General features: G+C 37.1%; 1 protein-coding gene across 1 annotated transcript; it reads right to left on the minus strand.

Annotated features, from left to right (window-relative positions):
* Window positions 1-24,447: 24,447 nt before the first annotated feature.
* Window positions 24,448-59,659, minus strand: LOC309439508 (cytosolic beta-glucosidase-like; the record flags this gene model as incomplete). Its single annotated transcript, XM_082052175.1, is given in 8 exon segments — window positions 24,448-24,612; window positions 25,335-25,438; window positions 25,819-25,963; window positions 27,015-27,088; window positions 31,786-32,013; window positions 36,176-36,185; window positions 36,189-36,238; window positions 59,515-59,659. Coding segments are annotated over 8 exon segments (921 nt in total).
* Between the last annotated feature and the right edge of the window lie 4,196 nt (window positions 59,660-63,855).

A 63,855-nucleotide genomic window follows, 5' to 3' on the forward strand; every position in this document is an offset into this window, starting at 1 on the left:
TTGACATATGTAGCTGAAATTTTTTGTATTAAAGCTTTTTCAGCTGAAATATTCTTTTCCAAAATGAAAACTTTCAGTTAAAATGTGGTTTTGCTTTGCTTTCCTAACAGTGAAAAATATATTATTTAATTCTTATTTATCTTACCTAATTTTTAAATTTCATTTTCATTTATTTTAATCTTGCTTTCTTTTTTGTCTCTCACTTTTTCTATTATTATGTTAGAAGATGTAAAGCAGTAAGAAGCCAGGCAGTAGTTTGCTCACATTACCATTACTGTAGAATAGATTGTTTATGATTACTTATAACCTACAGTAATTCTTTTCTATAAGTGTACGAGATGAAAAATGAGGTTGGTAAGGGGATGTGAATCAAATGGCAAGAGAGAGAGAGAACATTGTTGTCAATTAGTACTGTGGTCTTTGCTACCAAGGTAATATCAATGTTCTTCTGCAGTGGTAGGAGCCGGATCCTCCATATGTTATATTGAAGATATATAAAAAATGGGACTTAGAAAAATCTGAAGTACCAGCCAGCCTTCCAGTTTGCCACTTGGCTAGCTTAAACTAGAGATATGAATTTCCTAAGCGCCACAGTTTTTTGTTAGTCATTGCAGTTTCTCATGCATTGACAGCTGTACTTTGTTGCATAGCCCAGCGTGTGTCAGTTCCGTCTGGTAGCTGCCCTATGCTTAAGAGCAAGGAGAATCTACTCTTAGATGTTCTTGCAATAAACTTGACTCATAACCCTAATGCAGCAAAGGGAGCAAGGTCAGAGTACCAAGTTCCACTGCCTTTAAAAGCAGAAGCTGAAGTGCTACATCTGCTATATCAATAGTTTCATGATTACAGTGCTCCATCCATGATAATCTGGCTAAAAAATAATTGGGCTGGAGGATAAGAGTTTTCGTAGCCACATTGCTTTCACAATCCTATTCAACACAGTACGTGTCTGAGGAGTCAAGTGAGTGGTGGGGACAAGGTACTGAGGACAGGGTACCTGCCCAGCAGCCCACAAAACAGATGTGAAACTACAGGGTCCTCTCCACTTGTGATCTGGGCTGAAGTCTCCAGTTCAACAAAGCACTTAAGCACATTTCCAAAAATCATTAAGAAAGCAGACCTCTGTGGGCACTTGATGAACAGCTAACATTGTACATCAACTGAGATTCTGCCTCATTGACTACAGCACACTTAAGCAAGTGCTTAAGGGTTACATCAAAAAATGATATAGTTTGAAAAGATACCTCTCTTCCTCCCAGATCTAGTCAGGACTTAAGAGCTACAGAACTAAATAAAGATAAGTAGTTAGGTTTAATGGATCACTCATGATTTGTTGCAAAGCAGGACAGCTGCAGTGACCTGGTTAGAAGAAAAAACTTTTGTTTTTTCCTCCATCCCTTCTCCTTAATGGTCTGTTTATTAATATATGTCACTGTGAGATAGGTGATGTATTTAAATCCTTTCAAGCTGAAGAATTACATGAATCCAGGTGTTCTACTTCCCAGTTTACTGTTCTAACATGGGCCTACTAAATAATGAAGAAAATGCTGATACTGATTGTTTTTTTTAAACAATGACTGCAGATGTATTCTGGAAAGATTATCAGCCTGTGGCTACCTTGTTGGACACAAGCAGCTCTGTAAGATGCTACACAGCACAGTAAGCCTCAGGATCCTTATTAGCTGACTACAGGAAGACCTCTGCTGTGTTTGCTGGCTTTTCCATGTCCTGTTTTGAGGTCTTTAAATCTACCTCAGGTAGGGTCTGAACCTGGAGATGGAGGAGCATAAGTCCTGTCTCGGAACTGGCCTTTGAGTCCAGGCAAATGGCTGCTATTTGTTGAATTGTGGTCTACAGAGGAAAATTCATGACAGCTTTAGGAGAAACTCCAGGTCTTGCCACTTTAATCACAAATTGAGAATTAACTAATCACTTTAAAGTTAAACAGCTTCTAAAATTACTTTCTATAGACAGATGCACTATTAAAGCTGCTTTGTTTTTAGAGTGATTTTGGAGATGTTAATTTGCGTTATCAGTTAGTAGAGAGTGTGAGAATTACATGTAGCTCTATGCAAACATTTTTAATTTTTATTTAAACAGAACAGGAATGAAACATACCCTCTGTAGCACTCAAATGACCTTCCAGATTTCCATGTACAGTATCTATGGATTTTTAAGTATAATTAACAATTTCCATTTCAGTATTTAAGAGCTTCAAGTTCTGTTTCTTTGACAGTCAAAAGCTAATCAATCTTGTTCTCAAATGCTAATACAAGCAATTAAAAATAACATTAATTGAAATACTGCAGGGGCTGTTAGTTTGGGGTTTTTTTTTGTAACCTCATGGCAACACTAATTTACAGTACTAATTAGTGAACTGCCCTTTGTATTATAAATCTTTAGAAGGCAGAACTGGCCTTTAAAGCTCAAAAGAGAGATGCAGATGGTCACTTACTTTCATACTGACTGTCAGGATATTCACTTCACCATGTAGAACTAACATGATGAACTATGTTGTTTACAAAGAAGAATACTAATTTCTGCTAAGAAAAATCAATTGTCCATTTGTCCTGTTGTAAAACATGCAAATATCCTCTTCAGCACAGATGATATTCTGCACAGTTGTTCTCATTATAATAGTGTTAATTGCCTCAGAGGAAACACACAGGCGGGAAAGGTAAATGGACAATATGTTAAAAAACTGAACAAGACTACATATGAAACACAGATAAAAATAAATAATTTTGTTTTTGAAGAAGCATAATTGAAAACTTTTTGCTGTACAATTAAAAATAGAAAAAAAAAAGTAAAATGAAAACCTCTTAAGTAACATTTAAAACAATATTACTATTTAACTTAATCATTTTTTCCCCACAAGATCCAGTTTAACATATTTGTATGGCCATTTTTACTCTCTAAACTGAGACACTTAGAGTAGTTTCTTTGTCGGAAAATTAGCGAAGGCTCAAGATGACTTTAAGAGCAAGGCTGGGAATCTTTAAAGATCACACTATAATTTACACAATAAGAATCCTAATTCTACTTCATTGTATCGTTATAGTATCTTTATAACATGTAAACGTGAAAGTACACTTAGCTCCCTCTGCATTCATGGAGGCTGCTTTTCCATGCAGTTTTTCTGCCGTGGGCTTTGGAAATCTGATAACTTTTAGCTTGTTAGTAACAGGGGTGTGGAAACATCACATTGCATTTTCCAAGGAAGTAATCATCTGTGTAAGGAAAATACCTGCTATTATACTGTATATACACTGGACTGTAACAATGGGAGGGTGAGAAAACTTATTGTTTGAAACAGCATGATGAGAGGTGAAGTGAAGGTAGATGACTACAGTAAAATGTCATAAGTGTAGTTAATCCCTAAGGGTTTGTGTATGATATACAGGGGTTGATATCAAAGCTCTGACCTTCCAGATATGCAAATACTCCTCTTACAATAGAAAACCATGTTGAGTCCTAATTGCCACCAGGAGAAGTAACTGGTATGATTGGCTTCCTGCCCATGATGCCATCCCTCACAAGCAGAAAGCATACATGTTAGGAGACCCCCATTTAAAACATATAACATGCCTAGGGCTCTGGATGTGAAACTACCAGTAAATAGGCAGCTTTTGAAAAAGAAAATGAAAACACATTTTTGTGCCTTTACCAGAATTTCACTGCTTCAGCAGAGAATAAGCAGAGAATAATGTAATGGAGCATCTTCCAATTGTGGGATGATGGTGGCCTTAAGGGATTAATATAGCTGCACACTAGTGATATGGGGTAGATCCACATTAACAGGGATCATGCTTTTACACACACTCAGTCTCCTTTATGCAGAGGCAAGACCACTGTCAGCATGAGCTACATGTCCATTGTAGGTATCCTAATGCTGAAATCACCAAGAGAACGAAACTTAATCAATGGCACAAAGTTAAAGAGAAAAAGGTACAGTGTCACTGACATTCTTGGAAATTATGTGCCTTAAAAAGAAGTCTGGGAGGTGGGGAAGTAAAGAACAAGACAAAAATGTGGGGGGGGGGAAAGAAAAGACTTTTTAATGAGACGAGGAAACCAGTTTTGTAGTCTAATCTTGATGCCAGTACCACTCTAAAGCAGTTGTTGCCAACGAACCTCAAGATGTAGGTGGTGAAATCACCTCTGCCATCAGTTGTATAAAAGGTCAGGAAGCTAACAATATGACAGAGGCTGGTCAAATACTGAAATATTTTTGCAGCTCATAGCTCATTTGATTCCTAGATCCTAGGAAACTGAACTGCATAGAGGTGATGTGCCAGTTACTGGAAAAGAAAGAGCAATTTTAAGATTAACCATCAGTGTAAGATCTGAATGTAAAGCACTTATTTTTTATCTAGCTCCTTCCCCATCTGTAAAATGCAGGATACTTAGCACTCTGAGTCTTAGAAAAGCACTTTACAGATGAAACATGAAAGATTCTTCTCAGAGTAAAACTAAAATTTTACTACTTTTTCTTTTTCCCCTCCCTCCCAAATGCCAAAAGGAGAAAAATAAAGCCTGAATTCAAGGAGAGCACCTTGATCTAACACTGAAACAGGTAAAGTACACGTGTCCTTTACAAGAAAAGAAAGGAACAAACTCAACAAGCTGACTTGCTTATATATTAAGTCTTCTGGTCTTTTGTGAACAGCTGCAGATCGCAAGCATCATGTACAAGGGTAAAACAACTTGTTTTAAATCTAAGCATCAGAGCTATGTGATTTTTTTTTTGAGATAGTTACAGTCTTTTCACATTATTTTAATACTTTTAATACTTTCATTTAAAAAAAAAAAAGTTAACTTTTTTCTCTCTATTGTCAGAAGGCAGCAGCTGCTTCGCTACTGCAATGTGAGCGTGTTAAAGCAAGGGGACACTAACAGAAAATTTGAGTCTATGTCAATATATTTTACATGGATGGGATACCAGCTTGTTTCGTATTGCTTCTGTCTGAAAACTTTCTTCCTACTTCAGTTTAGGTTGTGCCTTTCTGTATTGGGGTTGACTTGGACTGGCCCTAAGCCAGGCCAGTGGTCCATGAAATTAAATGCTTCTAAGATACTCATCTGAGAGAGATTTCCCTTGTTTCTTCCCTCTTCTTCAAAGAAAGTGAGGAGCCAGGGCAGTGACTTGCTGCTTGTGCTACAAGACCCCATGTCAGTGCCACATTGGCATTTCAAAGAGGTGAGGTTTTATTGCAGTTTTCTGCTGCTCTTTCTCACAAAGATTCCCAGGGTAAGAGGAAGAATGTTATCAAAATTATCAGAGGAATCACACAAAATATACTGTAAATTGGGCAACAGCAAAAGAAATGGCTGGAATTACAATACAACATATAACTGCAAATGTGGAGTGTGTATGGGTTGACATTTTTGAATTTCAGTTTTAGATGAGTCAATGCCCCCAAACGCAACACTTCGTATTTATAAACTGTCTTTTTGTCAATGTAATCTAGAGGATTAGTCTCTCTCTGATGTCCATAAAGAATCCTTGGCAGTAAGGTTGGCAGACCTGAATGTAACATTGTTTTACTCATGAAGGTTGTTTAACTCTGGAGGATATTAAGCTCGGTAGGGTATGAAACTGCTCTCCCTTTCCTTCACCTTTGTCTATGAAAAACAATCTATACGTCTTCCTTCTACTGTCCTGTAAGCTAATGAGTACAAGGCAGTGTTTCTTCCTCTTCCAGCTACATTTTTGGTTTGGGAGATTAATTTGGATGAGGTTTCAGTGTTGTGAAATTCAAATTGAGTAAAGCACATAATTTCAGATTTTTTTTTTTTTAATGGACTCTTTCACAAATTCTTCTCAACATCACAGCTTTTATGAGATCCCCATCTGGAGTGCACTCTTTGTGTATAAAGGACAAGGCTGCACACCAGTTCCCAGTTACATTCTGCAGCACAGTAGACAAGCAGTATGCATGATTTAGCCTCCATACAACCTCTAACTGTCAAACTGCTGTTTAAGTAATAGACATATGCATGAATCAAAACAGTATACACACATTATTGCTTGACTTCTCTATGCTTATACACACTTGGGTGCAGATTTTACTACACAACTAAGGTAGGGTTTAAAGAGCTTCCAGCAACCCTCCATGTCTTTGTTCTTTCATTAATATCAGAATGTACTGCACTCCACTGTATCATATGTCAGAGGCTTGGCCATATCTGTATTTATCTGTCCACATAAATATGAAGGTAGATGTGAGACAAGGCTAACAAAAATGGTCAAGTAACAATTACATGGATAGCTGTTTGCAGATTTTCTTGGGAAAAGTATTTAGAGAAATCACATGAAATTTTACAATGCTCATATAACCTGGATAGTCAAAACCAGGAGAAAATTAGGTGAAGACAACCTGGATTCCTTTGACTAGTTTAATGAAGAAGATAATACAAACCTAATCTGCTTCTTGCTTCTATATTCCTAGAAACATAATCATGCATGTCACTAATTATACATATGCATATTTTTTGACAAATATAACACAGAAAAACAATCTCTCAGGAATAAAGGATGTCGCTACCATAAGGCAAAGAGAGAAACAGAAAAATTTAGTCCTTAAAAACACCTCTGGATCCACGGCTGCTACAATTATGTGGATTCAGTAGTGGAAATATGCCTCTGTTTTTGTGATGGGAAAATAATGCCTGTGTAAAATCCACAAAAAGCCTGCTCTAATATGTGAAATTCACAATGTTATGCTTTTGTTAAAAAATAAGGTGTTGAGGAACCTACCGTACATGCCTCTCTGCATCCAATAGACTAAATAGGGAAGGAAGTCCCATCATGTGACTCATCTGTTTGATTTATGGTGTGCCTAAATCTTGGGGGAAAAAACTTTTGTGTATCAAACTCTCTGTTCAAAGCAGTGTTGCATGGAAAGATAACTGAGACTGACAGGGATGTCTGTTGGTCCAAGGAAGCTGGAACAGATGTGATAAGCACTGCTCTGCTCTTGTTTCTACTGCTTTTGACTTCAAACTATTAAAAGAGAGGGGCAAAAGCAAACCTAATTCAAAGATGAGACACAAAAATAATATCCACAGTGAACTTTTGATACACTACTGCCTTGGTAATAGGATGGTCTCCAAATACAGTGAATTTCATGCTGATACTTTGATTAGAAAAACACATTAGGAGCTCATTATTTCTAAGCCCTAAGCACGATTCTCAAACACTGCTAGTTAAATTGTGTACCAGCTCTTGTCTGCATAAGTGAGTCAAGATTTTTTTTTTCTTTGTTAATTCAAGAAGAGGGTCACCGTTACAAAATTCTGTAAATTATGTTTTTATTTCAGCTTCAAAGCATGAATACTTCCTATTCCTGAAGATGTGCAGCATACATCACTGTAGAGAGGCCTTGTCCGCTTTTGTCATGCTTGACAAATTTTTGCTTATTTGGGATATCTTTGTATACTAAACACATCTAACCAAACCTGGAGAAAATATTCCACAGGATAGCAACTGTCTTTCTTTAACTGCCTGCTGTGATATCTGGATACTACGATGACAAGCACTTTATAAATAGGCATAGATCTCCCTGCCCCTATCACACCATTTATCACTGTGTTTGGAAGATCTTCTAATTACTCTGCCAAAGTAGGTGGTTGCTGCAGCTGAAGGAGTTGCTTTAGGTATACTGCCAAGTACCTAATTTGTCTTGTCACCCGTCACATTAAGTACCTATTTCTTGTAGGGTCATTTGTCTGTGCCCATTCTTGCTTGATAGTTCTGTCACCTTTGACACCATTGGCCACTTACTACTCCAAAAGAAACTCCCACCTTTAGGTTTATGTGACACCAGCTTATTGTTTCTTCATCTGGATGACAGCATCAGAGAGTTAGTTCTGATGGATCCTCTATTTCTCCTGTCTGTGCTGGCACCCCTCAAGGCTCTGTCATCATTCCCTTTTCCCTCTTCCCAGTCACTGCCTGGATGTCTTTGCCAGCTGTCCTAGACCCACTTACCTCCCAGCATTAATGACTCTCAGATTTGCTCTTCTGCCTGTCCAGCCTTGCTTCTGTGGTATCTCCCCATGGCTTCCTTAGTTGTTGCATGCCTAAGGAAAAATGTACCATCTTATCCACGGCAGCTATTCTCCTCATCACCAGCTTATGCATGTGTCTCATGGTTATTCTGACTGCTTCTGCAGTTCTATCTCCTTGCAAATATTTCCTTCTAAAATATTGTTATCTCCCTTGTTCTTCCATTTCCTCTGTCGAAATTTTACTCAAGTTCTTTCTCAATGGACTGATTTGAACTTTTTCTGACCTTTATTCTCCTTTGGTACTGTCTGCTGTTCTAATTGTTATAAAACCTGTCCATCAAGGCTATTCCTAACTCCTTTCAAAATCAGCAAATTTAGCATATGTGTATGCTCAAGTCTTTTGAGATTAAATCTGAAAAACATAGGAGTTTATTTGTTCAGAATATATTATGTTTTTAAGCCATTATGGTAAAACCGTTTGACACAACGGATACTTGTAACACTATCAAAAATGTTTACTTTATACCATGGTGGTAAACTGTGTCTTTGTGATAGTACTGTTCCTATCTTCATAAGCATGGTATAGGTTTTTCTACTGCAATGTGTTTTACAGTAATTCCTAATTCTTTTCATCTGGAACTTACAGCTTTGGCAACCAGTAACTTGGGAATGTCAGCCTCCAACCTGAAGTTTCAGCAAAGCAGATATCTCTAATCTAGTCCCCCAAAGCTGATGAGACAACAGAGTTTTGAACTCAAGTGTCACATATTGTAGGCAAATATTGTCACAGCCCACATCTGACTACTCCTCCAGCTTCTTCAATGGCAGATAAAGGGTAACATTTTATTTTGAAAATGGCAACAGTTACGATATAAGATAGGCAGAGAAAACTCATTTTAATCCTCTCTTATGCAATTATATAGCTGTATAGGAAAGGAAACAGTTGATTAAATGACTTATCTGACAGACAACAAGGGCATCGAGGTATGTAACAGTGAGTTTTGTAATTGGTGATGCTGAGTAAATGTTAGGTCATTTGAAGCACAATGAGTCAGATTTGAATCGTCGTCTTAGTAGTTCATTCAGCAACCAGCTGATGTGCTTTGCAGGTATGAAATACTGGAAGTCTACTAGTCACTGCTCAGATGTTTCAAACAGCTATATGCTGAGTATTTTCCACTTTCCTGTGTTTTTGCTTTCACATTACAAGCTGCACTGCAACGTTAAACACTGAAGATCAGTCAAGAAGGGTAATAAGAAACAGTAAAAATTTCCTGAGAACAGCATTTTCAGAGTGATGTAAGAGTGACAACATTATAGCACCTAATGTCTGCAGGACAAGCAGATTTGTAAGTATCAAGGCAAACATTACCAATCAACGACTTGGTATATTAATAAGGGAAAGAATATGGGGAAACGTTGGATGTAATGTAATAAACCTGTTTATTACAACTCTGCAGCTTTTATCTGCCTAGAGTCTTAACTGGAAAGTGCTCCAGGTATGCTCACTGATGGCCAGGACCATGAATACTCAGAACAGATGAGTAGCAGCCCCTTATCCAGGCATGGATAAAGATACCAGCCTCAAGCTCTGACTGTGCAAGAATCCAGAGTAGAGTTTTCAAGTGTAAAACAAACAAACAAACACAACCCTCAAAGCCAGCAAATGAACAAATCCAAACAAACAAATCCAAACCAAAACAACCAAAACAACCAAAACCAAAAACGACCAGCCAGCCAAAAAGTCCTTGAAATTTCTGTCAATGCATACCAGCACGGAGGATTAGTTTTTAGGAGAAGGGGTGGGTTTTGCTCAGAGTTGAACTGTGTCCCACCATGAAAACTTGTCATTTTCTTGTATAAAGCACCTTCTGCTCTCCCTACCTCTGAATGCCTTTAGAAATGCTCCTGGCTTTTTAAGATGTTATATCAACAAACACTGGACTGAGCCCAACCTGAGTTCGTCTGCATTAACGATTTAATCTGAGAGACAATTATATCTCCCTTGCTTACTCTGCCTTTAGTATACTAACAAAAATGGTAGAATTTAGTACTTGCTATGAGAATATTTGTTCACTGCTAACCTCTTCTTGTCCCTTTGGGCTCCTTTTAAGGAGAGACTGGCTATTCCTTGCCAATATAACTGGCAATACTGGATTATTTCACCCAAATTTGTGAGAACTGGAAGCTCACAGCGTGTCCTATACTTAAAATGAAAGTGTCAAATCTTGGTTTTCATACTGATTCTACAGAAATCATTTCACATCAACATTTGCACTTGCCTAATTTTACAGTGAGTACAATTACTAACTTGCAGGTGTCAAGGTACTTTTTTCCTATTGGATTGCTATGAATGCTCTTGTTCATCATCAACCAAGCCCATTCTTTCTGAATAAAAGGAAGGCTTGTACATTTGCACTATGCAATCAATACTTATTCAAAAATAAGATTCCTCATAGACCACAAAGTGAAAACTATGAAATACACTTCTCTCTGAAAACTTCTGGAACTGGCATATTACACTATACAGAATCTATCTCACTACAAAAAAGCATTCAATCATGTGAATGAAATGTACAGGCAAATAATATATATGGATTTAAATAGATGTTTAATAATCAAGATAATAAAAAACATTAATTTAATACCATGTGTATTACTATACTTCATACCTTGACAGAGTTAGCAAATCTGACAGAAACACAAAGGGGAAAACATTGACCCAAACAATGGAATGAGGTTTAGATTTCAACATCATAAACTAAAAGAAGCACAAGAGAAAGACAAAAAAAAAAAAAAAAAGAAAGGAAATAAAAAATTTTAGTAACGTAAGTGACAATCTGGGTTGCTAACACAAAAGCATGACATAAAGACAGCCATAAGCATCACAATTGTCACACTTTACAGAAGTCTAAATATTTGAATGATGTTTCTTTGTATGGAAATATGCAAAAGAATCAGGAAAGACTGTCAAAAGATACCTAAAGATTTCAGAACCTGTATATCCACTGAGACGCAAAAGATACCCATTCCCTTTTATGGATGATGAAGGTACCTAGGACCTTCTACAAAAGGAGAGTATATTAATGTGTTACTTTTTGGTCACACTGAAGTTACTGGCAAACCTCACACTGACTCTGGAATCCTGAATTTCACCTATGATACAGCATGTTCAGACCTCTTCAGACCACAACTCATGTCTAATGATACCACTTGCAAAAATGATCAATACACACTCAGATAAATTAGAAAATGTTGTCCCAGCTGTTCTGATACCTTCCCAATAGAGGCTTCAAGGTTGTATTGGTGTAACAGGACAGATTTACCATATCATGCCTACCTACCTAACCGACATTGCACAAACCACACTCTAATCAAATATGTCTGAACTGACATAAAGGCTGGGTTTCAGTTCTGATTTCCAGCTTCTCATTGTAAAAGAAACAATTTAAATTTGAGTGTGATTTTTCCTCATCACCAATCAAATGTACACTTTTTTTTCTTAAAGCAAGGTAGGGGCAGGAGGAGGAGAAGCAACATTAATAGCCCAGCAACACACACTGGCTTCCCCAAAATAGATGGATCAAGACGAGAAGAAAAACATTTTTGGTGCAGAAACAGACTGGTGTTTAAAGCCTCCAAGGAATTATTAAAACTCTAATGAATGTTTTTAATTAACATTCACAGTGTCCTTTTAAGTGAAATAATTTAGGAGTTGCAGTGGAAACCTGTTAAACAAATTGCTAGTTGGGAAAAAAATCCAACTCTTCTTGTTAATAGCTCTTCTGTTTCAAATCACTCCATGCGACCTGCTTGGCTTATTTGCGGACTGACACTGGAAGATTTAACCAGTATTTAGGTATTTTTAAAGAGGGTATGTGGGCTAAATTTACACCCAGATTGTGCAGACTGTTGGCTGCAGTGCAGATATGTCAGGCTACACTAGCAAATAGATGTCTCTCTGCACCCTGGACTAGTAAAGAGAATAGATTCTTTAAATAGATCATTTTCTTTAATAGATCAATATTCTATTGTTTTACAGATTCAGGTACACTCAGTGGTTTGGGTGGTAAAAAAAATCAATACGCAGATACAGTGTCATTTTTGCAGCTGGGACCAGTGCAGGGGAACAGGATGCTGCAGCAGAATCTCTTCTTCAGCTCGTTTCCAGCCAGTCTTAAGCTCATCTAAAATCTCCCACAATTTGTCAAATTCTGCAGGACTAGCAAAGTGCTCATTGCTCCACAAAGTAAACTGCTTCTCACCCTCAGAAAAAAAAAAAACAACAAACCAACCAAACAAAAAACCCCCACAAACAAACAAACCAACCAAAAAACCAAACAAACCCCCAAAACCAAAACCCAAATGGCTAAGGTCACCTATGGAGCAGGACTGTGGTTATTACTAATAGAGGGCTAGAACAAGGTTTTTTTTTTCTCAGTGTTTAGCTTGCTTTTCTTTCTGAAATCTTTTGCATAACTATAGCAACCATGCAGCATATTCGTAATTCCAGCTACCCATGACAAAGAGGGATGTCTCCTGTGTCAGAACACAGTTTGCCTTTGTTGCACACAGAACTGACATTATCTCACACTATGTTTTGTACGTAACAAACATTGCTTACAAACTAATAAAACTAAGGTTCTGGAAAACCTTTTTGTTTAAGTAAAGACATTTTTCGTATCATATTAATCTTCTCTATTGCAACTTTCAAACAGGTACACATACTTTGCTTATTTAAAAGCAATAGATGAAGACTGAGAGAATTAAAATGGACATTCCATGACTAAACCTGACTATGGAAAGGATGTAGCAGAACACTGCCACCTCCAGTTACAGAACATGCACAGAATACACTGTCTGTATTATTCAGACACTTAGAATAAATGGAAAACAGGCACAAACTCTGGCAACAGGCTCAGACTGGCTGTCAGTGAAGAGACACATACACGTTTGAGCCTTTTGAATACAGCTGACTTTTAAAAGAGTAATAAGAAAAATTGATACCACAGTAAAAAATAAACCATCACTCCTCACATACTAGTAACAGCATGTTGGCATGTTAGAGAAATTTTTATGACTGGGGGCTGTTCAATTAAGGACTCTAATCTCCAACTTCAATATTTTCCCCATCTGGTTTACATTCAGTATATGGAAAGGGCTTCCTATTTTCCACACATCCTTGCTATCCAGCTGTCTAGGACGAACTGCTCCTTGAGTACTTATAAAATTCTGGGGGATAACCTTCTACATGGGAAAATGCACAGAGGGAAGGAACGTCCAGACTGAATCCTGAGGGTCTGTGACCCACAGAAAAAAGAGAAGGTGGTTCAGACTGAAAGACTGTACTAATGTGGGGCCTTTTTTTTTTTTTTCCCAACGTAAAGAGAGAAATGTTATCCAAATACATGTAAAACAAGGAGTGCACGGCTGCAGCTGGTGAGATAAAGAGTATGACTACAACTTCTACTACTGCTATTTTCATGGTACTGAAAAAAGAGGAGATAATACCAGTAAAACACGTGAGGAAGCATGAGAATTCATCTCCTAAGATCCAGGTAGCTAAAATCTCATAAAATTCCTGTACCTAATATTTTATTATGGCTAGAGCAGAGTTTCCAACTTTTATGTAGCCAAGGTTCATTGCTGCCACACTCCCCTTCTCCTAACCTCTCCTTTCTTTCTGACCTACCTTGACCACACTCCTGAGATCTTTGTCTTTCTGCTCCGGGTACTAAGCCACGCTACAGCCCACTCTGCCTTCCACATCAGGCTACATTTTTTCCTCTGTTTCTTCCTCAGCCTTAGACCTGAGACTGCTCCTTGTCTTTTCCTTGGCTGAAACTGCATTGGAGTTTGCTTGAAACACGTATTGCCTGTCAGATCAGCAATCACAACCGTGCAACACTTGTTATTAGTATGGTCTCATGTTCTGTCTATGATTTGTTTGGAGAGACAGTGAGAAATTGAATGAAGTTGAAAGAAAAACAGAAGCGATCAAAAGATAGAAAAAATGAATCATGAGTTAAGACTTGGAGAAAAGATAAATATGCCAAGTATGTCTGTGGCTGGAGGAGAGGAAACATGGTTACTGACAGCTGCATGAATAAACAGAAAAGAAAGAGAGAAATTAGCGAGCACGGGACTTGGAAACAGTAACAATAATGGGAAGAAAAGAAGGAAGCATATTGGAATTAAATGGCATATATTAGACGGGGGAATTGCTTTCCAAGTCCGAGTCCTACAATAATATTAACATTCTACTTTTAAAACAGTTTGTGGAATATAATTAACCTTTTAAAAAATCTTTCTCTTTAAAGATAAAGCCATTACCGTTTCACACCTACATATGATTACATCATTTAAAAACCTATCACTCCCTGCATAAATGATAATGATTCTCAGAGAGGAGAACAAGTGAGAACAACCAATGAGCATTAGTGTGGAACGTGTTTCCCTGTTTTTCTGGATAAATCTTGGGTGGTTTGCTCATTGGAAATAAGCATACTGTAAATGCAATTATTGTGTGAGATGGGTAGAATTCTTTCAGCCAGAAAAAAAGCAATGTGAAAAGATTTGGGGAAAGTATAAACATTCAAGTTAAAAATCTCCCCAAAGAAACAGCTTGGCTTTTCTTTACAAAATGAGGTATACATTTTCAAACTGTCCTGACTTAAAAAATGATAATAATTTAAAATAATCTAAATATTAAAACTTTATACTCTGGACAAGTCCATTCTTTTTTCCTTCCTTCTTTTTTTTTTTTTTTTTTTTTTTTTTTTTTTTTTTTTTTTTACATTTTGATTTACATTTGTCTTTAGGCCAATAAAATAATTATTCATACAGATCTACTTCCACAAAACCAGTGTCTAATATTCCAAGGGTACAACTCAGATCAGCTTGCTTTTCCTGACTTATGGACAGTCCTTGTAGCCAGCACTTTTAAATTTATAGAATTAAAAACTAAGAGATCATAAGACCATCTAGTTTGACCCTCAGTAAATCATGAGCTCTTACATTTCACTGGTTTCCCTTGAATGTATCTGAAATTTGTGTTTGGCTAAGGCCCATCTTCCAAACTACACTCAGCATTGACGTGAAGGTAAGAGGTGCAGAATACAGTCCTCCTGATAATTTGTGCCAATGTTTAATCGCTTCCACTGTTAAAAAATGTGTCTGATTTCTCATTTGAATTTGTCTGGCATCCAGCTATTGGCTCTTTTTATGCTTTTCTCCACCAGATTAAAGAGCCCTTTAGTACCTACTGTATTTTCCCCATGAAGGTACCTGTACACTGTAATCAAGTCACCTCTCAATCTTCTTTTTGATAAGCTGGACAGATTGTGCTCTTTTAGAGTCCCACAGTAAGGCATTTTCTCCAGCCCTCAAATCATTTTTGCAGCTCCTTCATGAACTCTCTCCCATTTTTCACCATCCTTTTAAAAAAGTGGACACTAGCACTGATGAAATATTCCAGAAGCTGTCTCACCAGTTCCTTATGCTCTTTGCTGTACTTATTCATCCTCTGAAGAAAGGCAGAGCTAGTCAGAAGGCACCATCTGGTGAGGAAGTCTGACTGGTAGGGGGCAGATTTAAATACTTAAAGAGTAGCAGAGGGGAGCGTGGAATGGGCAAAGGACATTTAAAGACTGACGTGCAAGACTATTATCATTTTTAGTTTCCCCAGGAGGTTAGTGAATTCTCCTCCCTTGGACTCCTATTGCCTGTGTTTAGAAAGGTGAATAGCAGCAGACTATAAAATATGGAAAATGAAAATTTCATTGGGATTGCACATGGATGAGGAGAATCAGCATCTGCCTGCTGGAAAACACAGGACTAGCAGTGCTAAGGCAAGCAGGGAATGAAAAAGACAAGAAATGCCATGTTAGTCAAATAAGAACAGAAAAAACCCAAACAGTCAAAAGAATAGAAAAGGAAAGGGGATTTCATGACCCTAATTGATATCATAGCTTATATTAAAAAAGCATTGAATTACTGAAATCTCAGGATGCAGATCCGGTATTCAAGCCAATGCCCACCCCGCAGAGCCAACACCTGAAAGAGGAGATTGATGATTTTGCCCTAGTCTGGCTCCACAAACTGTATTTCTTTTTTTAAGAAGCTTATAAAGATGTTGAGTAAAAGGCAGGATGTAGAAGCTGAGAACTGTTTACTTATGCACCCAGCTGATCATAACTGCTGGGGTAGCTCATGAGAAAAAGACTGCCAGACAAGCATAAAGCTGGTTGCTGAGATCAGAGGCGACAGTCTGAGTTGCGGATATAAAAGGCGTGCAAGTCCAAGAGAGCTTTCGAATGACATTCAGAAGCTATGGAAGCCAAAAGCACTCTCTTCCCCCCTTCTGCAAGGACTAAAGCATTTGTCTCTGGCTCTGCATTCAGCCATGCTTATTCATTCCTTTTTGATCTTTAGATTGGATTTCTACACCGCACAGTGACTGAGGAATAAAATTGAAAAGTGCACGGCAGCTTCAGTTATTACAGCAGGAGGCTACTTACAACTGTGAAGGTATTAGCCCAGGCACAAAATATACTGCATGAGCTCTTCACTATAAGTGCTGACCCTGTATTCACTGTAGCACAAGCATTTTTTTGCCTTTTTCTTTTTTTTTTTTCTTTTTTCTTATTTTTTTTTTTTAATCATGCAAGTAATCAGTAAAAAATTTATTGGAAAGGACACATGATATTTAAAAATATGTAATTTTGAACACTTTTTGTAAACTTATGCTTCATATAATTTCTTACACTTTCAACAAAAGAGAGTTCTAAGTACTGTTGTTGGTTTTGACCATCTGACTTTTTTTTAGAAACATTCAAATACCTAAGGCACATATGAACTACATTTGATCCTTTCTGAAAAATCAAAGCTTTTCTTTTTTGCTTAAGCCCTTTACTAAAGCTCCCATGGCCCCTGCTAATATCCATATAAACTTTATCATTCCATACTAACGTTGCCTGAATTCCAATAACTCAGGCAACACAAAGAACATCAACAGCAAAAATTGCACTTTAGCTGAGGAGACAGTCAGTGTTTATAAGAACTCAAAAGTCTGCTATGCCTAACCTATTGGTGTCACCAAGGGATTACAAACAAGGGAAAACTAACATGGAAGTATCTTAAAGGCTTCTTAATGCCTGAAACACAGATGAGATATGGTATGGGATATAGAAGAAGGAACCTTTCCAGACATTCTTCCCTTGTTTTGCAAACAGCCATTGCAGGGCATTCCTTCTTTCATTTAAATGGCAATTAACCCCTTGAGCCCAACATGAGCAAATGTTTGTCATGCAAGTCCAATTCACTCCAGATTTTATTTCCCATGCAAGATAGTAAAAAAACCCCTATATTATGCTGCTTCCAAGCCACTTTTACACTGTGTAAATGTGCCAGGATGCACAATTGGAGAGTAGAATACAGAATGGCTATAAATATTAAGAGATCTTTACTTTCAGGTGTTACTTTTCCAAAATAAAATAGTGGCACCAACAGAGGTTTCCTCCTCTCAGGGAATAACAAGAAAAATACATTTAGCTGTTACATTATTTCAAGAAAATTAAATGTAAAAGCAATTTCTTTTCAAGCATTCATGAACATGACAAAATTAATACTCTTTTTAAGAACTGCATTTTCTTACATTTACTTTTTTCTGAAGGTAAATTGTTAGTGAAGTCTAGAAAACTTCATGTAGCTGGTATTTTGTTACCCTAGCATGAAGAAGTAAAACATGGGTTCTTTTTCCAATTGATGTATTCTAAATTGTGTTGTATTCAGATAGATGCAGCATTCTTATAGAGGAATCGTGCCTTGTACTTAATTTACTATTTGATGGTTTGATTTTTCATTTCCCAGAAACATAATCGTCCACCTTTTTGCTAGGCAAATTATTCCACCGTATAATAGAATTATTAACTCCTCAAAAATCTTTCTGTTCAAACACCAGACTTGCCTCACAAAGGATCTTTAATATATTTGAAAGAGTAACATTTTGTATTTAATTTCCAGTTACTATATGAGTTCAGTAGATGACTTTCCCATTAGTGTTTTTGATAAATGTGCACCGTGCATTCATGTAGATCTTCATATTCTCTGATATGAATGTTTGTTTCAAAATGTGTTTGTTTGGAGCAGGAATGTGACATTGCACACACGGAATCAGAACAGGAGAGCAGAAAAATCCAGGTAGTATTCCTTGACCTTAGCTAAATTGCACTGAACTTGTGCTACCTCAATTTCCCTAGTTTAAAATTGAGATTGAGATATTTTACTCCCTGTGTAATGAAGCTAAGTGTTTCTTTATATAAAAATGGGAGATTCTTTAGCAAAATTGATTCACTGCAAATAAACTAATGCAATGCTATGGCTGAGAATCTGAACAGAGAGCTATCAAAAAATGCAAAGGCAAACTCCCACAGCAATTATAAAGTAGGTCATATTGAATGTATGTGTTAATGCATTGAAGGAACTTATACTTGCTCAGTAAAAACTGCAGTGTCTTTAAACACTCAGACATATGTGAGTTAAAATTCAATGCACCGTTGTAGCCTGAAAGTTGTATTTTCATTTAATAAGGCTTTATAGGAGATAATGCATTGTTTGCATTTTATCCGATCACTTCTGATACTCTGCTCTATTGATCAATATGGTTTCTTTCCTTTTATCTTGACATTGTAGCATTGAATACATAGAACTGCAATGACACTGCCTCATTTGACATTGTAATATTCCCTGTACAGCTGCATTTACATCATTTTCAGCCCTTTAGAATGACAATAACTCCCATGAAATCAAATGATGAGCTATTATTATCACAGAAACATCATGAAAAATAACCAGTTTGAAAGCTGGATAGCAATATATTAGCTATCCAAGCACTTCAACATGGAGATTTGTTTTTTTTTTTTTTAAACACAGTGCACCCTAACTAAGGTTCCTTTCTCATTCATTCTCCTGTTCGCACTGCTAAACACGTCTTGGAAAAGATCCATTCTTCAGTAACTGTCAAATGAACATAAGGTCCATCTACTTAAATGGTCAACAGCAGATATTTAGACCAAGTGACGAGAAACAGGGCATGAATACTTCCCATTGAATATACTCAGGAATCATCATTTAGGAACATCCTGAGATAAAAGTTGTACCAGCACTACTACATTTAATAGCTTTCTTACTAATTCTCTAATACATTTTGAACCAATTTTCATAATATTTCTGGTAATGAGCTCTGCCCTAAGAAGAAATATGTTTCCTGTTGTATATGAAGATGCCAAATCTCATTTTCTGGAATAGAAATCTGTGACTAAGAAGTGATAGGTATCTAAATACACATGTTTATTCTAATAAACTGGACTTATCTCTCAACTCCAGGAAAGATGTACGCCTATATGGAAAAGCTTCACCAAACTGTATTATATATTAACGTAGTTTCGGCTAGGAGATATCCTGTATATAATCCTAGCAAAGGCATTTAGAATGCACATAATGGGCCTGAGTTATTAAAACTGAATTATCTTCAAAAGAGGGAGATTTAAATTAAAACCTGTCTCAAAGACATAACATTAGTACAATATTTTTTTATGATGTGTCTCTGTGGATTTAGTACATCTTCTCCTGAAAGGTAACTCCAAATTAAGCATGTCACTTAGAACTGATATCAAACCCAACAATGTTATGTGCAATTCACATCTGACAAATTTGAACTGCAATTTTCATAAAAGTCTGTTTATTCATCATATAGGCCAAAATCTCTCCTTTTTATTTGTAAGGGTTTTTTTTTTTTCCAGTGGAGTTGCCATTATCTTTCATCTTGTACAATACAAAAGCAGAATAAAAAAAAACTACAGTAACTACTTCTGATGTAGGGATTATGTTTTATATGTACAAATCATTTCCTGAGGGAAATCTCTAATGTGCAGGTGAGTAATAGTTGCCTCAAGCTTTCTGGCCACATAGATATGATTTGGAGATCAGAGACTGGTTAGTGGTTGAGATGCCCAGTCTCAGTTTGCACAGCTGAGGGAACCAGTAGCAAAGCTGAAAGACTCCTGAATTTTGCTTCAACAATACAGTAGTACTTCTATCTGAACAAATAAAGCCTCTGTCTATAATAAAAGTAGTACCCCAAAGAGGGTTTTAGTTGGGACTTAATCACAAGCTATCCAGCAGTAGTACAACATCTATAGTGCCTAAATATTCAGGTTATCCTCCCTGAGGTAACTAGTAGCCACAAAACCTCCCACACAGTATCTCTCCTCTCCAGAGCAGGAACTGTTCTTGTGTCGCAGTTGCTAACAATTTTGCAAACTAACGGTTCACTGGGGTCTGGGGTCTGGTTGCTTTTCAGTCAAAGCACATCTTGGGTACTGTGTGAGGAAACACTGCATACATCCAGATTACCTACAACTTGAACAAACTGCTGCAACACTCAGTCTTGCTACCGTCTTTCTAACACTGCTCTCATATCTTCTGCAGCCCTTTGACCAGGCACCATCTGATCAGCCCGCAGACATCTAGCAGCTATTGCATAATTTTGCTTTTATTTTCATATTTTCAACTGAAATCAAGACATGGGCAAGCAAGAAAACCAGACATATCTCTTTGTTTCACAGAGATGATCCTCTTCTGTTGGTGTACTGACCAGGCTCTTACTACCCTTGTTCCCATAGAAGAGAGATTTTCCCAACACGAGCTCACAAGGGTGTTCTGTTATCTTCACTTAAGATACTTTTGAAGGCAGATTACAGAGCATTTTAGAGAAAGAAAATGTTTCTTCATAATTTAACATTCAAAAAACGGTGCTTTAGAGTTGAAAAACAAAAATGCTCACTTTTGCAGTTTAAAACATTCACATTACAGGATTAATGTGAAAAAATAGGTATAAACCTCCATTAACAAGAAAATATTGCTATGAAGTGGTCATTTTTATTGTCTATAGGTGATATCAGACATTTCCACTGTGAAAGTTTGTGTGGCTATGCTTGTAATAAATGTGCAGTTATAAAACTGGTATTTAACTGGGATCTTGTGAAATCATACCTATGTATTATGGACCTTTAAAAACTATATTAAAAATCTGATAAAGACATTGTCCTATGCTAGTTATATCTTATGTTTTTAGGGTTTTTTTTGTTTGTTTTCTTGGGTTTTGTCTTTTATTTTGATTGGATTGCATTTTTTTTTAAACCTTTGAACCTTTCATAGCATTCACAAAAAATTCAGTTGATTTTAATGCTTCTGCAGTGACTACTGCAAAGCTTCTTAACTTTTACACTGTAATGCAGTCAATGTATTTATAGTTCTTGAAAATGTCACATGGCAATGTTATGCCAGGGACAGTACGTCTCAGAGACTCTTTAAGATGTCTGCATTGTTATATTCTATTTGTAGAGGCGTTTTTGTCAGTGGCAACGAAGAAACAGAGCTGCTGCTCCAGCTCTTTCAATAACATTCAAGCTCATAGTTGACCTGAGGGTCTCACATTATGACATCCATATTTAATTTAACAATAAATCATATTTTCATGGACTACAGTATTGTATTATAACCTCACTGTTTTATGGGAATGCAGCAAAAACAGGCTTGTATGTATCTATGACACAGACTAAACAGTTAGTTCATGAGAGGAGGGTCAAAGCACACAGTGATGACAATATATAAAAGGTTTTATAACAGCTCTTAGAAGTCTGAGGGGGAAAAAAGGACAGAAAAAGCTGTCCAGAAGGCATTGCATTTAACTTAAAGTGCATTTTTTAAAAAATCCTCTTAGCTGTATCACCTTGCTTACTGTCAATTTAAGTTCTGCTCTGCACTTCCCATTTGCAGTCAGCATCCTCTGTATCTCATTTTCTCTTCTGCTTCATTCAAGCATATTTAAGGAGAAAATTAACACCATCTGAATCTTAAGCTTTACTCATCCCTTTCTCCTTGCAATACTTTCTTCTATTTGCCCTGCATTTTTTACTGTTGACCTTCTGACTGACTCCAAATTAAATGCTCGTATGTTTTCTATTTACTCCCAAATCTAGTCCTGCTTGTTCACATTTATTCTTGCTCATCTCCTTCTTATTTGCCTCTGCCCGTATCACATCACATCACATCATTCTCAACTTCTTTGCTTTCTATTCCTACTGAGTTCAACTCTCTTCCCAGTGCCTACTTCTTGCAGGCCTTTGCAAGCTAAAATTCATCTAATTCATTCTTTACTCCCCATCAGCATTATTAATAATCTTCTACCAGCCAGATTATGGAATAACTTCATTGCTCTTCTCCAGCAGCTGCCTCTGGCAATAGTTTACACACTATTTGCACTGCTTTCCTCCACAGATTTTATAAAACCATTACTTCTTTTAGAAGGTTCCACTTTTCAAAACTAAGTAGTTTCAATTACCTTTTTATTGGCAGCCTTGATCTTTGGTCTAGATGTCATCCTTAACATACATTACATAAAATTAAGGAAGAGCAACCATAGTAAAAAGCATTTCACTACTCTGATCCATGTTCTCTTTTTACCTCTCATCCAGCTTTCTGTTCATCATCTCTTCATGCATTGTATCTAAATTAGATTTTCAGTTCCTTGGGGTAAGAAGACATCATTTTCATTTATCTGTAAAGCACCATGCATGCTTATGGCTCTGTAGAGATGCTAAATATGTATATCCACATTTATTAAAATATTGATGCTTTTATCTATTCATATAGTTCAGAAGCAACATGGCAGTAGTTGTACCCATTTAAAAACTGTTTTAAATCTATAATAGCTATAATATGATATATTCATTGTAGCTGCATGCTGTTCACTCTCTATTTCCTAGTTCATATTTACATTGCTCCTCCTGGCCTTATTAACTAGCACTGCCCAAAAAAATAAAAATCTCAATTTTCTCTGACAGCATCAAAATATTTTTCTAAAAATAATGTGTAGACGTAACATACAGTGATTTTATCACTTATCCATACTATGTGACCACATTCTTAGTGGGTAAAAGTTGCTGTACCAACTCAGGATTGATCCTGCCCTTCAAAATCTTGTAATTGAAATAGTCCTGGTGATAGTAAAAATTTTAGGAATTTTGGACACCCGCATTTTTGTGACTTAGCTTGAGAGGCATTGAGGTATCTGTTTTTCAGAGTACTAGAGCATAGCTCTTTCTAAAACCCAAGGTCCTGAAAAGGGAATCTCCTTATTATTTTGAAAATTTTGGCTGACAAAATTAACATAATTAGTGAAAGCATGTATTCTAAAAGCTAGGAGGTTTTTTAATGCAAAAAGATAAAAGAGGATATTATCAATCCAATTGTAACATATTAAAATATTTCTGCTAATAAGTGCAATAACAGGCTGTAGATATACTCTCCTTTGTAGTTAAGCATATTTATTTATTGGTTAGACAAAAAAATAAGTAGGCATGCCCAAATCCCTCAGCAGAGCCCACACAGGCCCCTGTCATGACCCAGAGCTCATTGCATGAATAAGCCCATACTAGTAATTTCTAAAGTTAGCTCAAAAGATGAGGGATTATTGTAGAGTAGACCCTGTATGCAGAGCAATTAAACTGTTCTGCTTCACATAACACTTAATAAATAGTTAAGCATTTAAGCATTCAATAAAGTGAACATTTTAGAATATCCTGCTTTGCAGGATATCTGTGCTGAAAATTTGAAATGAGTTGCTCATTCATGGGTCACTATATATGGAGTGGCCTTAACAAACTGTTTACTAAGCATAGCAGGCGAAAAGTTACATGATAATGTTACTGGCATTTCTTCATAGAGTGCCTGACAGCTGATGGATTTAACACACAGCAAGATGTAATCCCTGTAAACTACCTCAGAGAATACCACCAACAGAAGGAAGGTAGGGAAAGAATTTCCAGAAACGGGGCCAACTTTGTTTCTGTAAAAACTAATGGTAAAGCATCGTTTTAAAAAAAAGAGCTTCACCAGTGCTGAACACTTTTGGCCATCTTGACATAAAGGCAGAAGCTGAGCTATGACTTATGACCCTGTACAGGAAAGAATCATTACACAGACCTCATTGTGTATCGGAGGTCATATTCTGTAAGGATATTATGAGATATAATGGCCAGGTTTTCAGGTGCACTCAAATTTACATTGTTCACAAGGAGAAGTATGAAAGATGAGCACTTTTGAAGACCAATGTGGTTGCTGTGCTTAACAAACAGCGATGGCTCTACAAAACTGAGTTTAGAAAAAGTGTTTGTATGGAGCACCTTTTAATCTGTTTCCACCCATAGACAAGGGAGCAAGTTTAAAATTACTTGGTTTTCTTTCAGCTAAACAGTTTGTGGTTGGTTGGTTTTTTTTTTCTAATCACATCAATTCATTCTGATTTACATGAGTTTGAACTTCCAGAATCATTGGCCATTGCTGAATGCAAATAAGCACCAAAAAATGATATTAAGTTTGCACAATTGATCTCTCGTCATTTAAAATGGTACCTTTTAAAATTTCCTGTAAAACCAGCATGAAATGCTCCCATCGTTGACTGTCATCAAGTAGAGCAGGGTCACTTTGGGAAAACCCATTCTCAGTGATGTAAATTATAGAGTTATCACATGTGTCCTAGAAAAAGAGAGTAGGAGTTTTATTCAGAACAGATGTAAGAAAGCCCATAAAATCAGATGCATTACCCTCTATCTTTTCTAAGCTACAAACTAAAACTAGTTTTCATCAAATTGCACTGACCCTATTAACTTAATTTTCCATGAGCTGACCTTTCATGACTAACAATGGAAAAGCAAAACTGTGCAAATATCCATGAAGACAGTGAAATGACTTATTTTAATGAGAAGACTAAAATATCTTTCCTGTATTAGCATCTGCTTATTGTCACTGCTCCTTAACCCCTTGGCACTGGCAGTCACCACACGTTCCATTGCCAGGAGTAGATGCATGCCAGGAAAGCCTTACTGCTGGCATCAGAAAGATAATTTTTGCAGTTCAAAAGATTATAAAGCACCAGTGTGTCATTTCAAACTGTAAAATAGCTATCAAGTACAAAGTCAATAGGAAAATACTAAGGCTTCTACTTCTACTCTTCATAGCCAGCATGCCAAAATTGAACTAAGAATCCCAAGGTGACTTGTTTATTTATATTTTGCACAATGTCTTATGCCATCCAGATGGGCTCTTCGGAAAAAAAAAAAAAAAAAAGAAAAGAAATCGTCAATATTACACATTGGATTCTCAGATCATCAGCCAGTTAATAGCAGTAAAATGGTCCTGTGAGCCTTAGGTTTCTTCTTGATACAACACAGAAGTCAGTGCAAACTGCGTGGTGCTACAGCCAGCCATAAACTCCCACTTGCAACAGACCAAGAAGGATCCATTATTTGCTCAGCTTCACAGTCCACTAAAACATTTAGTCTCTTGTCTGCATTTTCTTGGTCTTAATTTTAATAGTTCAGAGTAAAGAAGTCATCAGTATCCATGATCCTAATTTTTACGTCTTTAGTGAATTCCAGAATCCTTGATGATAAGTTACCCTGCTTTGAATGCATTGCGGAAATCCAGGACTTCATGATGGCTGGATATTCACCATCAGTAAATATTGTCCTGACAAACCCATCCAAGGTAAAGGACAGGTACCCTTCAGGTGCTTTTTGGTCTCCTACAGAATTTGTAGAAGTTCTACTAATCCAAGTTCAAAGTTATAGACAAAAGTTCACATTGTTTTATTCAAATATGCGACTGTCTCAAGCTTTAGCATGAGCTTTTATCACATTATAAGCTGCCTTGTAATCTCTGATACCGATGCTGGGGCTATACATTTTTCATAACCACCTATAGCAACAACATAAGGATCATTAATAGTGATCACTGAGTCTCCAAATGTTCTGAAGCAATACTTTACATGAATATCAAAGGTCTCAATGATCTTTTCAGATCTCCAGTCATTTTCATCTTCTAAGGACTGAGGTGAGACAAAGTGATATAGGGAACAGGATGGCATTTCCTAGGTTACTAATGATTTTGCTGTAGTAATTGACTCTTGAAAATATTACAAGAAACAAAGAAGGGTTAACTTAATAACTTCATTACATTTTAACACATGAAGAAACTTCACTGCACATCTTCTGTTATGAGATGCAAATATTTCCTCTTAACTGCACGCTGACTACTGTTACAAGACCCCAGAGTTGGCAAAAATGCTCAGCACACAAAATCTTCCAACCAGGCACATAAAATGAAATGAGGATGCAAATTTTCAAAATAGATCAGTGGACAGCATCTCCCCAGGAGAAACACAATTCTGATGGGTGCTGGTCACATGAAAACATAATCCTTTCATTTAAATGCCTGAATGGCAGCCTGGCTGCATGTACAAGTTGAAAGCGTCTTGGAAAATTCCTGACACTTGAGAGCCTGACAGGTAGATTTGTTCTAATGAATGCATTTCTTTCCTTGAGAACTGTGTCTTTTAAAAAATTCAGTGCCACACACAGCGAGGTAACCAAGCTGATCTTTTATGATTTGAACTTGGTTAGGTGGGCAAGCTGTTTTCTCTAGAATGTTCTGTTTCCCATATCTGTGTGTGCCGGCATCAAGACAAAGAAGATACTGTCAATGCATTCAATATTTTTCAATGCTGTGAATTCAATGGTTCTCTCATTAGCTCAGATATCTTACCAGGTCTACATGACATTTGAGGATTTTCATTAGGGTCTACTAGATTTTAGATGGAGTTTAGGACACTGGTCTCTTTAGCCACCAACTTGAATGGCTTGGGAATAGTTTATCCAAGAAACCAACTGTCTTCTTTTTACACTGCCACTGCTACAAACTGCTCAGTCCCTCTAACAGCAAGAAGGAATTATCTCACATCTCACATCTCTAAAAGCTCATGACTCCCAACCTTTCTTGTCCCCTCTTGATAAGAGAGAGATCAACTTTAATTTCCTGGATGTGTTGTTAAAGCTGGACAGTGCTCGAGATCTATTTCTAGAGGCTTAAAAGGAATTCACCTTCTGTTCAGATCTAGCAGTGGCATACACGAACATGTTTCCTAAAGGACTATTTTTATGCTGCTGAGACGTCACTGTAAGTTTAAATATCAGGATACCTTAAGCTCTTATACAGGCATTTAAAATTTTGCTTGTATCCAGACACAACTACATTGCTTTTAAGACTTCCGAAAACACTAGATATTGCAAAACACATCATAAGCTCTGGTTCAAAGAGTATCAATTAGCTTGCTCTTTTACTTGAACTATCTGATTTAGTGTGGTAATTGGAAAAGGCCAACAGTAGCCTTCAATTATTACTTGATAAGCTAAGAGGCTCCAGCCAGGAATAGGTCTCTATCATGCTGGTGGAATGTGGATATCAGTCAGACTTTGCTTCAGAGACTTGAGCTAAATACACAGAAGTGTTCAAGAAACTTAGAAACCTAAAAATCATTAAAATGTCATGGGTCTTGGACCACCACGTATCCTAAGAAGACATAGGTGCTCATGAAATGTCCCAAGACCTTTCTGTAGTGAAACTAAGAATAGAGAAGCTGAGAACACAGCAGAAAGGAAGAGGAGGAGGAAGATGAAGTTGCAAAGGTTAACAAAATGTATGCTTAGGACATAATGTATTGTTTAGATTATTATTCTTAACAGCAGGAAACATGTTCATTAGTAAATATGTCTGTACTGTATTGTACTATAACTTCCCTGGTATTTTCAGGTTCAGCTTACTGTGTATTGATATTTAAAAATACCAACACAGAATCCCATACTACCTTCTTCTCAAAAAGACAGTATTAGATTTCAGATTATCCTAACTTCAAATGACTGACCATAAGGATTTCTGTCAAATGGATTTTAAAGACAGCATTTACTGCAGCAATCAGTTATGAACTCCAGATTTATATAGTGCGTTCTTGTAAACAAACAGGTGAATACACATCCTTTAGCACAGCAAGACTCAATAAGTTTGTTTACAAAGTAGTTCACAATGAATCTCAAAGGCACTTTGCTTTTCCTTCTGAATGCAGCACAGAAAATCATGCTAAATTCTGAGGAGATACCTGCCTGTTCCTGGGAACACACCTGTGTAAAAGAGGAAGGAATATACTTGAATTTTAGACTTTGAAAATCATATTTTTGTAATTTGGAAGAGTAATTAGGAGCTAATAGAATTTTTTACTGTTACTTTTGGACCTGTTTGACTTCAGTGGGACTGGGGGTGTGTTAACTGTTTACTGGTGGGACTGCAAGATGAACTATACAAGCTTAAACTAGGGAAAAAAGAAATCTTTTGCTGGTACAAGATCCTGTTCTACCACATTGAGAGTAATGCTTGCCTAGAAGACACTAGAATTTCCCATTCTAGTTTTCAGATTATAAATTACTTAGTACAATCTATAACATTTAAATGCAACCAGCTATCATTCATTTTTTACATCTCAATTAAACACTATTATTGGAAAAGATTTATACTTTGTGTTAGAATATGAAAAGAAATAGAAGTACATCCCTGAAAAATGTGAATGTCAAGTCCAGTTTCCATATTGTCTCATACCTTCCAGAATAGCCTGATCTAGTTTCTATGGCTATAACTGTGAATCAGCTAGAAAAGAAACACAGAACAAAATTTTCTTCTAAGAAAGTGTGCATGTAAGGCTTTTGTGGGGACACCCCAAAATTATGGGATTATAGACATTAAGGAGTATTTTGTCCCTGGAAACCAAAGGATCATTCTTTTTTCCTTTCTGTCATCTTCTGTCCCCATCTTGATTCCCTACCTTCATGCTGAAGTGAGGCATAACATCAAGCTCTCCCAAACCCAGTACCCCCTTCTACTATTTCTATCTCCCTCCACACTGATGGTCAGAGTTTAGCAGCTAACTTGTACAGCTCAAGACACCCAGGGTAAAAATAATTGTACAAAAATACTTAAAAAACAAACTCTATGTGAATTTTAGCCTAAAACCTGACACATCTTGGGAACAATACACCTACAATATCACCCCCACCAAACTGGAAACAGAATAGTTTTAAAGGTTTTCAAATGTCCTATGTCTTAGGTGTGAAATTGGTAGTGAATCAGTTGGTGTGAACGATTTTATTTGAAAGGACATTGCTCTAAGCTTTCTAATTCTTCATATGCTCTTTGTAAAAATGTTTATATAGAAGATGATGGCCTTTCCATGCTATGCAGTTACAATTGCTTCAACAGATCACTGCACAAGAGAAGTGAACTCCTGCCTAATGAAAGCTGGCCTACTTGGAGTTCCTCCAATGCCCTTTCGCTAAATGTAAAGTTCATAATATTAATCAGGCAACTGCTTATACTGGAGATCAAGAGAACATTTTCTGAAATTACAGCTGAATTTTTTCAAAATGTTAGCTTTCCTTACCAAGTGTATTCAGAATGTCTGCTTGCTATCTTCCTTTTTGACATCTAAATAACAAACCTCATTCAGTAGGCATTCCTGTGGGGTTGTACAGTGCCTGCAGCCCCAGCTGAAAGAATATCAGTACAGGAAAGAATCACAGAGTCACAGAATGTTAGGGATTGGAAGGGACCTCAAAAGATCATCTAGTCCAAACCCCCTGCCGGAGCAGGAACACCTAGATGAGGTTACACAGGAATGTGTCCAGGTGGGTTTCAAATGTCTCCAGAGAAGGAGACTCCACAACCTCCATGGGCAGCCTGTTCCAGTGCTCTGTCACCCTTACTGTGAAGAAGTTTCTCCTCATATTCCAGTGGAACCTCCTGTGTTCCAGTTTGTACCCATTGCCTCTTGTCTTATCATTGGTTGTCACCAAGAAGAGCCTGGCTCCATCCTCGTGACACTCACCCTTTACATATTTATGAACATTAATGAGGTCACCCCTCAGTCTCCTCTTCTCCAAGCTAAAGAGACCTAGTTGCCTCAGCCTTTCCTCATAAGAAAGATGCTCCACTCCCTTCATCATCTTTGTTACCCAGCACTGGACTCTCTCCAGCAGTTCACTGTCCTTCTTGAACTGAGGGGCCCAGAACTAGTCACAATATTGCAGGCGTGGTCTCACCAGGGCAGAGTAGAGGGGAAGGAGAACCTCTCTCGACCTACTAACCACCCCCCTTGTAATACACCCCAGGATGCCATTGGCCTTCCTGGCCACAAGGGCACAGTGCTGGCTCATGGTCATCCTGCTGTCCACCAGGACCCTCGGGTCCCCTTCCCCTATGCTGCTCTCTTATAGGTCGTTCCCCAACTTATACTGGAACCTGGGGTTGTTCCTGCCCAGATGCAAGACTCTACACTTGCCCTTTTTATATTCAAAGAAACCACAAAGACACAGCCCAATTTATATTCAACACACCACAAAAAACACTCCTAGGGAAGGGCAAGCTGTGCCAGTGAAAGTGGGCCACATATTGTAAATTTTGGTGGCAAAGGAAAGGCTTCCATTCAAGCCTCTCTGGGATGCTGGCAGGGTTTTTGCAGTCATGCTCTGCAGGGGAGAATGGCTGGTCGGACTGTTTACGACAGATTCACCAGCCCCCGCCTTTCTGAATTCTTGAAACAAAGGCTCTTCCACTCTCTGGTGAAAACAGTAATCTGCAGGATACAGAGGACAGGCTGCTGCCTGTTGCACAGCCAAACTCTACATCACTGAAATTCTGCAGAAAAATATTTCTTCTGCTGCTATCTTCCTAGTACAGATCAGGATAACCTGAAGAGAATTTTCTAAGAAATCCTTTCCTTTTGTAGCCTTCCATCTCTGTGGTCTTCAAATCAGACAAAGAAAAGAATTGCCAAGGCAAACACTGCCCCAGAAGTACAAAGATATCTATCTTCTTGGTAGTACTAAGATTCAGAAGAGCAGGAGGCAAAACTGAGATTCAGAGGTTCATCCAAATCTTCTTTGCTCTTTTCTCCTTGAAACATTATCCTCCTGGTATATGAGACCTCAGCCAACTATTTTGATTCTTACCATCCTTTCTGGTTCAGCTTCAGTTGCTTTAATTCTTCACAGTTCTCTTTATTTCTTCTTTCTTCCATTCTCCACATTCTGCAGCCAAAGCTGCAGTTCCTATTTTTCCTAGTGAGTGACCTTCATCATTCCCCCAGTCCATACCAATGGAATTAAAATAAACAAGTCAAAAGTGTAAGAAATTGTATATCTTCTAGCAATCTGAGCAGCTTGTTGATGTGCTGTATCCCTTTCCACATTTACACTGTCTGCTGAGACTGTGAAAACTCTTCTTTTCAGAGCAGAGACTGTCTTGTGTTTGTTACAGAGCTAAGCACAATTCCTAGCTGAGTCTGAAGAATCCTCCCTACTTTGCTAAAGAAAATATCTGGGAAAAGCATGTCCTTCTGAGTGCAAAATAGTCAATGTGAGGTTCAGTACATCATAGTATACTGATAAACTATCTAAATGCATTTGTCAAATAAGATACTTGTCTATTGTAAGCCATCCAAAAATATGCTCATGGCTAGGATCCCTGTAAGTATAAACATTCTGATGAAGCAAAATGATTTAGAGTTGCAATTAAAAAACTGGAGTAAGCAAAAAAGATACATAGGAAACATAATACTAATCCTATCCCAAAAGATTGTGCTATCCAAGGGGATCTAGAATATTAATTAGTAAGTTGTTGCAAACCTATAAAAAATCATGCCATAATTACTCTGAAAAAAGTTGCAATTTCAAAGCTACACTGCAGAATAGCATACTGGATTAATTATGCCAGACTGCAGCAATAACCTTGAATTAAAGCTGCAACCTTCTATTTTTAAGAAACAATTGCCTTTCTGGTTGATGAAACCTGTCGTCCCATCAGGTAACAGACGTGACCAGGAAAGAGAAAAGCGATAATGAGTCAATCCAAGCTGTTTGATACATTTCAAATCTTCCTCCCACAGAGTGTAGCTGCCACAAGCTACATCACCAGTCTGGTTCTTGAAAACTCGATCTCCTCCCTGATGAGTGAATGTGTCCCAGACATTAGGGCCCTTTCCATCTGCATTCCAGCCTTCTGCTTGAAAAACAAAACTTGGTCGTTACACTTTTGACATCAAAAGGCATATGTTGAATGTAAATATTTATCACAAAGTAGGCACAAACCCCTCAAAATCCTACAAACAAAATGATCAGTATTCCCTCCTTGCTCCTTATATCATTTAAAGTCACTAGGAACTTTCAAGCATGGGTATACATTTGCATGAAGTTTTGCATTTATTCATATTTTTGCTTGCTGCTAATTATTTGAAAATCCTGTTTTAAAAAGCATTCAGAGTTCTGACATTCTTCATACTTCCTTAGCCAAAAATCAGATGCTTGCAACTCTTGAGATATTACAGGTTTTCACAAAGGGCATTTTCTAATGCAACTTCCATCCATAAATGTAAAAGATCAGTCCATATCAAAGAAAGCCTTCAGGGTATGAGAAATACATCCAACAAATAGGCACTTATGGCTTTCTGGATGTCCTTTGAAAATCCTGTTAAAAAGAAAGGAATGCCATTATGAGCCATGGCCCTAGGCATATACAAGCTGAATTAATAACACGGCTCTGCAAAACTTCTGCTTTTTGCTTAGCCAAACGCTCACAGAAATGAATTTTGAGTGCTCAAAACCCCTGCGTGGTTTTCTTCACTTTCATAGTTTTGGGAAATTTCTTTGCAATTCCAAAATTGAGATAGACAGATCATCTTTAAAATATTCAAAATTTAGCTGTTCTTTGAGATTACACAGTACTACCAACACATAGTATTTAAACCAAAGAAATGCACCTGTTTGTGACAAGCTTCTTTGTCTTTCCAGAGCATTGTGGTGGCTGAGGCAAACACTGAATTTTTAATGTGGAGAGTTCTGTAAACGTACACCCCTGCAAAGTGTGATTTTATTAAAAAATTTCAAATATCCCCAAAATGGCCAACCTCATTCACCAGCAGCATGTTTCAGTGAATTCACTGTTCCAGGGTTACTCTTTAAAAACTAAAATGACATTGTGTGTTAAAATCATGTATAAATTAAATATCAGTTGGGTTGTAAGATTAATAACTATATAATAGCTACATATCAATCCTCAATAAAAGCGTTTTAATAATCAATTAGTATCACAGAAATTAGAGATGGAGGAGAACTATTAGGAGGTCATTGAGTCCATCCCCTGCCAACACAAGATTGCTCCCTTAAGTATATTTAGTACTTAATACACATCTGTCTTATTAAATCTAAGTTTAATGCAAGGTTAAGCATATTGAAGACACTTAATTTAAAGCATTACTAAAATTTGTAATATCACTTCTATAACCTAGCTTTCCAAAGATCATTGTCACATTTCATGTTCTTTAAATAATTTTATTGCAGCACATGAACATCTACATTTGGTTGGTCACTAAATTAAACTCTTATATAGGACAACCTTCAGAGTAGGTCAAATTTTAGATCCAAACAGTTTGAGTTTCTCTTAATCTCAGATTTTATCACAGACTTTGTGCTCTGTCTGAGTGCTCCTTGGAAAAGCACAGTACTAAAATTTTTCTGTATCTTGTTTCTGATTTCAAATATACCTGCTAAAATAAATACTCATTTTAGAGGAGTGCAGGGAATAACAAATAACAGTAATTCTTTGGTGGTACCTAGAATTTAGAAGCCCTTAAGAGCAGGCTTCCTGCACCATATCAATATGATATAGCTCCTTTTCCACTGTGGTGGGAGTGAAGAGAAGCCAAAAGCTCTCATAATGGGCAGCTAACACACTTGCACTTAAGAACCAGCAGCTAGAGTAGGTACTGAACAATTTCTTTTTTGTCTGCCTTCCCCCAGCAAAGGAGGTGGGAGGGTGGGGGAGAAGCATTTGATTTTCAGCAGAGTATGACAGAACTACTCCAGTGGTTATTAGCCACTATAAAGCTCTGACTGCGGCCGTGGCAAACAGACCCACTTTGAAGCATCCCTCATGCTGCTCAAAGAGCCTCTCTGTGCAGTGCAGGGTATCTGAGCTAGCTAAATAAAGTGTAGGAAGCAATCTCGCCAAGGCAACAGAAAGCTCCACGTACCCTGATGTATCCTGCTGAGCCACAATTAGTCTGCGCAGAGCCCTGCTCTGCTTCAGTGAACTGAGCTTGCACCTCTGAGCTTGCTCAGAAACCTCCACGCTGCACAGCAGCTCCCAGTGTCAACATACCCCAAGTTTTAGTGAGCTTCAGGGACAGGAAAGAACCATGATGAGGAACTGAATTTACATGTCAAAACATAGCTGAGACTTAGCTACTAAATCATCACATACGGAGTTATCAAATGTTTAATATAAATTATCATGAAACATGATGTATGTTCCCCATTCTCTGCAATTATTACAATGGAGTAATATAGAGTGTTTCTCCTTTTAAGTGAAGCTAGTGAAACAGGAATATTACTGATCAGAGTATTTCAGTTTTCATGTACTTTTCCAAGTTAGCTAATTCAGTTGTGTTTTCAGTTCTCAGAGTGAAATTTTCTTGGCTTGGTCTCTGCCCAAAAGGTGAAATTTTGTTTGAATTAATGTAGTTCAACTGTTTGGCATATAAAAGAAGTGAAGAAAACCACTTTTACCATTATGAAATTTTTTTGCAACTTTTCCCTCTCTGTCTCAAAAAAAAAAAAAAAAAAAAAAAATCAAGCAGAGTTGAAATTTAGCATAGAAATGGCCCTCAGTAAGAAGAAGTGCTTTTGAGTGTTCTGCTGCAAATTGATTTTGATTTGACTGAGTCATGAACCTTTGAAATCTGCACTTTGAGCATGCAGAGTACAATTGGTATGATTTTTTAGCACTTTGAAATATACAGAGTGGAGAAGGTTGTGATGTGCATAAATACATAGCTGACAGTAAAAAATAAAGCAGCCTGTCAGCCTTTGCCTCATCCACTGTGTGTCTTGTGATATGTGTAGCAGCTGAGTTTGGACTCCTACAAGACCTATTTCTTCAATCATGATGCTTGTAAGTTGGAAGCTGCACAGCTTCCAAAGCTTTCAGGAGGAGGAATTCCCTGTTGAGCTTCTTACTTCTGTGGGAAAAGGGTCATTTGAGTAGTGTCTAGACCACATTATAGATTTTTTTTTTTTATGTTTCTCCCACTCAGAAGCCTTAGGAAAGCTCATTAAAAATACATTAAGAGAACATTAAAGTTGCACATCCAGCCACTCAAAAGGCAGGAAATTATAATGTCATTCCATATGCACACACAATTCACATTTTAAAAATTAGTTAGTAGAGCTATGAGCATTGCAGGACTCGAGTTAGAATCTGGCCTAGAATATTGATTCCCAGGAACAGCGAGATGTTAAGTCTATTAGGTGAAGCTAACTGAGCTCGTTAAAAGGTACCAAGCGTGGGCAAGTACTCTCGCTTTCAGCAATAACCAAGAACTAAAGGCTGCATCCTCAAAGACAATTTTAGATCTACAACTTCCATTTAGGTACTGAAATCAATGGGAGCTAAGTGCCTGTATGCTGCAGGGTATAATATGAGAAAATCAGATCTATGTGTATTTTAAAGATCTCTAAATACACATTTATGAAGGAATAAAATGAGGAGGGTGGGGGGAGGTTATCACTCTAGGTGTCCCTGTACCTTACAGGTATACATTCCCTAATCTGCTACATATTTTCATATCACACTGGGCAAATCACTTTATCAGCACCTCCATTCAACTGGGAACACGATATATGTCCCTGGGGGAGGGTCTCCACAAGTCCAACTGCTAACCTCTCAGTTCACTGTTTTTCATATCTTTGGAGATGAATTCTTAACTGAGGACCCCTGTGAGTACCAATGTCTGATGAGAGTTCTCCCATCCAGTTTTGGGACAGTCAATAGTAATCTACTTATATTAGCTCTACAGAAAGGAGATACTCAAGAACTGCTTGGAAAATTACTTTTATCTTTTTTTTTTTTTTTTTCCTCCAGTCTCAATAACTAGTGGAAGGTTCCTCCTCCATTTCTATTTCCTAGGCACACTTCTGAGATTTGAAATGTCTTTTATACCCTTCTTACTGCTCAGGCCAGAAGTATTTAAACAGAAGTGCTATGTGGATTTGCATCAGATGTAGTATCTACGTAATGAGGCAAAGATCAAACACTTTCCTTCCTGGATCCAGACTTTTGCTTCACTTAAAACTTCCTTAACACTTTGGCAGCTAAAAATTGACACCTTCAATTTGTTATGCCGCTGTAGCTGCACCCCAAGCAAATCCAACTGGAAAAGCAATATCCTCTGGCACCGAATGCAGAGGACAGGCGAGTACACAGCATTATGTGATGCTGTGGAGATGCCGGCTTCATTTGCAGACAACGGTTTCTGGCTCGATCACTCTTCCCCTTGTTACAAGCAGATTCTATACTGAAGACAAAAATAAACCCTGTGCAGCTTCACACACTGAAAGGCAAGCCATGCACTTTGCATATCTCAGGATTAAAGCAGAGAGGTTCAGTCAGCTAACAGTGAAAGTGGAAAAGCCCAGGCTGGTCACAGTGAGAGGGCTCCACCAAGTCCAAAGCATCAGTGCACAGAACAGATCCCTGTTCCCCTTCATTTCTCTTCAACTCCCAGCCAAAGGACTTTGCAGACCCTTTACTCAACATAAATCCTTTAGCCACCAGGCAAAAAGTCATTTCCTTCCCTTTCAGTAAGCTTCAAAAACCAGCAGTACCTCTTCTTTTCTGGCATCAAATGTATGTTTTATTTCCCAACAATGAAACAACTGCCCTGCAGTAGGTGAGAAAGAATAATTTAGCCATTCCATGTTTAGCAGGATAAAAGAGGAACATTTGTATGGGAGTACAGACCGAAGAGCTATCTTTCTCCTTCTTTAAAATCCTATGGATGCTCATTTATTCTAGAGCAGCAATGACAACCTTATGGCATGTGTGCCAGAATCAGCATCTGCAAAACAGCCCTCAGGCCTCTTCCTCTACCTTCTGTCAATGCTGTTGCTGCTCACCTGTCAGCAGGCTGAGAAGTCAGGGGATGATTGTAACAAGTGGAATGGGCTGAAAGTACTTTACTGTCCCTTTCCAGAAAGCTGCAACACCGGCCACACTAGATGGCACTACTGCAATTGTTTTGGGCCTTACAGGAGGGTTTTTTTCGCCCCATTTATTATAATACTATATCCACATTACTTTTGCCAAGGTCAGTATCTGCACTTGTTGGACTGCCAGCTAATAATGTATCTATTTTTTCTCCTTGTTTACTTCTTTTCTTGGACCTTTTTTTTGTTATTATTTTGGGAATTTTTCTGGGTGAGGACCTATTCTGCCAAAGCGTTATACACATAAGTGATATTTTCTTCGATAATGAAAATAAGTAAACCTTAACATAAACAGAAAAATACACTTATACATTTAATGTACATACTATTGCCAGAAATACACACAATGGAAAAGTATTCTTATTAGGAAAAAAAAAAAGCTTTGTAGAGATGCAGACAAGCTGATTTAATTCCAAAGTGCACATTGCAGAACCAGACAGTGCAGATGCGATGCAAACTAAATCAGGCTTTCACAGCAGGCATGCATTTCCTCAAGTATCTTCCAATGGAAAGGTAAAATCCCCTTGAATACAAAGGAACAAAGCGGGAAATGAAGCACAATATGCCAGCTTGTTCCCAAAACACATGCTGACACATGGTCTCAGCAAACATACCCTTTATGTGTTTTATACAGAAGACTGAAAGCTGACAAATTAGTTGATGTTCTCTGGTTGAAGCAGCCTCCTCAGGCTTTCACTTGCAAGAAGGTAAGCATTGGCCAGCTAACAGTAAAACTCATCAGGGACACCTTAAATCGTGATTAACAGATATTAATGAACGAGAGTTATTATGCATAATTCTACATCATTAAATGTTATTGGTAGGTGCCTTTGAAAATGTAAATGACATTAAATCTTTTCCCAGAAAACCATACAATTCTATTTCACAAAAGATATAATAAATACATAACTCAATAATAGGGGGAGAGTGGCAGATAGGAGATAGTAGCAATAAAAACTCAATAAATTTTTTATAAAAATGCTTAACCATATAAAAAAGGCCAAAAAGTGTGACTTTCCATGGCAGAAAACAGAGACAGAGATGGGTTTTAGGAGAAACTGAGTGGGAGGAAAAATATTTCATAAGCTGTCTGGGGAACAGTGAACAAAATTTGCCTCAGAGGTTAAGTCAGATTCACCACAATAAGACAGCAGGGTATGTCAGATAAGTAGGCAGATACCAAAAGATGCAGAGCTTCAAAGTTCACAGAAGCTGCATTTATAGCAGCTAATCTCGAGCTCTTCTGGCAACTCAATTTCTAGATTTGTGACCCTACTTCTCGTTGTATTTCTGGACTCACGAACCCACTCCTTGTTGCAGTAGCGGGACTTGCAATTATATTTCCATTAGACCCACTGCATGTTGTGGCTTTTAGGATGCACTTGCCTTCTAACTCTGATAATTCTCCCTATATCTAACAAATAACCTGACCTCAACCTGAGCTTCTGTATTTGGCTGCCCCTTTGTTTTGTTCAACACATATCAGTAGGAAACTATAAGAGATTTCAGTTCCACATAGAGGGAAATTTTTTCCAGACTAGGTTTAGGGTTTTTACATTTGCACTGACACAGACTATTTGTAATCAAATGAGTTCAAGACAGGTATTCCCAGGAAAAATCAAGCTCTTCTTAGATATCCAGATGGATTTGGACAAAGATATTTTTGGCAAGTCAATAAAGACCAAGAGTAATTGATCCTTAAGCTGAGAGCTTGCAACCTCACTTTATAAAATGCTAGGTATTATATTAAGGTGAAGGATGAACAGACTTTGGTGTCAGGCCCTTAAGTCACATGGAATTAATTATTATCAGAGGAACTGTATCTTGTCAGAATGAGTTTTTCCTGACTGAATCAATGTTTCCTAATGACATATTATAAATATTTTTAATAGTATTTACTATGGAATTTAGAAATTAAACTTTGAAGGGGTTGTGAAAATCAAAATCTCTTTCCTGAAATTTTACACTGTGCAGGAACAGAAGGATATAGCTCTATGTCTCTGAAGCAGCCAGAGATAGCAGCTCACATATTCTGTGAGTTGTCTTTGAAACTGCTGCTCCTAAATTTATTGAGCTATTGAGCTATTGAGAAAACAAATTTATTAAACCACTTTGAAGTCTGCCAGACAAACTTGATTTTTTAACAGTAATAAAAAATTAATGAATAGAGAGCAGAAGCTATTCTGTCACGTGTCTGAATTTTAGCAGTATACTATTTTCTTTCACATATTTTAGCACTGAGCTTAAAGTGTTCTCAATTAAGTTACGGAGACAGTTTCCACCTTACGCTGTGGCTGCAGTAGAGGACTCCTAACTTTGATCCTCTAAATTGAGCCTTAATTAGAAGCCTCTGCTGGATTGTTGATTAGCCTTTCTTGTCCCATCTCCAATGTGTCAAAATTCTGTTCCCAAACTTAAATCAAATTGGAAATGAACTATCATGTTGACTGAAATGAAGGGTGATGACAAACAATGAAGGGTAATGATAAACAGTAACTTTGAAGGGAGGCATTTAGTGCAGTACACAAAGATTAGTATTACTTCTGATCTCACTTAATAGCTTCAATAATGAGCTAGAAGAGGGAGTAAATGGCACATTAATGAAATCTGCAGATCTATTAAACTAGGAGGAGCTGAGCACACTGCCGAAAATGGAGAAATAATACACGGGGTCATGGGAAGATTAGAAACACAGCCAGAATATTGCAATGAGATTCAGTTTAGAAAAAAAAAAGAATAATATTTGGGTAAAAAAAATCAACAGATGGTAACAGGCAAAAAACTGGAGAGCTGTAATGATGGAAAAGACTTAAAATTAAGAACGTCAGGAAAACTAGGCAAGAATCTGTGAGCAACAAACAGTGAAGTTTGGTCAAAACTATTAAAGAATAAGCAAAGAAGTAATGACTTATCTTACAGCAGCTCTACAACTGTCAGCTCTCTTCTGCATTTAGTCTGGGCACTGGAAAAACAGACTGTCAGTCAGATGGTTATAGATTTTGCAGCTATGGAATTTTTTCTTGGAAGAAAACTTAAAAGTAAACCATCCATTTAACAGTGTTGTCCTTCACGAGTGAATGACATAACAGTGAGCCACTGGTTAAAAGACCATAAAAAGAACGTGAGACTGAAGAAATAAAATATTCTCCCACTACTGGTAAATGCATCAAGAAGCTTGAATTTTTTTATGTTGCTGAGGAATCTGCCAGTGTAATGCCAGCTGCTATGAGCTTTCCAATACCAGATATATGTGTACAATATCTTGGAGAGCTAAAGCTTATTGTGAGCAAGTTAATTCCAGTTGAAGAGCTCACACAAATTAATCTTTCTGGGAATTACTGTACACAAGCCAAACTACTGTTACATCACTCCCTGTACCAGAGACAGTTTCAGCAACTCTTCATGGCACAGCATTAGGATACATAGTATGTATGTAAAGTGATGTTCTATGTTGCTCATCAGTCTTCAAAAGTCCTTGGTAGCTCTTGGCTCTTGAAGACATTGTGCTTTATTGCTGAGTGCCTCCGTACAGTATTTTTAAGTGGGCTCAGCCACTTGGGAGTTTGTCACTGTCATTACGTTGTGACCCGACACTGAGTGAAGAGAGAGCAGGGCGTTGATCCAGAGCTTCAAATTTGCACACTTCAGTAGAAAACCTGGAAAAACCTGGCAAAAGCCCTTTCATTAAAACCATGCTCTATTCATTTATTTCTCGCCATGTTCTACGGTTTCATGCTTCTGGATTGTTCACCTTCTAAGTGAACAAGCTTAAAAACAATGAGACATAATGGAAAAATGTCAGGATAAAAAAAGGAGTATATGTATATATGAAAAACAACATAAAAATTAGCATAAGCATAGACAGACCCCCTGGTCCCTTGTGAATGCAACTTGTTTGCTGAGACAGCACCCCTTCACCCATGTTTTGGGAAGAGCTGCCTACACTTTGCAGAAGTTGAGAGTTTCAAGACATTTGTAGAACTATCAGTGGCAAACTTGCTTGGAATGATTTTGCCAGGAAAATATCTGATGTACCTAGTCAGATTGGCTGCAACTGGTGAGATGACATGTCTGAATTATTTGAAACTAAACTTGTTAACATTTTAAAACAGAAGGCAAAGAAGTCTTACATGTGTGAGAGCAGTATAGTTTCCTTTTTTATGTCACAAATCTGCAGGCTATTTCACTACATAGTTGAATTTTCAAAATCATGTACATACAATTTTTGTTGCACAAACCAAGTTCTGTGCTAAAACCAGTATGCCCCAATTTTTACATTATGTACACTTCAAAATCCCAGCAACTTATCCAAGGGTTACCTCAGTCTGGAACATCATTTAAGTGTCCATATAAATATAAATACAGAAGTCAAATTTTACTCTTTTGAAAATGTGGGCCCAGTATCTGGTTGTTTTGATGCTTCTGAAACTTCTCCCTTGATAACAGCTAAATCATATTTACTTTTGGAAACGTGTCGTATCACTTGCGTTTTATTCCTGGGAGATTATATACGTGATGTCTGTATTATCTCCCCCTCTAACACTCATAAATCACATATTTCACAGCACAGCACTGATTTTTTGTGTGAGCTTCTGACCCCACATGCCATCAACAAGAGGAAGCCAAAGCAGGGCAGAGTTTGAGGAGACTGCCCTCCTTTGATATCAGTGGAAGTCACTAGCCAGTGACAACTAACTTTGACAGAAAACCAACATTAGTGAGAATACATGGCTGAATAAATGGATAGACTGTTATTTGTGTTGCAACTGATTGAAAGCCTGAAAAGTAGGTGTGACTATAATATCAGGTACCAGAGAATACACTTAGAAGAGACAAATTACAGATGCTAATTCTATGATAAATGCTTCAAGGAAGATGCATCAAACCTCAAAACAGAAGAGAAAATCAAAACCCTCAGATAAATCTGGTTTTAAAACTGAATGATCACTTTTTTGTTGTTGTTTTTTTTTTTCTCCCCCCCAATTCCACACAGGTTTTCTCAACAAAACACTGATAGTGTGGGAAAATTGATATTTTCACTGTATTTTTTCCTTTCAAGGTTTGTTTTTTTTTAAGATTTATTTTAACACATACATAGAATAAACTAGGAAAGCATTCTGCTCAGGCCAGTTTTATACTGGGAATGTATTGAATAAACCAAGTGATTTCAATATTTGTGATATGTATTAAGTCCTGTAAAGTCCCACGTTTTGTTTTTGGAATTAGCTAGAAATAGTGCAACTAGTTTTTGTAGCAGTAAAACTGTATCTTTCATTTTCTTTTCTTACAGAAATGCTGTTTCTAGTGTCATTGACTATGACTAATGACATTGACTATGACTGTAGCAAATACGCTTGAAAAGCTTCTTCCACCAGTCAGGATTAAGAAATCCCATTATATTAGTGCATTTACATAAAATTCACTTCCCTATATCAGCAGTATGGAACTATCTACTATTAAGCAGAAGTACACTATGAGAGACAGTAGTTGATATTACTTTTCAAAAGATTTGTGCTATGCCACTGCAAATATTTTTCCCCTTTGCAAGAAATACTATCATTGTACTCTTCATTTTTATCCTGCAAAATATTAGTGGACACTACTGCTTGCACCTGGAGAGATAAGTAGCACAGCAGTCCTTTAATTCAATGAAGTAATTCAAATACCTACTTGGAAATCAGTAAATACAGGTTATTTTTCAAACAACTTTAATTCATATTTTTGGTCTAAACAGTATTAGAGTTGTGCAATGATGCCTTAGGATGATGTTATTCTGGGAATATCACAAAACATGTAGCTGACCCTGAAGCTAAACTAATAGAATCAAAAGAAAAAAATCAATACAACTGTTTAACATAGCTCTCTCTTGCTTGATTTAAACACATAAATAAAAAAGAGATTAAAGGATACAGTGGGTATATTGGTGCAGCACTGACCTTTTTATTGTCACAGGGGTTGTCTACTTAACAAAGAAGTCACACAGATGAATACAGTGTCTCATTCAATTTGAGCTCTTTAGATCTTTCCTCGTGTTTCAGCTTGGCACAGAGAAAATGGAACAGTTGCACAATGTAGATGAAATCTTACACATTTTCCCCCTTCTGATGAAATACTAAAGAATTTTATAAGCACAGAAATGTGAAGTTTATGGGCAAGCAAATATATTTTTGTATCCAACTCCTTTGTATTCTCTTAGCTACCTCTTCCAAACCAGGCAGGTGAATTAGACCTACCAATGGCTGTTGTGTTAAAGCTTTTGGTTGTTGAGTGATCAACATCCAGTAGGAGGCAACAGGAAAAGATGTGAGGATGTGAAGGCTGGGTGAACATCCACACCGAGCTCTCAGAAATGTTTGCAGTTCCTTACATTCTCATGGAGGCCTATAGAAAAACAGCAGGTGATTATGTAATTAAAAGACTACTTCATCATCTATGACACAGATTGGGAAGGAGGACACAAAGGCAACCTTTCATTTCCTAGTCTTTGAAAAGCAGATTTTGTATCTTATAGTTATTTTAGCAGAATACATATAGCAGCTTATTGAATGTATTTTAAAACTGTCTGCTGGTGGTGCTGCTAGCCACATCTCTTTCCTGTCAGTCTGAGCCGAGGCAAGAAGTTGTAGCGATAGCAAGCCATTACCTTTTATGTAGACTATTACTACAACTTGTCATAAGTTTCAGTTATTTGTTTCCTTGCCAAAGATTGAGTAACTCTATGTTGAGTTCCAAGTTCTGCAGCAGAGTGTGCTCTACTGATTATAAATTATTTTTATACTCTGCTTCTGGCCTGCATTCCTGATCTTAGCATCTGGATTTTTTTAAAACAACCTTTGGCAGCAGTAGGAAAATGGCAGGGAAAGTTTTGTTTGGCCTCTGGACTCCAGCACAGGGCCTGCTCAGTCTCTGCAGGAACGGCACAATCCAGTTAATGCAAAGAAGATGAGAGGGCCTGAACCGTTCTCAAAACGGACTGAATCTTTGGCAGATTACACAACCAAACTCTAACAAGTTCTTCACTGAGCTTATGTGATGTGTATTTCTTCCAAGGCCTACCTCTGGTCCAAATTTTAATGAGTACTATCAGATAGGGCAAGAGAGGTGTGCTGACAATCCTGCGCTGTTTGTGTCCCAGTTTTAATTTGGTCCTTCAGTGTCTGGAGATGCTAAAGCTGTCTTGTTTTCTTCCTGCAAAAATCACATGTTTTAGACACCTCTGATCCATACCAGGAAAATCTGAGACTGACAAGGAAATGGTAGTCAGACTCACGGTTCAAAACAATGAGGAATAGATGCAATAGTTATTAGAGGTGTTAGCTGAAATATTTGGAAGAAAAAGTCTGGTTCTTACTGTGACTGAGTCAGGTTAGAATGTGCATTTCTCACTAACCAGATGAGTGTCCTAAGCAGCACATATTGGTTATCCTGCATCAGACTTAAAAATCCTCTCATTTTTTTGGCATTCTGGATATCTAGTTGATGAAAAGCTTATCACAATGTTACATTCTGACACAATATCCTGGTTCTAACAGATCTGTCTGTTTTCAACAGTAATAAACAAATAAATAAATAAATTTTTAAAGGTCATATAATCTCTGCTTTTTAAACCCCACCTTTCCATATTCACTGTTTTCTTCCTTTAAACTGTATTAGTGCAGAATTCCTCAGAGTGCAGTGGAAAAACAAATTCTATCACACTTCTGACAAGTGGAATATGAAAATATTCCCATTTTGGACTCCATATGGACACAGCCTCTATGAACAAAAACCATAGAACTTTTCCATTTAAGTCATTGGAAGTTGGATCAGGTCTTAACTTTCACCAAAATAAACCATTTAGTCAACATGAATAAAAGGAAAAGAAAATATAACACATGAATGGTATCCAGAGATGTCCTCCAACAAAATGTCTTTTTAGTATAACTGTAGCTCATATTTTAAAAGCTGTTTTCTCAGTCTTCTTTAAATGTGGCTGAACTTCCGCTATGACCATGTGATGTTAAATGAGTATTGCAAAAGGGATTGGGAGTTTTTTCTTTCACTCTCCCTCTACCAATCAAGATGAGCCAACTCCTCATGAACATATGTTGTATATAAGATTTCTAAGGGTTTTCTGAAGACTGCAGATTCTGTATTTCTCCTTCAGTTACAGCACAGAGTTTTGGACTGATGCCTAGAACAGACCCAAGATGTGTATCTCTCAGCATGCTCTGTCATGTGCTATTGCTTATAAAGTTTGCAATTGTTATATAGCTGGATTGGTATCTTAAGCATACCTTTGCCATTCAAGGAGCAGGTTTAAATAAAACAAAACCTTTGTTGTCCTAGGAAAGTTCTATAAGAAAGTCAGTATGACAAAGCAAGCTGGAAATATTTTCTTAGGATAAGATATTTTGATTAGTATAACTTCTGCTTCTGGCAAAATTTGGTTATTTGCATGGAACACTTTACAGCCATTAATTTCCCTACACATTGGTTTATTCTATCCCTGATTTAAAAAAGATTATATTAATTTTTGGAACTATTTTTTTCCCCTTGAATGTGCTGAGTTTCAAATGAGAAGAGCTCACAGATGGAACAATGGAAAGAGAACACAAGTAGGAAATAAAACTGTCAAAAGACAAGCAATCCTTAAAAAAATCAACTGATACCAATTGTTTCCTGCCTCAATACAGTAAGCATTCCAGTGCAAAAAGATTCCAGTGCTTTTATGCATGTATCTTTCTCTGTCCCTGAAAAGACACTATACAGAATACAGTCCCTAGAGAACAGAGAAATGATTTCTCAAAAGCCATGCAAAAGATCAATATCAGGATTAGGAAAACATTTAGATCTTTCATCAGGCAAATGTCCTTTTCAGGGGACAATACCTATCTGTACCTTCTCACATCTACTGCAGAATTATCTGGCACTGAGCACATTTCTGAAGATTTAGGAAAACATGCAGATAGATGTTTAGCTTTACAATATGCAATTATACATAAAAAAATGAAAGCTAGGAGTTTTTTGTTAGCTTAAATTGCCTTTTATATTTATGTGCATACCAAAAGTAAGTTTACAGTGCTGCTTTTTTCTGGAAAGCATGTCTGCTAAAATGTTCAACAGAATATGAAACTTTGCATATTCCATCAAAAACTGACATTAACAGAGCTTTGTAAGTCAAATGTTAAAATGTCAGAAAGAAGACCTGAAACTCCAGATCACATATCCCAGCTCTGCCCTTATGAATATTTTGTATGCAGTTACCTGCATGTACTGCTGAGTGGATGCTGAAACATATCTTTTCATCCATAACTACGGAATAGCAAGTTTCCTGTACTAAATTTACTTTGTATTTGAAAAGTTGAATGATTGCCTATTAAAGTAAACACTACAGAATCTCAGTTCTTGTGGAGAAGGAAATCTTAAAGGCTTGTGTTCAGTATACAACTAATTCAAACATGAACATGGTAATGACATTAGAGATTACCTTTTTATCATTCAAATTTCTCCTGTTAATCTCTAAGTGAAAGAGGTGATTTTATAAAAGACATAATTATAATTGCTTTTGATGTGAGTTGTGACCACAATCCACTGAAACGGTGGATAAGTATCTGACAGTAGGACTATAATTTTAACAGATGTGGCAAATCTATCTGCAAACAATAGCTTTTTCATTGGACAGCATCAAAAAACTGCTGCGTTTTTCCATTGTGGCTTATCTCTGTCATTTTCTACATAGCACTTTAAAATTTATCCAGTTAATCATTAAAACTTGAATACAAATTCTTCTCAAACTATATTTGTGTATATATAGTGTAGATATTCATCACTAGAATAAATGAAGGAAAGTTTTTTGAAAGCTGGAAATAGCCAAAAAATTGTTTGGCTATTTGAACCTAGTTGAGGGCAATCTACGGAGTAACACTGTTATCCTGCTTACAGCATTTAATACCTGCAAACTCCCCTGAGTTCACTCATCCTGCTCACTTCTTCAGGCACTATGTCTCTTTATGATTCTCTAACCATTGTGGAGTCTCTCCTAGGCACTAGCTTCCTACACAAAGTCACTGCAGCATTAGTGAGATAATGTTTGTGTGCACTTATTCTGAGACAGGAACTTCATCAAGAAGAGAGGAAATAATTCAACTTTCCAAACTTTGCAGTCTTGTAATTTCATTTGTTTCTTAAAGTTCTGTTTCTTTCCATACATGGCCCATACCATTGGAAAAGAAACAGAGCTTGGATAATCTGTATAACTCTACCAAATAGGAATAGACTGGTATTATAACCAAGCACTGAAAAGAACGTGTCTATATTAGGTGTTCTCAGAGATAACTTTCGAAGTCTTCAGATGAGTGTTGCTTAAAGCTCTGTAAGAAAAAAATCCACAAACCTTCAGGTAAGAAAAAACAAACTGTTACATGACTTAAGATCACAAAGCTGGAGAAAATAATTTGGTTTTTAGGGTTCTTTTTTTCTAAAACTTAATAAGTCACCTAGGATAAAATTTGCCTTTAGTCAATGATCATATCTGAGAATTTCAGCTATGAAGGTGAAAGCTTGACAAAGTCATAAACAACTGAGAAGGACAGAAAGGAAACACTAAGAAAACTATAAATGTCATAATGTTCTCCATCTGGAATATCATTGCTAGCACTTTTACAGTGCAGTACAGACAGCAGAGTAAGGTGATCTATGAAACAAAAATTTGTCATTAATAAAATGGAAAAACGTTATGAAAACTGGAGATAAGATCATGGATCATCCAGAAGACCACCTACTGAACAAAAAGACCAAGAGGAAAAGAAAGTTCTGGTTTAGCCAGCTTCAGTTTCTTACTGGACTGACCCTTGAACCACTAACTCATCAGTTTCCAAATATCCAGTTTTACTGGCCAATTACTCAGCAGAACATGACATGATCAATGATCTTAAAGTTTTCAGCTGGTTGTATCGATCAAATATATAAACAAAACACAACTGTCAGCTGCTGAGTTTACTGCTGATGAAGTGATGTTTAAAACAGTTAATGAATTAATGCTTGAACACAGAAGAAAAAAGCCTAGCTGATATAAAAGACTAAAAATGTTTAGTGCTCAATTAATTAATACTTTGAGTTATAACTGATTTTTTTAATTGACTGACAAAACAGAGGTGTGAACTGTAATTACCAGATACCTATTATAGCTCATTTTTCTGATTTCTGTTAATTATTTCTCAAGTGAAGGAAGCGGAACCACTGAGGCTGCCAAACTATCTTCAAAATCTTGGTGCTTAAAAAATAAATATCAGAAAATGCCAATTATTACAAAACATAAAGGTTCATTACGTTTTGTAAAAAAAAAAAAGGCAGATGCGCAAATGCTATGAAACACTGAGGCAGGGCTGGGGCACACAAAGGAATTACAGGAAACTAATGAGCTTCCAGGTGTCATCTGAGCTAGGGTAACTAACAATATTTGCACTCTTAGCCTCAAGCAAATCTGAAGCAAAATGTGTTAGATAAGTCTTCAGGGAGAACACCCTCTGTCAGCAGGATCAGCCTGAAACAAGAGTCAAGTTTGCAATGACGCACCACTTCATGAAGAACAACCTACCTCATTCCTCCTTGTCCTGATCTGAGAATAGGAACGATTTCAACTTTTAAAGGTGGCAATTTGATTTCCCTCTGGCAGCAACAGGATGATCCAAGATTCAGTACTATCTTGCTTTTTCAGAGGAAGTGTCTATAAAATAAGACCTGCTTTCAAATCAAAAAGAGAGTTGGAGTCAAATTCCATATTGGTCTCACTAGAAAATGTAATTTATGCCTTGCTTAGCCAGGTAAGATGGGAGGCAGTCTAGCTGGCAGAAAATAAGGACATGAGTTAAAGAAAATTGAAAGGGAGAGAATTAAGCATGAAAAGAACACTATTTAAAGAAAGAGTGAAAACTGAGAGCTTAATTTACTGTTAGTTAAATTTTATCTCTTGTAAGTACATTTTTTAATTCTTCAAATCAAAGTTCTTCTGCTCTATGCATGTTGTCATTATTTCTCTGGAATTTAAAATGTCTGTTTTGTTCAGTAAGTGGATGTTAGAAATCTTGGGCTATTAAAAGATGGTGCCAATGTTAACTATTATACAAAGGATTAAATCTTAAATAAGTAGTATTAAAAAGTGACTCTATAAACCTTTAGGTTATTGGTACTTCAAGATTTTTCAAAGAAAAGAAGACCAATATGAAGGATTAATAGTTAAGGTTATGCAAAATCCACTTAATCAGCATGGCTAATTTTAGCTTTAACTAAAGCTGCTGGCAACTATGTGCATTTTGCTTTGGGGCTTTACTTTTGAAGAGAGTGATGAATACATTTTTGAGGTAAATTTATCTTAACTGAGAGTCTACCTAATGCTCTTTAATTGCTGAAAAAGTGTTTTTAATAGCATTTGCATTTAGGAGAGGAAGGATGTCTTCAGCTCTGCATCTTTAAGACCCTAAAATAAGCATTTTATTTTCACATTTATATTATATATTGTTTTACTATAAAACAGGTGGGTTTTATAAACAATACAGTCATCAACTCAGGTACACTTTATGAAGAAATAATTGTTCTCCTGACAGTTCATACCTTGCTCAGTAAAGAGCCCAGGAAAATTGGAGCATACTCTGAAGATGTGAATACAATGACTTGCTAGACTATATGGGTCACAAACGCTGAGGATAAGGGTCTTTCACTGACAAGTGCTACCTAAGGAAGGCAGATGTACAGAGAGTCAGCTCAAGCACCCCAGGCATTTTGAGCCAGAAATACAAACTTGCTAATACTTACAGCTCTTTTACCCAGCTCCAAATTCACACAGGATTAGATCATCCAATGTGAAGTGGATTAGACATGGTTACACTCTTAGTTAAAACAAATTGATATGAATACTAAGGTTCCTGATTGGTTGGAACCAGATGAAATCTGACTGCATCTCACATTGGTGGGGTAAGGTGTGGAGAAAGCAAGAGGACAGGCATTTGGTGCACTCAGCTTTTTCAAGATTGTGAAAATCTTGTGGGAGGAACCACCTTTACACTACAAGAACCAAGGGCCATGGTCATCATTCTGTAGTGGATTACAACGGCCTTTTTCTAGTGAGAAAAGTGGGGAAGCCTAGTAAAGTTAGACCATTGATTTACGATGTTGTTATTGCAATTGGAGGTCGAGTGAAATTTTGACAAGCATACCTATGTTAGCTCGCTGCTAGTGTTTATACAAACAAGGTAATGCTAGGTTAAAATGTATATGTAGATCCTAGCATATTAGTATTAGACAATTTAAGTTTTCATAAACTGAAGTCCTTCTGGATCTTCAGTACTATTTTTTTTCTTGTTTCATGAATAAATTAATTGTAATTTATGCAGCTTTGGCTCCCCATGCCTGCTGTCATGGCCTGAGGTCATCCTAACTTCCCATTTCTCTTAGGATTTTCACTACCATTACTTTTTCACTGGAATATTTTTACGATCTAGGATCATAAGGGGTGACATACTGGACTAGATTCAGTGCATTCACCCGTGTGAGTATTCTGTAAGTGGCAACGATCAGCAAAGATGCTTCAGAAGGCAGACATACCCTCAGTGAGCAAATGAACCTTCTCTCAGTCTAAACTAATGGTTGGAGAATGCTTAGGCCCTGTGTACCTAAGCTGAAAATTGTATGTAATTAAGTCTGTTCACTCTATGCAACATTAGACAAAGTCAGTAACTGAACAAGAAGCCACTTTATGAAAACAGGGAATCTCAACGGCAAGTCAGGAGTGATGCTCTTTGTTCTGGCAGCAAATTTATGCTACAATAAAGGCTGTGATTAGCTCTGTGCATTTACAGAGGTTAGAGTTTCAGCTAACTAGTTTAAGTGCTATTAGCAGTGTTATTGTGCTAGCAATTGTGCTTAGCAATCTACTAAATATTCACAGAAATATTTGGATGGCAAGCCTGCGCTTACGCTGGTGCTGCCATGGCCATACAGCTGTCCATAGCTGTGTTGTAGGTTGCCTCTGCTACAGCTGGTATCTGGGAGAGAGAGTTTTCTAGAGGTTTTTTGAGTGCAGCATAGGCATTTTGAGAGCCTTCGAAATATGTCCCAAGAGGATCACATCATGGCTGTTAAAAATGCTTCCTTCCAGATTGTAAATGGCAATTAGATTGACTATACTAAATGAAACTGAGATAATATGTATCTTACTATTTCCCTTGGCTAAATATCATTCAGTAATATAATTCAGACTGTTTAAAACTTTCCTGTTCCTGCCATATAGTCTTACTCAGATATTGTCTTTCATTCTTGTTTTAGACTGTGTAGTATACAACTGTATGGTACTCTATGCTATACCTCAAAAGAAGCTGTACCTCTTTGATGGACAAATTGTTGGTAGAGATTTGTGGGAGGTATGTTTTTGAAAATAAATTATGCTAATAATTCACTTAAAAATTTTCCAAGTTCTGGATTTTCTGTTTCTCATTGTAGACCAGCACTTGGAGAACAGTAATCACGAGCAACAAGCATTCGAGCCTGAAATTTCATATACTGCTGTAATCCAAATTTCTTCACCTTTAGGTTTTCACACAACCCTCATCTCCATATGCAGTGGTTTTGTGGGGTTTTTTGTTTGGTTGGTTTGGAGCTATTTTGTTTTGGTTTTGTTTTCATTTTTTGGTTTTCTTTGGTTGTTGTGTTTGGGGTTTTTTGTTTTGTTTTGGGTTTTTGTGTTTTTTTCTGTTTTGTTGTTGTTTTGTTTTTTAGGCATTCAGAAAGGACATAAGTATAATTATCTTAAAATTTGTTAACTTGATTTATACACTCACTTACATTCATGTGCCCAAATGCATTTATCTGGGATAGATCTGAAAAATACTTTAAAACTCTTTAAGAGCTATTTATCTATGCGTTTGTACATACACGTTTATATTACAGCTTCTCAATTAAAAAGAAAAAAATTACCATTCTATATCTTCTAGGAAACATTCTTAAAAATGTATTTTGAGCTATAAGCTTTGACCACACCTCCCTAAACCAGATGCTGTAGGGCTCTTTTTAGTGAAAGTGTTGTTACTAATAAATCTGCTTAGGTATGCTGTAACAAATGGGTTTAGTTCTAGGGTAGAAAGTTAAGTATTTAAAACTATTATAACTTATAAGGAAGAGTGGTAAACTTTAGAGACCGTGTAACCCTTTGTACTTTTCAATGTGTTTGTGGCTTCAAAACACCAGTCAGTGCCTCACACAGGCTGGCAATCAGCTGGAATGTTAAAACTGGGACATTGGATGAGGTGCACCCTTCCTAGCAACTTTTGTAAAAACTGTCTGCCACATTAATTCCTCGGGAAGAGGTACTGGTGCGTGTGGGCTTCCTAAGTGGCAAAGTAATCAAAAATTGTGGTAGCCTCTGAATTGGAAGTTGATGTTTTACAATGCCCTTACTGCCTGGGGAGACATGTCTTCTGTTTTGACACTGCAGCATCAACTCCAGCCATGTGGGTCTCCAGTAACAGCAGCTCCACTGTCAGTCTTGTTTGCTGTCTAGTCCGCTCATCATAAACAAAATTTCACTTTTATAATTTGCCTGTATCCTTTATTTTGTTATCAGCGAGCAGTATTTGCTTTCTAATACATATTTGTATTTGTAGGCTATTAAAGCTTACTTTCATTCTTTTCTATGAAGTGAACATCCCTACCTAGAAACTGAGTTATAACAGAAAAATCCTAAATCCACTCACTTCTATTATATCTCTTGAACCCTTAAATTTATCTTAAGACAACATTGTGATTGTACTAGCATGCACATTTGAAGTAACATACATTACGGAGAACAGTTACCTCATTCTTTGCATCTCTAGATGTGATACTTCCATTGAAAAAAACTCAATGCAGCATTTTTCTATTATTTTAAATATAAGCTCCAAATCTATCTAATGATATTTTATGATTGCCCTTTTTAAAATTAATTATTCAAGCCATGTGGTACTTGGCTGAAATTAGAAGGCACATTTCTTATGAGTGCAAAGCCATTCGTCGTGAAGTCAGAAGCAATTTTGCATTTATTTCAACTTTCATGTGATTTGGACTGTATCAAGGGTACAGAAATGACTGTGGCAAAAGTGTTACTGACTAGGATTTTGTCATCTATATCTTACTGGTTCTACTCATTATACTTTAAAATAAACATTACTGCAGTCTGTATGGGCAGAAAAAATCAACTGTTTAACAATTAATGGTATTTGTTTTTTCTTGTGTAAAGCACTGTTAATTGCATCTGCTTATTCTCTGGGCTCTGCATTTCAATTTTTTCTGTAACTGATGTCTCCTTTCAACACTATGTTTTTATCTAATATCTGAAGTACATTTCTTGGTTTACTGACAGATTTTATTAACTCTCTGTTCGGGTGTGTGCTGCCCTTCTTACTTGGGAAGGTTGTCTCATAAGAATCTGCAAAAGTAACTTCATAATCCTTCTTTAAGACATCTAAAAAATGTTCCTTTCCTCTAATAGCTATGAAAATTCTTGACAATAATGAGGCAGCTGCTGTTCTTGCTGGAATTGCTGTTTATAAGGCTTACAAAAAAAAATTTCATTCATATCTTGGGCTCTCATGTCTCTGTCAGCTGTTGTCTCTTGTCACATCAGCTTTGGGGACAATAAAATGTTTTTGTTCTGTATTATTAAAATCCAAAGTGTTCTTTCAGGTGTCAAAATGCATAGGTGGCTATAACTGCCAATAGCATGTCTATTTGCTGTGGTTAAAAAAAAAAGAAACCAACAAAAAACCAAAAACCACCCAAAACAAAAAAACACCAAACAAAACAGATAATAATAAGAATCTTTTTTAGCTTCTATAAATAAAACAGAGCAAAAGTTCCCAGAGACATGTGATGCCACTAGACATCTTTTCTCACTCAGTCACAACAAAAAGGCATAAACATTTCATGAATCGTGCGATTTTTAGATGAATGGACAAAAATACCAGTCAACAGAAGCAACGTCAATAAATAAATTTGAGATAATCCTGCTGTAATCAAAGCTCTATTTAGATACGCTTTGGAGTATTTAATACATCTAAATAAAGAAACTCAGCTGTGTAGCAGAAAAACTATGCTGATGTAAGCTATTCTGGTGCTGGCAGAGAACCAAAATGGCTGTCATTTTTGCTGGTGTGCTCGATTTCTTTATTTAGGTGTTTCTTACACTAGATGCTGTTTCATGGGGATTTTTTTTTTGCCTTTTAAAAAACAGCAAACAAAGCTTCTTCACATCTAAATTAAGCTATGTAAGATCATCTAAAGTGGTTTTGACCTCCTCCCAGCTTCCAGTTCAACTGTTCATGAAGTTTCTGTGTGTTTGATTTACTCACCTGCATATTAATTTTATACTGTTTTCACCTAATCCAACTTTAGCTTCTGTCTGAGAATGCCATGTGCAACCAGCATCAGTGCCCTACTAATATTAAGAAATTTTGGGTCCACCACTTTTCTTTTACACATTCATTATTCCAGCAAAGAAACTAATTAGCTTGGTTTCACCTGATTTGTGCTTTTTACAAATGTGTTACTGATTTATCACTGCATTTTCTTCAAGTTGTTTACATACTGATTGCTCTTGCTTTACTAATTGTTCTAGCTATTTGTCAGGTATTTAAGTTAAATTTAGTGCCTGACAATTCTTCATCTTTCCTAAACCCTCACTTACTCTCTTCTTTTAAATTGTAATATAATTTTAGCTTCCCTTCGGTTTCCAGAGGTAAAGAAATGGACATGGATATTAAAATAAGCATGAAACAATAACACTTGACTAATGAAATCTAGTTTGATCAACAAATGACTTTAGTGGGCACATGAGAAAGTTCTGCTTAAATTGGACTAGGGAAGTGGCATCCATCTTTGGCTCACAACACCATACCCTCTCCTGTTGCCTATACTTCTTGTTTTCCATGTTTATTTCTTCAGGGAGAGAGGGACAGTGAAGTAAAATGTTGGCACTGTTGTTTGCTTAGTATTTTTGGATCACGAATCAGCTGAGATCAAAGATAACTGCTCCAGCCAAACTAGAACTGGGGCTACAACATCAGTGTTATGGCAGTACAGTAAGAAACAGATGGCAAAAGCCACAAATAATGTAATCTCTGGCTTTACATAAGAAACAAACATTGAGCGCCATTGAAACAAATAAAATGGGCACTATTTGAAAAGCACATAGAAACATAAAATATCTAGTTCTTAAGTAGCTGAGGACTAACCCACAAAGACATTTATTACTTAAATCTCATCAGCTTTTTGGATCTTGGCCTTAAACAAAATGGTCAGCCACAAACAGCTAAACAATATAAAGGGTAATGTATCTGTCTATATTATTTCTTTGGCTATCCCAATTTAACTCTTTTCAAATACTACCTATTTTCTCAGACTGGACAAGATTATGAGGCTTGTGCTCTTATATGTCAGTGACTGCCATCAGTTCCCTCAATATTCAGCTTTCACGGGAGAGAGAGCACTGGATGATCAAGACCCTAGAAAAAGCTGTGGAAGATTCCTCACCAATACTATATTATCTCTGCAGCAAATAGAGACCCAAATTCTAATAAAATTCTATGCATTAAATGTGATGATAGAGATGCTCAATGCTTGCCTGTGCTTCAGGAACTTCCTTTTAAGAGCAACTTTGTGCCACTCATCTGATGTGGCCTCCATCCTGTTCTGTGACTTTGCCTGCCAGTGACAGTTAGGTAGATGACACATCTGGCATGCAGTGATATAGAGTGGGAGAAAATCTACAACATGGCTTTGGAAACTTATAGGAACACAGCCCAGCTGCAAGATGCTGCAAAATAGGAACTACTGGGCAAACCTGACAGGTCTGCACAAGAGCAGAGAAAATGCAGTTGAAAACTACATCTTTCACATTTGGAAGTTTGGTGTCTTATAAAAGTTACATATTTTATTTTGTCTCTTTGCTGTGCCATGGAGAATGCCACACAACATCTATAAAGGATACTATTTTTTTTTTCAGTTCTCAAGTAGCTTGTGGCTGAGACTCCAAGGAGAGTCTGCGAAGCATCTCTCTTTCTCAGATGTTCAGTTTAATGTCCTGTAAAGCTGAATGTATTCCAGAGAACAGAAGCAGTACTGGTGTTGTGCCAGTATTCAAAGCCGAATGACTTGTGTGAATTTTTAATCTGGAAAAGTGTAGAAAAAGTCAACAAAGGACTGCATGGGTCGACAGGGAAAAATTCTAAATTAATATATATCACTTTTTTTCAAGTACACCTCTTAAATATATTTGAACTCATTCTTTCTTGACACAAAGTTTGAATGCTTGAGGTAACTTCATAGATAAGATTTTTCTGAATGTTATAATAGCATACCAAACAGCATTCTGGTTTTAAAGAAGTCAGTGCTACATGTTAACAATAGCACACAGTTCTTCAGGTTAAGCCTTCAATAAATAATACATTTAAAGATTCCTTATACTGAGTTGTTTCTAGTGTGTCTCATGAGAGACTCAGTTCTGGTACCATCCAACGTTTTCATTTCAATTCTGGAAATAAATAATGCCACATGACAGTGATGGATAATCTGTATGGGGTAATAAGACCGATCCCGTAGGACTGTAGCATGGCAACTTGCATGGAACTTGTACAGAACTGGGTAAGGCCCCGAGCGACCTGACCTAACATGGAAGTTGGCCCTGCTCAGAACTGGAACTGAACCAGATGACGTAAAGGGGTTCCTTCCAATCTAAATTACACTCTGATTCTAATTTGAAAATTGCAGGTTTCTGTGGGAATGGTTTTGGGGAAAAGAGCCAAAACACTGTTCTGCTGTACTCATGATTTGGATGTCAGATGTTTTTATAGCATCAATATAATAGGTCTATCAGTAGAACATCAAAAGTTTGATTTAAGAAACATGGAATCTTTCATGCAAAACTAACATGCAATACTTGGAGCAGCTTGCTATACTGTTTGTATTTAAAAATTTATAGGCACCTTCATTTTGACACATCTGCAGATATATCTACTCAGGGTATCTAGATAGGACAAAGAACTCAAGGTGGATCTACAAAGTAACTGACCATTCAGTGGGCTCCTGAACACTAATTCTCAAAGTGCAGTGGCAGAAAAACAAAACACGATCATTGGAAATAATTATAAGCTAAATACATATACATATATGAAAACAAAGAAGTTATATGGCATTGATGAGACTAGTATTGGCATACTGTATACAGTTTTGGTGACTGCATTTTTTTGGGGTGTTGAGAAACTGAAGAGAGTGAAGATGCACAGAGTGCTGGGAAGACTTCTGTAAGACAGAGGTTGTCTGGTTTTAAAAAAGACTAAGAGGTGCTATGAATAGGAGGTACTGATACAATAATGAGAACTAGATACAGGGTGCTGAATAATGTCTTTATACTAGCTTCAAAAAATAGCATAACTGAAGGCAGAGAAGTCCAAACTGATATGTTTACTTTCAAAACTGAAGGTAAACAGTCATTGGGAATAGATTACTAAAAGAAGCAATGGAGTCTCTAGCTCTGGATGTTCTCAGAAATATCTTTCTAGAGAGCCTGAATCACATACAATTTACTGAAGTCAATACGGGCTTTTGATGGCTTCTTCTAGTATATGTTAGACTATAAGATTCAACAGTTTCTTCTGGCATTAATTTAAAGGAATTTTGTCCTCTTTTCCAAGGAAACATCTCAGTTCTCAGATAAAACACCCCAGTGCCAGTTATTGTTCACTGCTGCACAGTCTTCATCAAATAACTGAATCCAAGGTCTAAATACAGAATTCTTGCAGCTTCTCACATTTGTTAAACAGAGGATTGAAAGGAATACAGTCACTTTTAGATCAATTTTGTGGTGATCCTGATCCATTTAAAGAAGAAATATATTTCAAAAATGTTCAGTCCTATATCCCTTCCTGAAAGTGAGTAGTTTTGTAAACTCAAAATATGCAAATCCCACAGTCAAATTTTGACTCAGTCATTTTAACAAACTGCTGAATGTCACATTCTTCAGTCAAAAGAGATTACTTTTCCTAAACAAATATGTGATATTTTTTTATCTCCTGGTAATGCTAATTACACTGGGAGAAAATAGGAGAGAATCTTTAATATTGCAATTAGCTGAGATGCTCAGTAGAATGTGATCCACAGGTATTCAGAGCACCTAGTAACTACATTCTAAATGAAACAAATTTACTCTGTCTTTAACACTAATTTTAATGGAAAAATGTGAAACAAAGATCAGATCTGCTGGGAAAATAGGTAACCTTTTAAATTAATGCTCCCTGAGCCACAATTAATTTAGATTTAATAGGACAGTTAATGTATGTTATTTGAATACTGATTATCAAACATTCACCAAGGCTTAAGAGTTATGTAATAGATTCGTAACTGTGAAATTGATATGGACCTATTGCATAGCCGTAATACCCTGCAAATATGTTCTAGTATGTAGTTGCCATTTGTTTAATATATAATAACTGTTTAATGAAGTCTAAATTAAATACTTAAATCTCAATTGAAAAAATGTCTGGGAAGTATAAAACACAATATGGAATATGTTTACCATGCTGTGTTTACTGAGATAAAATCACATTGTTTTGAAAACAACAAAAAAAGTGAATAGTCTGTGGGGCCTGCTTGAAGAAAGTTTTCCCTGGGTAGTTTCACTGTCGAAACTCCCATGAAAGTGCCTAAATGTCAGGATGATTAAGTACCCAACAAGCAGGATCCAGAAATTTTGCTGATGTTGACACCAAAATGCATTGTTTTCCCCATTTCCTTCTGCCTCAAGAAGAAAACCTATAATGATGTATTAATTGCTGTTTATTATTATGCTTCCTATTGCTTCATTTTTTATGGCTTGTGCTTGCTTACCAGCAGTAAAAGTAATCCTGTGGATAAAATGTACTGCGAGAAAAGACCACTGCAAGTCTTACTGCAGATTTCTTGGACGGTGTTTTTATTGAGTGATTGAGGGTGCCACAAAAACCAGTTCTCTAATGACAGGAGCACTAGCTCTGCAACCAGACAGACGTGCTGTAACCTGCTGCTGTGGCTCCACCTGCTGAAAGGTACGGGTCTGATTTCGGACAGAGTGCCACTGGAACACACATAATTTCTCCTGTGCACTTACTGCTGTTTTTGCATCTCTGCATGGTACTGGCCATGCCATGTGCGTTTATGCCACATAGGGTGTAGATGCATCTTGGTTACTTGACAGCAAGGACCCCAGCCTCTGTCTCAAGGGCAACATGTTACTTCTTGTCATCAATGTGTCTGTAACTCCCACTCCACTGGCTGGCTGTGGGTACACCTCTGAGCCCAGATGTGCTTCTAATCATCCTCTCCTTTTGCTTTTTTGACTATTGCTGAGGCCTGGCTCAGTCCTGTAGGATATTGTTTGAGCTATAGTCCCATGTCAGAGTGGGACTCAGCTGCCACTTGCCTCTGGCCAGGGTAGCTGTGTTTTTGTTTTTTCTTTTAACTATTGCATTAGTCTTGTCATTTCCATTTTTTCCTTCTGAATTTTCTGCCTGAGTTCGAGGTTCTGTGCAGGGAAGAGAAAGAGAATCTCTTGCTTCAGGCGCCATTACGCAGCCAATAAAATTGGGACTTTTCTAGAGTTAATGTTCCGTAAAATCTAAGGTGATAAGATTTGGGAGTGAAGGGAATTCTTCAAAGTATTCATGTTATGGAAGTTTAACTTCTGAACCATTTGAATTGCTTAAGCATCAGACAGCTTTTCTTTCATATCCATTGTTCACACAACAGTGCAAATCCTCATCTATCTAGCTAGCTGTAATCACTACCATCTTGGAATACCATCCTCTTTTCAGCCATAAGCACTGATGTGTTAGTAATGAAGTAGATCAGCTTCCGTTTTCCCTACAAATTTTTCCCCACAACTCTGTGTGTTTGAATCTGACTTACGCTATAACATCTATTATTTAACAAAGTGTAACAAGGAGTAGAAGAGAAACTATTTTGTTTCTATTTTTATTAGTAGATTATTGCTTGGAAGCCTGTAAGATTATTAATGCTAAGTAATGCACCTGACGACAACCATTTCAGAAGGGGCTAAAAATAACAGTTACATATTTTAACAAAATTTTTAATGCAAGGTTTTATTAATACTACATTTACTCCTTCCTTATTTTGCTGAAAATCCACATCGGATACAAAGAAAGCAATGATATTTCAAAATTACATGACACAATTATTTGGAGGCCAAATACTGAAAAAGTTGTGATGGGATTGCATGTCAAAAAGAAACCTTGCGCAACATGTTTCACACATTTTTGAGCTGAGTACATAGTTTTCTAAAATTTAGTGATGAGACTGTATTTCAAAGTCAGTGTTCCATCTGCAATTAGAGACTAGAACAGCAGAAGAGGGTGAGATCCCTGTACGAGTCTGCTGAATCCACACGGTGTGGTTTTTTTTTCCACGCCTTCACTCAAGGCAAAGAAAATAATGAAAATCAAGCATGAAAATCTTCAAGGCCTGACTGTTCTTTCTGCAGAAGTGCATTTGGTGATATTTCAAGTTTTAATATACTAAACTTCAGTGTCTAATTCTGGCTTGATTTGGGATTTATTGATATCCAAAACCAGAGACTTCTAAATAAATAGCTTTGAGAGCATTCTCCTTTTAAGCATTTCCAAAAACTTTTCCATAAGAAGTATACAAACTAAGCCAACTAATGCTTGGTGTTCTGCCAAAACATTTTTGAAATATGTCTACCTAAAGGAACAGCCAGGTAAAGGGAAATAGTGTTTCTCCTCAGATTCCCAGCTGAGTCTAAAAACTGTATTTCCCCCAATTATGCTGCTGACATAGAAGATTCCTGATGCTTGACTGTAGTGAACTGGGGAGAGGGGCTCACAGAAAATACCTCTGTGTCTGAGAATAAATGGAGGATGTCCAACATGACAAACATCAGCTACACATCTGGGAATATCTGTGTTTGTCACAAGAAACAGCAGAGCTTGGGGTAACTCACATTGTCTGACAGGGGTACGGATATAATACTACAATCTGTGGCTGTGTAAGAAGTAGTTGTTGTAGAAAGGTGACTGTGCCTGCCTGGATTTAGTGGTTACCAACAGCAAGCCAGCATGTGCCAGCAGTTATCATCACCTCCCTGTACTTGGAATAGCAAATAACCACAGTATTGCAGACATAGCTGAGGGCAACCAAATGCTTCCTCTTCCTTGACAATTCCTGTAGCAAATAAAACATAACTGATAATGTCAAAATCCATTAAGGGGAAGAGACGAAATGCGGTAGGTGGAAGACTCTGTGGCAGTGAGAAGAAAAAGGAGAAGATATGAGAGCAGTGGCAGCATGGGAGTCCCTTGAGAGGAGAATTAGGGAGAAATCATTTCAGTGAAGGTGATGATAGCCCAGAAAAATGTCCAGGGATGTGAAACTTGAACTGATGAAAGCAAAGGGCAAGAGAAAGCAAAGAAAATCAGAATGAAAAATAGGCAAAAATCACTTAAAATCTCCTATTTATGTCTCTATCCTGAGGACTTATGAAGGATTTGAAGTGCTGCCAAAGCTACCTTTGTTTACATATAAACACTGATAAGAATTCCTTTGCCCTCCTCTGTTTCCCACACCCTTCTTCTTAATATCTTGGATACAAGTAATGAGTAGACTAGAAAGAAGAGAGGAAAAATTAATTTTCAAAATGGAATGGTACTAGTGGCAAATTTTATGAAGGGAAAAAACAGAAAAAGGCAAAGTATGCTTATTCGAAATCTAGAAGCAAAGCACGTTTGATAAAGTTCAAGTTACATTCCTCACTTCAAGCTGAGCATTACCAGCACCAACAAGATTACTGACACTGACAGAAAATAAGGGAATTAAGAGAAAGAAAGTTTGGGTTTTTCAATTCAGAAAAATACAAAAATTGCAAAGAGACAACATTTTAGAGCAGCTGCTACCCCAGTTATAGTCAGTAAGTTTAGGGAACAGCTTGCACCCTTTTTTGCAGCTATATCAGCTACTATAATAAAAGATATTTTCTTCCTTTACAAATATGTTCTTTCTTGAAGTTATATGCGGTGGCTTGCTTTGCTGCCTAGCTGGGGGCTTTCACTCCCTTCACTTGTGTCCTCTCCTTCCTCCAGGTCTGGTACACTTTTAACCCTTTCCTGAGTTGATTCAACTCAATAACCTGGCAGAAAGCTAAACTCAAAAAAGGGTTAGCTTAGTTGTTGAGTTTAATCGGTTTATTCAACAGTCATATGACTGCTATAGGTAGAGCAAGAGTGAGGGCATATAACCTAAAGGTGGAGCAGTTATTGGAAAGCTGGGAGTAACATGACTTTCTAGTTTTTGAAGCAGCCATACAATGTAACTTTATCCTCATATCTTTAGACCACGACAACAACAATAAGGTATATCACAGTTAAAAAACAAATAAATGAAAACACAACTTCTCCCCCCCAAAAAACAACCAACAACACAAAACACACATGAAATTTGTTAAGTGACCCACGTGGGACATCTGTTTTGGATTAAGAGCTTTCTTGAGTCAATGTAATAAAATATATTTTCAAATCTTTGTCACAGAATGGAAGTTGCAGTAATTTGTATGAAAGAGGAAAGATGAGGGTAAAAGCATAAGCCTTCAAGAAGAACCTCTTGCTTGAAGCCTTTTAAGCCTTTTGAAAACAGGTGAGAAACAATATGTCCTGGAATTAGATTCACAGCAGAAACAAACTAAGAGAATATAAGTCAACAGAGAGCAATACTTCAAGGTTTCAATAGTAGCAGTTTAAACAGAAACATCATTTAAAATTGTAGGAGCTTTGCAACTGGGATCCATAGTTAGAGATCTCAGTATGGTTGATCTCAGTGGAGTGGACAGAACAGAGAGGAGAGTTCAGAAACATCAAGGGCAAGTAACACACTTGAATCTACAAATTAGAAGGAAAGGAATTGGACATGACACTAAGATGAAAAGCAGTGGCAAGAAATTTGTCACTCCAGGATTACAGGAAAACTAACAGTTAAGTTGATCTGTGATTAGTGACCAAAAGCAACAGTTCACCACCTTGATCGTCATCTTTAGATCATGTGACCACGTGGATCATCTCATTGATACAACTGGAGACTAATGGGGTCAAATCATATGCGTTACCACATACGCAAGACAAGGGAGGGGAGCAAGCAGCTTCAGAAAAACATGGGACTGTTCCCTTCAATAGCACTCAAGTGCAACCTTGATTAGCTATGCTCAAACTGTAGTGATGCCAAGCCAAAATTCTCATGGGATCAGTGTTTTAAACTGGCATAAACTGGCTTCACTGCCAAAAGAGGCAGCTGTGTGTCCTGTCTCCATGTTGATCCTTAAACCAGTACAATTTTTTGTGTAGCTATGAAGTGAATTAGATCATGGTATTGACATAGCTGAAGGTTACAGGAAGAACTGTTTAACTCAGCACTACTTCTGAGGGAAAAAAAGTATCTTGGGCTGTGGTTTGATATAATTAATCCAGCTTTAAAACTCCTGGTGCCAGATCAAAAATTATGAAGCTCTATGACACAAAACACTGATCCAACACAAATTCACCTTGCCGTTTCAATTTGTTTAAAACAAAACCCAAAATGGAGGAATTTACTTTACACTGGTTTTATGCTAATCATGTCTCCTCTTACAGTTGTCACAAAAGCAGCATAGGAGAACAAGGGCATCATGAACTTTGTATTTTGTGTCCTGACCTAATTTAGCTCAATAGTGGCCTTGCATCTCACTCAGATCAGGTTAGTCCTG

Source organism: Streptopelia decaocto (assembly GCF_964273445.1).
Source record: "Streptopelia decaocto genome assembly, chromosome: 4".
NCBI lineage: Eukaryota > Metazoa > Chordata > Aves > Columbiformes > Columbidae > Streptopelia > Streptopelia decaocto.